Source organism: Mirounga leonina, unplaced genomic scaffold, assembly GCF_011800145.1.
Source record: "Mirounga leonina isolate KUSES-001 unplaced genomic scaffold, KU_Mleo_1.0 Mir_53, whole genome shotgun sequence".
NCBI lineage: Eukaryota > Metazoa > Chordata > Mammalia > Carnivora > Phocidae > Mirounga > Mirounga leonina.
This window is the reverse complement of record NW_023270807.1, coordinates 42,850,943-42,914,860: the sequence shown is the minus strand read 5'-3', so window position 1 is coordinate 42,914,860 and position 63,918 is coordinate 42,850,943. Positions and strand designations below refer to the sequence as shown.

The 63,918-nt window shown below is 42.8% G+C and overlaps 2 protein-coding genes across 3 annotated transcripts; both read right to left on the bottom strand.

Moving 5' to 3' along the window:
• Positions 1-3,195: 3,195 nt before the first annotated feature.
• MRAP2 (melanocortin 2 receptor accessory protein 2) lies at positions 3,196-47,871 on the bottom strand. Of its 2 annotated transcripts, none has more exons than XM_034991141.1 (4): positions 47,788-47,871; positions 26,216-26,349; positions 17,135-17,234; positions 3,196-4,758 (listed from the first exon to the last, which is right to left on the bottom strand). In XM_034991141.1, the coding sequence occupies exons 2-4, from the start codon at positions 26,340-26,342 to the stop codon at positions 4,365-4,367; spliced, it is 621 nt and encodes a 206-aa protein (XP_034847032.1). In that variant the 5' UTR covers positions 26,343-26,349; positions 47,788-47,871; the 3' UTR covers positions 3,196-4,364. The 2 variants fall into 2 exon arrangements, with proteins under 2 accessions (XP_034847032.1, XP_034847033.1); XM_034991142.1 differs by lacking the exon at positions 47,788-47,871 and adding an exon at positions 47,332-47,382 and having other exon boundaries at positions 4,302-4,758.
• On the bottom strand, positions 20,622-21,648 carry LOC118001153 (14-3-3 protein zeta/delta-like). The gene has a single exon (XM_034991140.1). It carries the CDS (start codon positions 21,599-21,601, stop codon positions 20,864-20,866), a length of 738 nt encoding a protein of 245 aa, XP_034847031.1. The 5' UTR covers positions 21,602-21,648; the 3' UTR covers positions 20,622-20,863.
• Positions 47,872-63,918: the final 16,047 nt, after the last annotated feature.

Below are 63,918 nucleotides of genomic sequence, written 5' to 3'. Positions count from 1 at the left end.
AGAAAGAAAAAGAGTATGATCAGGGAGATGGGGGTGCTGGACAGGAATAAGGGGAATGCAGTGCCCAGTCTGGAAGGATGACCAGCATCAGCCTCATTCAGAACGTGGAGGAGGGAGTTATTACTTTGCTAGGGCTCCAACAAAGTACTACAACCGGGTGACCTCAACACCAGAGATTTGTAGTCTCTCAGTCCTGAGGCTGGAAGTCTGAGATCAGGTGTCAGCGGGCTTGCTTCCTTCTGAAGGCTGGGAGGGGGTGTCTGTTCCAGGCCTCTCTCCTTGGCTTGTAGTCTCCTGATTTCTCTTCACGTCGTCTTCCTCTTATGCATGTCTGTGTCCAACTGTTCTCTTTTTATAAGGACACAAGTCATATTGGCTGGGGGCCCACCCTCATGACCTCATCTTAATGAATTACATCTGCAACAACCCTGTTTCCAAATAAGGTCACATTCTCAGGTTTGGGGGGTTAGGACTTCAACATGTGAATTTGGCGGGTTGGGGGGGGTACAATTTGACCCATAACAGGGGGCATTGGAGGAAAAACTTTCAAGAGATGAGGGAGTGGGCCAAGTGGATATCTAGAAGGAAAATGTTCCAGATAGAGAGACAGCCCCCCTTGTTACAGATGAATGTCTGACATTTTCAAGGGATAGCAGGGAGGCCAGTGTGGCTGGAGCAGGATGAGCAAGGGAAGAACAGTGGATGAGATGAGATTGGCTGGGGGACAGGGGAGGAAAGCTTTGAGGTCACTGTAAGTGAGTGAAATTGGAAGCCATTGCAGGATTTTGAGCAGAGAAGTAACCTGACTTAACTTATATTTAAAAGGATCATTTAAGTCTCTGTGTTGAGAGTTTTCATAGGAGGGTTACAAAAATTAAGTTACCATAGAGGCTGCTTAGAGCCCAAAGATGTCATCCATTACTGTTTATAGGGGTGCTGGTAGGGTCCCACCCAGATTTCTTTACTAGCCCATGCATCATTCCCAGCTGCTGGGGGTGTTGGCCCACTCATGCTCCCTTCTCTAGAGAATTGCCCTTGGTCAAAGCAAAAGCCACCTGCCCCTGACCAACTTGGAGTTACAAAAGGTCATGTCCCTGCCTCAAGAGGGAATGATTCTATGGTGCAATTTGTGCCTTCTGTCTGATGGAATGAATACATGTGACATGCTGAGAGGCTCACAATGTTCTTGAGAATATTACACCTGCTGAAACATTGCCAACTCTTGGGCTTTAAGGCACAGAGAGAAGACAAGATGAAAGAAGGCTGTCAGACCCCCAAAAGTCTACATGCGGGAAACAGGTGGATAAACTACTCAGTTATAAATACATTCAAGAAAAAGAAGGATAATTGCAAGGGCAGAGCTGCAGGCCCAGAGGGCGAAGCCATGAGCCACAGAGGATTATTTCCAGGACTTGCAACCGAAAGGAGTTAGCCCAATTGAATTTCAAAATTGCTTAGGATTGATGACTCCTCGTTTTCCTTCCAGTTTCTCCCTTTTGAACAGTAATGTCTATAACTGGTATGCTGTGCTTACCACCATTGCATTTGGGGAACAAATTACTTGTTCTCTAGTTTTACAGGTCCACAGAGAGAGAATTTTTCCCCAAGATGGATCGTACCCAGGGTCTCACCCATACCTGACTTAGATAATTAAGATGATGAGATTGGGGGACACCTGGGTGGTATAGTCGGTTAAGTGTCCACCTCTTGGTTTCAGCTCGGGTCATGATCTCAGGGTCATGAGATTGAACCCTGCACTGGGCTCCGTGGGCACTCAGCACAGAATCTCCTTGAGATTCTCTCTCCCTCTCCCTCTGTTCCTTCCATTTGTGCTCTCTCTCTCTCTTAAATAAATAAAAATACAACTTTAAAAAAAAGATGACAAGATTGGGACTTTTGAGTTAATAAAATTTAGACTATATATTGGACTTTGAGTTGATGCTGTAATAATTGAAACTTGGGAGGCATTGGGATGAAGTGAATGTATTTTGCATGTGAGATGCACATGAATCTTTGGGGCCAAATGGAAGACTATAGTAGGCTAATGGTCCCCAAATATGTCCATGTCCTAGTCCTTGAACTTGTAAATATACGACCTTATGTGACAAAAGGGATTTTGCAGATATGATTAAGAATCTCAGGATGAGAGGTAATCATGGGTAATCCAATGCAATCATAAGGATCATTATAGGAGAGAGGCAGGATGGTCAGAGACAGGGATATAAAGTAGAAGCAGAGGATACAGTGCTGCAAGGCCATAAGCCAAAGTGTGAGCAGCCTCTGAAAGCTAGAAAAGGCAAGGAGGTGAGTTTTCCCTAAAGCCTTCAGGTGGAACACAGCCTTGATGACACCCTGATTTTAGCCCACTGACACTGATTTTGGACTTCTGTGCTCTAGAACTATAAGGAAATATAAGTTGGGGTTGCTTTAAGCCACTAAGTTTGTGGTACTAAGAAGCGCACTAAGTTGTGGTACTACAGTAGCAATAGAAAATAAATTCAGGAACCAACATGAACATGAAGCCCATGCTGCCTGCTGTGCTGTCGTGAAGTTCTTTGTCTCTGAGCTGGGAATCTCATGTCTTTTGTCAGCATCTACAAAACCAGGCCAGGCTAACTCAATAGCTTGCAGGAGGGGTACAATTTTTGACCCTTCATAGTTCTTGACATTCAGTTAATAAAAATGATGGTATGGTCATGGGTATTTTTCCAACTTCTAGGAATATTCTTCAGCCATCTGCCTAATAAATTTACTTCTAAATAAGATAGCACTTAAATAGCTTTGAAGCTTAAGAAATAAGAAATAGCCCATGGTTTATATTTGGTTGTTTAAATTATGAATAATAATATTCATATTAGTAAAAGTGAAGAGAATCAGCATTCTTTAATGCTAATAGAAAGTATCTATTTGTGAGAATGTGTTAATTACAAGAAATATTCCATGCTTTGTTCTACTATTTAGAGTCTTAAAGAATAATATTTTCCTCAAAAAATATTACGGGAAAGGGATTTCTTTTGGCAGAATAACTCCTAAATGAAATCTGGTACATGACTCAGACCACTGGGCTCCTAGAAATGATAGAAATTAGGAAGCAGTATAAACATGGAATAATTTTTAAAGGAAATAAAAAATTTGGATGTGTGAAAACAAAGAACCAGAGACAATTCCTGTGCAATCAAACGCATTTATTTTTTAGCTTAAGCAAGACAGGTGGTGAACAAATTCATAATGAAAATGCCCCCCAGAGATTAGCAGCTGGCTGCGCATGCAACCGTGTATGCAAAACCAAATTTTTCCTAATACCAGTGTGCAGACTGGATTCCTTCATGAAATTAGCTCTGTGTTGCACCAGCCCACCCTGCAAATCTGTTGGTAGGGAATTCACGACCCATTCACCACCTCAGCTCAAAGCCCACACAAAAGCCACATGACCATCACCTACACATCTGCCAAGTAAATAGCATGGCAAATAGCACTTTTCTTGTCCAGTAGCCAACAACACAGAACTGTGACCAGACATCCATACACCAACACAGAGACACAAAATGCACCTGCCCTCACTCAGCTGACAACTTTCCCTATATTTCTGGGGACAGAATGTCATGCAACATACCACAGATTGGTTCTCATCCTAGGAGGGGGGTGGGGGGCAAGGCTGTCTCTAGGTTTTAGCGTGGGTGGCTTGAGGTTCTCAGAAGAGCTATTTCAGTACAACCAACAGAAATGTTGGCCACAGTGACTGTGAGATGAGTCTTCTGACATCCCCATAGATGTTTGGCCCCCTGACAAAAGCTGGGCTCAGTTAAGGGTTGAGTGGAAGGTACAGACATGGGGGATCCCACAAGAGATGGGAGGCAGTGCCCTAGTTTATACTGCTTTATGTACATCCCAGCCTCTTCTGGATGCAAAGTCTCAAATTCACAAAATATTAGAGCTGAGATGAATCGTGTACTCCAGACTCCTCACGTTACAGTTAACCATGTGGCAGCCCAGAGAGGCAAAGCAACTTGCTAAAGGTAGAGCATGGTAGTGGCAGGCCCGGACTGGAACGCAATATGCTAATCCCCACTCAAGAACATTGACACTGAGTATGTGGCCAAATTCTTCAACAACAAGGAGGAGGAGACTGTGTAAATACTTTATTCCCCAAGAAACCTGAACTTCTTGTGTTGAATGACACAGAAACTCAGATTATTCAGCTCTTTTCTGAGGGGGCTCTCTTCTCTCTTTCTTTCTCTCTCTGTCTCTGTCTGTCTCTCAAAACCCTCCCATCCACCCACACAAACAATTTTGGTGAATGGAGATTTCTTGCTTTACATAGACAGACCCAACATCTTCACGAAGACACTTTACAGAGTAGTTTCTCAATCCAGGTCTTTGTGTGAGGTCTGGGAAACTGGCTTGTTTTCTAGAACAATAGGTGGTTCTGAAATCAGAAGATCATCCTCCCCAAAGGAGGAGTTCTGGTCTGTGTTCACAAAGTTGGGGATGTCAAACTTCATGAGCCTGTTCAGCTCCTCCTCTGGCCGCCCATCGCTTCTAATGGCTTCCTGGAGTTGAACACTGCTGTCAAGGGCTGTGGTCTGGTGACAAGCTTTAGCCCTATCCAAGCGTTCCACTTCATTGATGTAGCAATGGAAGAGAGACCTGGATTCCTCATTGCCCTGTCGAGAAAACACCTTATCTGGCTCCAGTGGTCTTCCAAAGTCTGACACAAAGCTATTCATTCTGAATCTCTTCTCTGAAGATTCTGCATTGCTGTAAAGAGAAGGAAAAGAAAACACTGCTGACACACCAGCTCATTCACCTGCAGAAATCATGGTTTTGGGGGGTGCCTGGGTGGCTCAGTCGGTTAAGTGTCAGACTCTTGGTTTCAGCTCTGGTCATGATCCCAGGGTCCTGAGGTTGAGCTCTGCATTGGGCTCCACACTCAGTGTGGAGTCTGCTTGAGATTCTCTCTCTCCCTCTCACCCTCTCCCCCCTGCACACATGCTCTCTCTTTCTCTCTCTCAAATGAATAAATAATCTAGAAAGTTTCCTTCCATTCAATTTCTACCCCCTTTAGGTAACACTACCTTGATTTTGATTTCTATTGATAAGCTTTGCCTATTCTTGAACTTCTAGTCAATTTCCACCTCCTATAGGTAATGTTTTGATTTTTATCACCACAGGCTAGTTTAGCCTGTTTTTGAAATTAATACAAATTCATACAATATATAGCCTATTGTGCCTGGATTCTTTTGCTCAGTATAATGTTTTTTTGAGACCCATCCATGTTGTTGCATATAACAATAGTTTGCCCTTCTTGCTTTCATCATATAAGTACACTACAATTGTTTATTCGTTCTCCTCTTAAAGAGCATTTGGGTTGTTGACAGTTTGGCACTGTTGTGATTAGAGCCGCTAAGAACATTCTGGGTTGTTTCTTTGTAGATATACGTTTTTATTGCTCTTCACTAAATACATAAGAGTAGAATTACTGGGTCACATAGTAGATCTGTGCTTGACTTTATATGAAACTGAAATTTTCCAAAATGGTCATGCCGTTTTACACCCTCACCACAAAGTACAAGAGTTCCAGTATATACTCCACATCCTTGTCACCATTTGGTGTTGTCAGTCATTTCAATGTTAGTCATGCTAGTGGGAGAGAAATGGCATCTTGTCAGTAGTTGAATGTGCATTTCTCTGATATCTAGCAATGTTGAGCATCTTTGCATGTGCTTGTTGGCCATTGGTTTATCTCCTTTTGTGAAGCTTCTGTATGAGTCTTTGCACATTTTAAAAATTGTTTATTTTTGTTACTGATTTGTGATAGTTTTGTAACACATTTTGAATACAAGTCCTTTGTCAAATGTATTGCAAACATTTTCTCTTGATGTGTGACTTGCATTTTCATTTTCTTAAGATGTCTTTTGATAAGTAGAAGCTTTAAATTTCAGTTAAGTTCAAGTTATCAATTATTTTATTTTATATTTATTGCTTTTATATCACCTCTATGAAATAATTGCCTACCTTAAATTCATGAAAATATTCTCCTATTCTTTCTTCTAGAAGTAGGCTCTCCAATACAATAGCCACTAGCCACAGGTGGCTATTTAAATTTAAATTAAGTAAAGTTAAGTAAAATTTAAAATTCAGTATCTCCATTATATCACCCACATTTCAAGTGCTCAGTAGCTCATTGTGGGCAGGGGTTACCTAACTGGACAGCACAGAGAACAGTTACAACATCACAAAAGTTCTCTTGGATAGCGCTCTTCTAGGAGCTTTTACTGTGGGTATACGATCCATGTTGAGATGGGGTCAATGTTCATTTTTATGTTTATCCAGTTGATCCAGCATTGTTGTTTAAAAGAATTCCCTTTCAATTGACCTTAGACACAGTAGTAGACAATAAGAAAAAAATTCCATTCACAATAGCATCAAAAAAATGGAATACAGGCATACCTCATTTTATGGCCCTTCACTTTATTGCACTTCACAGATACTGTGTTTTTTACAAATTAAACGTCTGTGGTAACCTGTGTCTAGGAAGTCTATCAGCCCCATTTTTCCAACAGTATGTGCTCACTTCATGTCTCTGTGTCACATTTCAGTAATTCTTGCAAAGGTTCAAATGTTTTCATTATTATTATATTTGTTATGGTGATCTGTGATCAGTGATCTTTAATGTTAACTCTCCTAATTGGTTTTGGGGCACCATGAACCACACCCACACAGGATTGCAAACTCAATCGATAAATATTGTGTCCTGACTGCTTCACTGACCTGCCTTCCCTATATCTCTCCCTTTCCTTGGGCCTCGCTATTTCCTGAGACACAACGATATTGAAATTATGCCAATTAATAGCCCTACGATGGCCCTAAGTGTAAGTGAAAGGACGAGTTACACGTCTCTCACAATCGAAAGCTAAAACTGGTTAAGCATACTGAGGAAGGTATGTCAAAAACCAAGATAGACCAAAGGCTACTCCTTTTGTGTCAAACAGTTAACCAAGTTGTGAATGCAAAGGAAACATTCTTGAAGGAAATTAAAAGTCCCTCTTTGGTGCACACACCAATGATAAGAAAGTGAAACAGTCTTAATGCCGATATGGAGAAAGTTTTAGTGGTCTGGGTAGAAGATCAAACCAGCTGCAAAATTCCCTTCAACCAAAGCCTAATCCAGAGCAAGGCCCCAACTTTTGTCAGTTCTGTGAAGGCTGAAAGAGGCAAGGAAGCTGCAGACGGAAAGTCTGATGTTAGCAGAGGTTGGTTCATGACGTATAAGGAAAAAAAGTCATCTCCATAACATCAAAGTGCAAGGTGAAGCAGCTGGTGCTAATGTAGAAGCTGCAGAGAGTGATCCCAAAGCTTCTGGTTAAGATTATTAATGAAGGTGGCTACACTAAACAACAGATTTTCAGTACAGACGAAACAGTCTTCTACCAGAAGAGGATGCCATCTAGGACTTTAATAGCTAGAGAAGTCAATGCCTGGCTTCAGAGTTTCAAAGGACAGTCTGATTCTCTTGTTAGGGGCTAACACAGCTGGTGACTTTAAACTGAAGTCACTGGTCACGCACCATTCTGAAAATACTGTGGCGCTAAGGAATTATGCTAAATCTACTCTGCCTGTACTCTATAAATGGAACAACAAAGCTTAGATGACAGCACATCTGTTTACAACATGGTTTACTGAATATCTTAAGCTCACTGTTGAGACCAACTGCTCAAAATAAAGATTCCTTTCCAAATATTACTGCTCATTGACAATGTACTTGCTTACCCAAGAGCTCTGACGGAGATGCACGAAAACAAAATTCATGTCGTTTTATGCCTGCTAATACGACATCCATTCTGCAGCCCATGAATCAGGAGTAAATTTGACTTTCAAGTCTTACTTTTTAGCCCCTGGAGCTGGCAGGGACCAACTCCAGGCTAATAAAGTTGAGAAACTGCCAAAAAAAAAAGTCTTACTTTTTAAGAAATATATTTCATAAGACTATTACCGTGACAGATAGTGAATGATTCCTCTGGTGGATCTAGGCAAAGACAAGTGAAAACCTCCTGGAAAGGATTTGCCATTCATTAAAAACATTCATGATTTATGAAAAGAGGTAAAAAAAAAAATCAACATGAACAGGAGTTTGGAAGAAGTCGATTCCAACCCTCAGGGGTTCAAGACTTCAGTGGAGGAAGTAACTGCAGATGGGGTGGAAACAGCAAGAGAACCGAATAGGAGTGGAGCCTGAAGATGGGACTGAATTATTACAATCTCGTGATCCAAACCTGAAAGGATGAGAACTGCTTCTTATGGATGAGCAAAGAAAGTGGATTCTTAAGATGGCATCAACTCCTGGTAAAGATGCTATGAAGATTGTTGAAATGACAACAAAGGATTTAGCATATTACATAAGCTTAGTTGATAAAGCAACAGCAGGATTCGAGAGGACAGACTCCAATTTTGAAAAAAGTTCCACTGTACCTAAAATGCTAACAAACAGCATGAATGCTACAGAGAAATCGTTTGTGAAAGGAAGAGTCAATCAATGCAGCAAACTTCATGTTTAAGAAGTTGCCCAGCCACCCCCACCTTCAGCAACCACCACTCTGATCAGTCAGCAGCCATCAACATTGAAGCTAGACCCTCCGCCAGCAAAAAGATTACTTGCTAAAAGCTCAGATGACAGTATTTTTTTGGCAATTAAAGTACTTTTTTTTTTAAAAGATTTTATTTATTTATTTGAGAGGGAGAGAATGAGAGAGAGCACATGAGAGGGGGGAGGGCCAGAGGGAGAAGCAGACTCCCTGCTGAGCAGGGAGCCCGATGCGGGACTCGATCCAGGGACTCCAGGATCATGACCTGAGCCGAAGGCAGTCGCTTAACCAACTGAGCCACCCAGGCGCCCCAACTAAAGTACTTTTAAATTAAAGTATGTACATTTAATTTTTAGACATAATGCTATTGCAGACTTAATAGACTACAGTACAATGTAAACATAGCTTTTATACGCTCTGTGAAACCAAAAAAAACTCATTTGACTCACTTTATTACAATATTTGCTTTATTGTGGTGGTCTGGAACCAAACCTGCAATGTCTACAAGGTATGACTGTACTTGGGAAAAAAATTAACACAGGATGTGCAAGACTATACATTGAAAATTTTAAAAACACTGCAAATGGAATAAAGGAAGACCTTAGTATATAGAAAAATATACCATGCTTGTAATTGGAAAGCCATAAAACCATAGACAGAAATTAATGAAGTTTCCTCCTTTCAAAGGCCAAAGGCCCTTCTGTTTTTGTCTGCCAATATTTAGTCTCCAATGCCTTCCATTAGTCATTCTTTACATTTTGTCTAAATTTTATAATGGTTATCTGCAAGGTAATTTAAAGCAAGCTACTCTGCCGTTATTGGAACTGGAACCCACCTACCTATCACCTCTTGGCCCTTCATGCATTATATATGGTGCCACCTCCTGGAACTCATATACCAAAGAGCTACTAAAAAGGGACATCTTGCACTTTCTACAACTGGCCAGGCTTGGAGGCTGAAGGGGCTCAAGGTCCGTGGGGAAGACTTCCTGCCACTTATTGGTAAGAATGGTTTCGAGGAAAGCCAGTGAAAATATTGCCCCTCAGTGGTTACCCATTTTTTAAAGCAGTCTGGCCCTCATGAGTCACATCCAAAATATTCCTATGTATGTAACGCAGTGAATATCAAAGGATTCTCACTAATTAGGAAGGAGGAAGTTTGCAGCTGGATGTTGTCTTAATTTCGTTTTTAGCAAAGGACCACATGCCATATTGTTAAGGATGTCTCTCCAGCCTGTAGATGGACTGGGGACTGCTCTGGGCGTTGTTATGCTCCCAAAGAGAAGAGATCTAGTTCTGACTTTCTCATCCTCTCAAATTCTGCTGGCATAGGGAAAAACAATGCTCTATGGCACCTATTAATCAGTTAAGAGAGTTTAAAGTCAACTTGTTCTCCTACAGCTTTGGTTACACCTGGGAAAATGAAAAACTACAAGGGTCAAACATCTTAAATTCTACCTTGATTGAAATTACAGTTAAAGCCAGAAGCTTCAAAAACTGAAACACTGAGAATGAGAAACTTTGAGATGTTTACTGGACTAGTAATTAATACCATGTCATAAGTTATCACAAGGAAAAGAGAGAATACTGAAGAATATTTGTACTATAGGCTGAATGTCTGTGTCCCTCCAAAATTGATATGTTGAAATCTACTCCCTCATGTGATGGTATTAGGAGGTGGGGCCTTTGGAAAAGGAGACTTAACCTTAATGAATGGGATTAGTGCCCTTATAAAGAGGCCCCAGGAAGATCCCGCACTCCTTCCTTCATGTGAGGACACAGTGAAAAGTCTACCATCTATGAGCCAGATACCGAATATGCCGGCACCTTGATCTTGAACTTCCCAGCCTCCAAAAACTGTAAGGAACAGGTTTCTGTGATTTATAAGCCTTCTAGTCTATGGTACTCTCCTACAGCAGTCTGAAAAAACGAAGACAACTGGTCAGAAAATTTAGAATCGCCCACAATTTTAGCATTTTTAGATGTTTTTGTTCCATCCCTACCTATTCTAGATCTTGTCATCATGAAATTGATGATCCAGCTAGGGTGTTCAAGAGAAGTTCTCCCATGTCATCTTAACTTTTTAAAAATTACAATAGTTTATTCTGATAGGAAACTGAACCGTGAAATCATGTTTCATTTCTTTGTTTTAAGAGTTTGTTATTTCTCATTTTCATCTTGTTTTAAGAAATACAATTGGGACTTAGCCTATTTCTTGCAACCTTACTGAACTCCACCAGCCAGAATAAAAAGACTGTTCAGACTGTTCTGACTCTTGGTTTTTTCCTTCTTCTCCCCATGGGTTGTGTCATGTATTCTCTATCCCTGGAGAATTTTCTATACCTGAATAGAGAGCCTCTATCACCCAGTCCTCTGGTACTGGCACTGATTGGCATTATTTCTATGATACTCCCCTGCTCACAGACTTTCACCGACTCCCCAGACTCTCTGCCTGACAGCTCAAGCTCCCCACCCTTGCATCAGCCGGTCTTTCTGGTGTGCTCTCCCACCAGTCCCCTCGCTAACCCTACGGTCCAGCCACATGGCACCTGACCATCCCCAGATGCACTCTGGGCTGTCCCTCTCTGTGCTTTGCTTGTGCTGTTCCTCCTGCCCAATGGGCCCTTCCCCCCGCTCTATCCATCAAAGTCAAATACCTTCTTCACTGTCCAACGCAAACCTCACTGTCTCTAGGGAGACTCTCTTATCTCCCAATGGGAAGGAATCTGTCCCTTCTCTCCTGCTGTACTTCACTGACAAGATGCATCTCTTCCTGCCTCTTGGCAGAGCTATCTATGTACAGCCCTTCTTCTCCTCTACACTGCTATGCTGTATTTGGTTCATCTTTGCATCTCCCAAAGGGCCTTGCAGTCATTACACCCTCAGTGAGTGTACTGGGCAGCTGTCTCTGTGGGTGCTCCCAAGCCCCATTCCCATCAAAGACACAGCCACCCCCAGTGGTAAGCACAGTACTCCCTCCTCTGTGACCCAAAAGATAAATCAGGTCAGGCGGACAGAATCTCTCACCTCCATGTAGAGAAGGAAAACACCTGTAATGCCCCGTTATTCCTCTAGGGATTTTTTTTCAGATTTATTACAATTTTTTATAAATGAAGTGTTTGCTGCCGTGCTGAGTCTTAGCATACCCACGACTGTCTTCAAGTTTTTCCTGCTCGTGAAAAGAGGTGGGAGACCTCTCAAAATGTTAGGGCTTCCTCGGGAATACACACTATGTCTGCACTTTGCCCACTAGTTCCTGTGGCCTTGGTCATTATCAAAAACATTGAGCACTGACATTTTCTTGCTATTAGCTTTTAGGTGCACTGTACCCATCCTTTCGCGAGTGCCATATTCGGGTAAATTGCAATTCAAGGTAAAATGTAATTTCCGTTTTTATAAGGTCACAAGCAATTCTGCACTCACTCCCAAATGAAGAACATCCCCACTTGGACAAGGTGCACTTAGGAAAGGCTACAAAAAGGAGGGTATTTGAAGCATATGATATCAGGGGTTTGATAGTTTTTTTAGGAAGTCCAAAACATTCAACATAAAAATGTGATCCAAGCCTTTTCTGTTACTCTCTCTCTGACAGATTTATGATAATGGGGCTATAATGCTTTAACAAGACAGCACATAGAGTAAATGGCTCCTTAGCTGAGAAAGCAGGAGCAAATGGTTCTTTTATCTTTATTGTCCATAAAGGATCCTGGTAAGAGGGGGTTTTCTCCACGCCCTCCAACACACGACAGCAAATATTCCATAAGAAAAATAATCCCCATTAAAGCTGTTTCTTGGGCCTAAAAGCTTTTAAGAAAGGTGATGTCAGCTTTGTAATAGTCTTTTTTCCCTCTGCAGTATACTTTACTGGTGTTCATGAGTATCTGGTTCTCTTCTTCTGGACCCCAGATTACCCTTCTCAGTGGGGGCAGTCCGCGGATGTGGCTAGTTGTGGCCAATGAGTTGTGAGAGGAAGGGATGTGTTCCTCCTGGCTGAAGAACAGAAGAGCAGGTGTGAGATCCACAGATGCTCTTCCCTGTTATAGTAACCCAGGAGGCTGAGTGTTGGAGACGGTGCAGATACAAGTCGAGAAGCTTCTATCCATCCATTGCTGACCCTCGGCAAACATGTAGCTTGAGTAAGAAATAAACGTGTGTTGTGTCATACTGAGATTTGAGGAGCTGTTTATTACCGTCTCATAACCTAATCTGATTATTATATATTCTCACTCTTCACAAAAGCCATTGAGAAGTCAGTGACTCCAGAATTGAAGTTCTTATGCTAATATGATCCCAATTTGAAATCTTCAGGAAAACAACTTACCCATTTTATTGTGATGTCATTGGCTCCGTGGATCTCAACTCCTACCATCCAACACTGTTAAATGAAAGTCGAGCCAGGGATGGCAAATAGATAGTCTCTCTTGGGTAAACTGGGATTGATTCCTGATGGCTGCCCAAAGTGGTGTTTTTGTGTGTGTGTGTGTGTTTTTAAGATTTATTTCTTTACTTTGAGAGAGAGCTTATGTGAGCCCACGTGTGAGCGCAGTAGGGGAGGGGTAGAGGGAGAGAAAGAATCTCAAGCAGACTCCCCGCTGAGCGCAAAGCCCCACTCAGGGCTCGATCTCAGGACCCTGAGATCATTAGCTGAGCCGAAATCAAGAGTCAGATGCTTAACTGACTGAGACACCCAAGTGCCCCCAAAGTGACGTTCTGAAAACAATTCTAAGGCCAAGTCTGGGCTCTGTAGGTAGACAGCACAGTTGATTAGTAATATCTGTTGTGAGCATGGGCACAAGGAGGAGAGGCATGGGTTATCGTATCCACCATCCTTGTATCTTACTACTTTCAAGGAGATTCACATCCTGTCCTGAAATACCTCCATGGAGAAAAAGATAGAATTACACAGGAGACTCAGCACTAGTCCATTCTGAACTTGCAGACTGGATCAGGGATCTTAACCAGAGTGTCAAAGTCATATTCCAAAAGGATGCTATCCGATATCTTACTTGAGAAAGTGACTGTTCTTTGTGACAAACCACCAGAGAGCCTGATACATAAAGCAGTCAGCATTCAGACACGTCAGTCCTTCCAAACCATCACTAAGACTCTCTACTTAGCCTCCTTTCTAAAATCATCCCACCATTTGCCTGAGAGACACACCCAAGGTGAGGCTGGGGTAGAAGACTCCCAAGTGCAGATAAAATGTGAATGCTTAGGGCATGGCTGTCTCATGGGAGCATGGGTTTCTTGTTCTTCTCCCTCCTTCTGTTTACCTAGACCCCCAGCTCTCAGCAGGACTGCCACCAGCATGCCAGGGATGGACAAACCTTTGCTGAGTACCACTGTGAATCCAGCCTGTGAGCTGTTCCACAGGCATCAGCTCATTGAACCTTTACAATAATCCTAGGAGGCAGATACTATTTTATTTTTATAAAGGCAGAATCTCAAGCAAAGAGAAGTTAAGGATCCAGCCCAAAGTCTCAGTAAGTCAATCTGGAAATGTTTGACTCCAGAGCCCATGCATGGTCCAGGATGTGATAGAAGGAAATGAATGTGATTGGTTGCTAGAATCTTTAGTTCAGGAGAAGGAAGAGATTAAAAATTACCAATATGAGATCATTTCGTGTAGTGGTTAATAACAAGGAGCTTCAAAGAGGCTTTAGTTTGAGACCTGGACCAACAGTTGTTTTTACCTGTGAGACCGCAGACAAGTGATACATTTTTCTCATCTGTAAAGTTAGAATGCTTACAGGACTTACTTCATCTTCCTGTGAGGACTTAGTGAGATTATACATATGAAGTGATTAGTAGACTCTAGCAGATGGTAAATATTAAAAAAAAAAAGCGCTTATTATTCTCAATGATTTATCATTCTTTCCTCCATGCCTAATTATCACATGGGGAAGCTTAAATTGGTTGTTTTATATTAAAGTTGACTGAGTGGAAAAAATAATGTCTCTTTTAGAGAAAATTTATGCCAAATAAATGTCAACTTTACTAAGATCTAAAAACCTTTTTAGCTGATTTTGCCTCATGTCTGTTTCTTTCAGTTTTGTATTATGATATAATGCAACCAAATGCCATATCTTATACTGCCTCAGACTCAAAAAAGCATTTCCAACATGGCCCTCAGGGCTGATTCATTATTTTATTAAAGTCAAAAAAGGTTAGACTTGCTCCTTAACCTCATTAAAAGTATAGAGTTACAATAACCACTGTTCCTTCATTGAGATGATTCAGAACCACCACCAAAAGAAAAACCATCTAGCGGTAGGACTGAACTGCCGATTGAAAGACTGGGAATACAAGCCTCAGCTACCCAGGGTCGCCATGTCATATTAAGGAAATGTATCGGTTAGGGCTCCAGAGAAACAAAAACAACAGTAGTGTGTGTGCGTGTGCGTCTAACTACTGAGAAAGAGAGATTTATTTTAAGGAATTGGTTCATGTGATTGCAGAGGCTAGCAGCAAGTCCAAGATCTGCCAGGTAAGCGGGCAAGCTGGAGCCCCAGGGAAGAGTTGCAGAGTGAGACTGTGGGCAATCTTCTGCCAGAATTCCTTTTCACCTGAGAGACATCATTCTCTTTCAAGGAAGGCCTTCCAATGACTGGATGAAACCTACTCGCATTATGGAGGATGATCTGCTTTACTCAGAGTCTACTGATTTAAATGTTATCTCATTAAAAAAAAAATAAGCGCAGAAGCACTTAGAATAATATTTGATCAAATATCTGGGTATCATGGCCTCAACAAGTTGATGCATAAAATTAATCATGACCCAAAGTCATGTTTTATTTGGGGGTAGGGTGTTCTCAAGCATAAAGATCACCTGCATCCTGTATCAAGCAAATACATCCCAATAGTCCTGCGAAAATCCATCTGTCCCTTTGAAGAAAAGGAAGATAATAGTGCTGTTATTCCCTGACCACTCTATAAGATGTTGCCTAATCTGAGTCTGTCCTCTGCTTTTCTTACCACTGTTGCAAGCCACACCGTATCTTCAAGTTCCCTGGGCCAGTATAATAGAAGCAAAGGCATGTACAGATTTTATGAGGACACAGAAGAAAGGGAAGGTCCCTGTCTTTTTAGTGGCTTTTTAGTGGCTAGTAAAGAGATTCTCAAGCAGGTATCTCCATAGGCTTCAATAAGATGTTATTTTCCTTTCATTTAAAATGCATTTAATTTTTTTTCTACACCTCAATGTCTTGAAAATAGCTCAGTGAAGAGCAGAACGGCTCCCTTCATCCAGGAACTTGTTAAGAGTGTGCAAGTGCAGGCTGAAGACTGAACACCAGCCGCTGGAGAGAGCGTGATGAGATGTAACAACGAGAATCCTGTTGCCCGGCTATGAGGAGTAAGAGACCAACCCGATGTAAAACGGTAGGATTTGCGCTTCACGTCTTCCATTTACTCTCCCATGTCGCCCTCCGTCATTCCACCTGCTGCTGTGTGCTCTGTGCCCTAGAGAACTGACCTCTGATGGAGACTGGCTACAGGTTACTGTGCCACTGTGCTCAGCCAGTGGAGAGCAATGGTGAGAGGTGGAAGGAAGAAGGAAAACAAGGACTTGGTATTTATTTTGAGGCTCCCTCCCTGAGAGGGCCCATCAGGCTAGCTGTGTCCCTCAACCCAGAGTCACAGCTCCTTTCAGCCACCCCTTCCACAGGACTCCTGGGTCCCCTTCAGATCTAGGGTGGTTACCTGCTCCTCAGTGTTGCTAGCCCGGGGCGGGGCGGGGGCACTTTCAGTCAGGCTATCCTCTCATCGGGCCACAACTCGTGCAAAAGCTCTTCCAATTACCTAATACGAGTGTGTTCTCTCTGCTGGCTGGGACTGACTAAAAAGGTATTCCACGTGTTATTTCTTGCTTTGTCTGAAGAGTTGGAATAATAAAAATCCTCGAAAACATTTCTGAGTTTTTTGCAATTCACGACTGAACAGATACCTTCTGATGTTACTCAATGTTCTTTAAGCACCGCGTAATAATTTCCTCATAAATCCAAGGCCCAACACAAATGTTCTTTATCCTGCCCCGAGAATTACATAATCCTTGGTGTTTCTCTTTTTATCCTAGTTTCAAGGAAGCTCAGTGTTGAACTCACTGTTTATTGTCAATAATTAATTCAACTGAGTACCCAGTTATAACTATTTCTCTGCTCCTTGAAATGTTTTTTTTTTTAAACTAGTTTTCATCCCATTTTGCTACTGTCTTTTTTTTCCCCCCATTGGTTTTGGTCTTGTGAGTCATCTAAATTCTTTTGGGAGAAAAGGAGAAAATACATCCTGATTAATAAACATTTCAAAATAAAAATCAGGCCTAGATCAGTGTGAAACCTAGGTTCACAAGGGTCCTCTTGAAAACAAGCCCCAGAGGCAAGAGGCAGAGTGCCAGGAAGAAGGTGGATCCCACCCAAAGGCAACTGGGTCCAGGCAGTAAATCCATAACCAGCCCCTTTTTTCCACCATTGGAAGCAACCCCAGCCCTGGATAGTATGTCTGTTTATTTAGTTCCCCAAGGGGCTTAATAGATATTTAGGAAAGACCCAAACTTACTCTTGGTGTGGTGCTCCTGTCTTTGTCAGCAAAGTCAGCACAAAAAACATGAAAATCACGAAGACAGCGAGACCAACCCAAAATCCAATCACAATGGAATCTGTAAACAGTTAATACTGGGATTAGTACTTCACAGCAGTTTAAAACTTGAACATTCAAGAATCTGAGTGTTTTGTTACCCGAAATGAGAGAAGAAAGTCGACAATCTGATAAGACAATCTTGACCCATTAGTCAACTGGGGGCAGGTAAGATGTAGGGAATGAGGGCGAGGGAAGAGCCTGCATGCCTCCAGGTTTCTGTCTCAGATAGCTTTGAGAAACTTTGGCCTTTTTGATTCGTGGTTTCCATATCTTAATGAAGGAACCCAGGACAGAGGGTGGACCATCTAGGTCCTTAAGATTCCACTGAAGTTTCTTGAGTTAGAAAATATCCTTTTTAGGGCGCCTGGGTGGCTCAGTTGGTTAAGCGACTGCCTTCGGCTCAGGTCATGATCCCAGGGTCCTGGGATCGAGTCCCACATCGGGCTCCCTGCTCTGCGGGGAGCCTGCTTCTCCCTCTCCCATTCCCCGTGCTTGTGTTCCCTCTCTCGCTGTGTCTCTCTCTGTCAAATAAATAAATAAAATCTTTAAAAAAAAAAAGAAAGAAAGAAAATATCCTTTTTAGGGGCACCTGGGTGGCTCAGCCAGTTAAGCGGCTGCCTTCGGCTCAGGATGATCCCAGGGTCCTGGGATCGAGCCCCGCATTGGGCTCCCTGCTCCACGGGAAGCCTGCTTCTCCCTTTCCCTCTGCCTGTCTCTCTGCCTACTTGTTCTCTCTCTCTCTCTGTCAGATAAATAAGTAAAATCTTAAAAAAAAAAAAAAAAGAAAGAAAATATTTTTAGCAGAGACTGCAATGTGAAATTTAAAATAAATTCTGGGGGTGCTTAGCTGGCTCAGTTGGTAGAACATGCAACTCTTGATGTCAAGGTCATGAGTTCAAGCCCCATGTTGGGGGTGGAGCCTACTTAATCAAAATGAATTTTAATTCAAAGGAACCCAATTTTGTATTTTCACTTACATTCATGCAGGAATAATTCAAGTCCTCATTACTTCTTGAGAACATACAAATAACCTCCTGTGTGCTCTCCCCGTCTTCTACCTTTCCTCTGTCTCATCCCTGGATGAAACTACTTTATGACAACTCTGTTAATATTGCTGCTTTATAAAAAAACTCTTCGGCAAAGCAAAAACAAACAAACAAAAAAACTCTTTGGCAAAACTAGGCTTGACCTTTTCCAAATTAAAAGAGATTCCATAAGTAAAGCACTTTCTAGAATGTCTGGCATGTGAGAAAAATGTGCCTCATGTTTGCCAGCTATTCTGGTTAAAATTAGCATCAGTTTCTCCCAGTCTACCTATACTTTAAAACCCATGTTTCCAAGTAGACAAGGGAACACTGTGTGCCTGTATTTATCTTAACTCTTAGCCATAACTTCCTAAGATCCACACCTTTTCTGGGGCTCTTACCCTCACCTGGTTGGAACAACTTTCCCCAACATAGAGCTAATGAAAGTGTATCCGTCTTGGGCGCCTGGGTGGCTCAGTTGGTTAAGCGACTGCCTTCGGCTCAGGTCATGATCCTGGAGTCCCAGGATCGAGTCCCACGTCGGGCTCCCTGCTCAGCAGGGAGTCTGCCTCTCTCTCTGACCCTCCCCCCTCTCATGCTATCTCATTCTCTCTCTCAAATAAATAAATAAAATCTTAAAAAAAAAAAAAAAAAAAGAAAGTGTATCCATCCTTCAATTCCCATTCCTTACACCATCTCCCTCACAAAGCCTGGACTAATTTCCCTAACTGCTGTGTTTTCTCCCTCCTTTGAACCCCATGACATGTTTATGCTTCTCTACATGGGCCCTTCCTTGATCCTATCTTGGGTAATAATCACAAGTGTATGTCCTTGGGACAGGGATGACACTGGATTGTCTACACAGGCTGGCACATATATTATAGGGTCTTAAATCTGGGGGAGGCACCAAAGTTGAATTATTTTACATTTTCTTTTTTTAAGTTTTTAAAATTTAAATTCAGTTAATTAACATATGGTATATTATTAGTTTCAGAGGTAGAGTTTAGTGATCCATCAGTTGTATATAACACCCAGTGCTCATTACATCAAGTGCCCTCCTTAATGCCCATCACCCCATCCACCTCTCCTCCAACAACCCTATTTTTTCCCTATGGTTAAGAGTCTCTTATGGTTTGTCTCCCTCTCTGATTTAGTCTTACTTTATTTTTCCCTCCCTTTTCCTATGATCCCCTGTTTTGTTTCTTAAATTCCACATATGAGTGAAATCATATGATAACTGTCTTTCTCTGATTGACTTATTTCACTTACCATAATACCCTCTAGTTCCATCCATGTCATTGCAAATGGCAAGATTTCTTTTTTTTTTTTTGATGGCTGAGTAATATCCCATTGTATCTCTATACCACATCTTTTTTTTTTTCATTCATAAAACTTTTATTCCACTTACATGAACTTAATACACGTGTTCTTAACAATTATGCTTGGATTGTTCATGAAAACTTCATAAGACATTAAACAAAGCTAGCCATCATCTCAAGTTATTTCCCTGTTAACTATTTTTACAGCACATGCATGTTAGGCAAGTATCAAAAAAAAAAAAATCACAAAAGCAAAAAAAAAACCCAAAACAAAACAAAAAACAAAACAAAACAAAAAACCCTAAAAAAAGTTAAATACTGGGGCGCCTGGGTGGCTCAGTCGTTAAGCGGCTGCCTTCGGCTCAGGTCGTGATCCCAGGGTCCTGGGATGGAGCCCCGCATTGGGCTCCCTGCTCCACAGGAAGCCTGCTTCTCCCTCTCCCACTCCCCCTGCTTGTGTTCCCTCTCTCGCTGTGTCTCTCTCTGTCAAATAAATAAATAAAATCTTTAAAAAAAAAAAAAGTTAAATACATAGGATTTTTATTTTGCTGCTGTACTTGATATACATAAAGTAATGGATATCGAGCAATTCATTTTTACTGCGTCTTTACTTGTACATTTGTTCTTAGGTTGCCTAAAACATTTAAATACAAATAAGAGGAGTGTAGCAAAAATAATGAGAGCAAACAGCAGGTAACTTTACAAATAATGGAATGTGAACCGTTTCTGCCCTTATCCAGAGTAAATTGGGTCACAATTAAAGGAACACTTCTGCAACTGTAGTCAAAGGTGTGCACATTGAGAGTATTCCACAGATACTCATGGTTCAATAGGTAATATCTACAGAATACCCATTTCTACTCAGCCTTATAAGTGCTCCAAACCTTATAGTACCCACAAAAACTACACCTGTATCTGGAACCAATTATCCCTTTTATTCTCCACCAGGACAAACCAATATGTAGGCAGTTTTCTTTGCTTAGACATGGAAGCAGTTTTAACACTGGCCCTTGTGAAGCCACAATGTACCAAAAGTACTATGCCAAACATTTATAACTAGTATAAAAATTCCACATCCCCATATTGGCCACCTCAAGATGAAAACAGATAACTCCCTAAATGTTAACTGGCTCTACTCCCCTAATATTCAACATAAAAACCACATGGGAAATATAGAAATTCAAATAGAAGTAACATAAACCTGTCATAAATCGTAAACAAAAAACTATTTGTGGGACAGCATGGATGACAAATGGTCTACTGTGTAAATTTTAGAATGAGGCAGACAAAAGTTGGAAGGCCGGTTAATTTTCCCCTCCTTCTCCTGCTTCAGCTTCATCTCCTTGGGTGTCTGATATCCACAATGTCAAGTTGTCTCTCAGTAATTGCATTATTAGCGTGCTGTCTTTGTAGGACTCTTCACTTAATGTATCAAGTTCAGCAATGGCTTCATCAAAAGCTGTCTTTGCAAGAGAGCAAGCTTTCTCCGGGGAGTTCAGAATTTTGTAATAGAACACAGAGAAGTTAAGGGCCAGACCCAATCTAATAGGATGTGTTGGTTGCATTTCCTTTTTGCTGATTTCAAAAGCTTCTTGGTATGCTTGTTGTGACTGATCCACAATCCCTTTCTTGTCATCACCAGCAGCAACCTCGGCCAAGTAACGGTAGTAGTCTCCTTTCATTTTCAAATAGAAGACTTTGCTCTCTGCTTGTGAAGCATTGGGGATCAAAAACTTTTCCAAAAGAGACAGTACATCATTGCAGATATCTCTTAGCTCGGTCTCAATTTTCTCTCTGTATTCTCGAGCCATCTGCTGTTTTTTCTCAGTACCTTCCGTCTTTTGCTCAATACTTGAGACGACCCTCCAAGATGACCTACAGGCTCCTACAACATTTTTATAAGCAACTGAGAGAAGATTCCTCTCCTCACCGGATAATTCAGCTCCTTGCTCAGTTACAGACTTCATGCAGGCTGCCATGTCTTCATATTGCTCAGCCTGCTCAGCCAGTTTGGCCTTCTGCACCAGCTCATTTTTATCCATGACTGGATGTTCTGTGTTTGGAGTGGGTGGCGGCGGACGGACGGGGGCTCAGCCGTCCCCACATCTTCTTTATTCATTCATTTGTCAATGGACATCTGGGCTCTTTCCATATTTTGGCGATTATGGACATTGCTGCTATAAACATTGGGGTACAGCTGCCCCTTCAGATCACTATATTTGTATCCTTTGGGTAAATACCCAGTAGTGCAATTGCTGGGTCATAAGGTAGCTCTATTTTCAACTTCTTGAGGAATCTTCATACTGTTTTCCAGAGTAGCTGCACCAGCTTGCATTCCCACCAACAGTGTAGGAGGGTTCCCCTTTCTCCGCATCCTCGCCAGTGAGATACCACCTCACACCAGTCAGAATGGCTAAAAATATTTTACATTTTCTGATCTATTCTAAGTTTACCTACATGACATTACAGTGAGAATGCTTAGAAATTTAAAAAAACAAAAACACATTAAGTTTTAAAAAAAACATATTAAATGTGTTTAAATGCAAAGCATTATTCTAATTAAATTATGTATTGCCCTTTTTCTGAAGTTAAGAAATCAGATTAGCAATTTACTCTGAATAATTCATATTTCATTCTACATATATGATTGCCCTGAAGTTAATTTTTATTCAACAATGTTTATTCAGTGCTCTGGACACAGAACTAACGTATCTTTCCTTGGATTAAAAATGCCAAAGAAATAGAAACTGTAGACTTTGCCCTGAACCCTAAAAGTGACAAAAGGACAAATACCAAAGAAACACATGGACACAAATGCAACCAACATGCAATAATAACATCTCAGTTGGGGGAGCGCAGCCTGTGAAGCCCCACCGTACAGATGATGACAGTTCAGCATGCTGTACTTCATCAACTGCCTGCATAGCAAAAGCAAATTCTAAAAGTATATGCAGGAATTATATTGAGGTTCTCAGTTGAGAATTTAATCTAGTCATGTTGATTCACATTGGAAGGTGTTCGCATTAGGACAGCTTTCACACTGCAAACATGGCTGGATCCCCATCAGTCTCTCACTTCTCTAGCTCAGGGTGGGCAGGGAGGGAGGAGGGGTGCCTTTAACCCAGCCTAGTTCCTTCTCTCTGCCTTTCTAGTGCCCCAGGGAGCTGATCAAAAGGCAGCAATAATGTGGGGCATGAGAAGGTCATGGCCCTCCCTTGAAGTCACAGGGGAGCAGACTAGGGAGGATCAGGGCTATGGTTAGAACTTGAGAATGCCAGTGATCCAACAGCATTTCCAAATGCTTCCTTAAAGACACAGCATCTACATTTCCTATCACAATATGCTTTAAGTGGCTCTGTTTATTCACATTCCTCTTCAAACGGAATTTTGCTTCCTCTAATTATTTCCATTAGTTTTCCTCTACCTCATCCTCTGCCACATGGCCTGACCCTAGGGCACTTTCTTACGCAGAGCCCCTTTCAGGGAATATCAGAGATTCCCATCTCCTCCCAGGAATATCCAAACGCTCTTGCAGTTTTATTTATATACCAAGTTTCACGGACATGGCCATGGCGGTCAAACAGGGAAAGCAGAGCCCCTGGCCCTCTCCAAAGCACCCTTCCCTGAGAAGGATTCAAAATAAAGGTTTATAGAGAGTGAAACTCCAATGATGCCAGTTGGTTAAGGAAACCAAGAGAAGCCTTCCAAAGGTGTTTCTAACAGAGCCCAGCAGCCACTTCTGTCCTGTCTAGGAACTGTACAATTTAGAGATCATTATAGTAAAGGAGTAGAGTAAATTGCCAAGGGGAATTCTAAATGGAATGTGTCATAATAAACTAACTTCCCTTCAACCTGACCGTTAATAAATGGGATGAAACAGAGCAGAAAGCTGACGGCATGGCTTTTACTGGTATGATCCTGTTTCTCCATGATTATCTCTTCTCCTCTAGGGTCAGACTCGGGCCAGCTACCCCAATGTCGGCCTCACTGAAATAAATTCCTTTCTTGTTCCACCAGCACGCATCTCCCTGCCTTTGGATTTTGTCAGCTGCAAGTGGCCAAACCTGGTCTGTTTAGGACCCCCAGAGCCTGGTGCTCTTGGAGCCCTGCGCCCCTCCTACCAAACTTCCATCTCCTAGTTTCTCCCTGGCAGGGATTTAACTGCATACTTCCCCAGCTGCTGCCTAACGGTCTGGCTTCTAATCAGGCTGCATCTAGGTAGGTGTCGACCACAATCTTCCCCTTGGGGACACAGGCAGGTCTTGACACACCCTCAAATACTGGGAACCACTGAGAACAAAGAAATTTGCTTTGACAGTCATAAAAGTTCAAGAGGCAACTAGGAGCCCAGGGTAGGCTGAATGACAAGGTCGATCTCCTACACAAGACCACTCAAAACTGGGAGAGGTAGCTGTTTTCTCTAATGCACAGAAACCAGCACAGAGAGTCAAAGGAAATGAAGAAATAGAGGAATATATTTCAAGCTAAAGAACAAGATAATCTCCAAAACCAGATCTTAATAAAATAGATATAAGCAATTTACCTGACAGAGAGTTCAAAATAATAGTCATAAACATAGGGGGCAAGCTTCTTGACATCGGTCTTCACAATGATTTTTTGGATTTGATACCAAAAGCAAAGGCAACGGAAACAAAATAAATAAGTGGGACTACATCAAACTAAAAAGCTTCTGCAGAGCAAAGGAAAGCACCAACAAAAGGAAAAGGAGAAAATATTTGCAAAGCACATATCTGAGAAGAGGTTAATATCTAAAATATATAAGGAATCCATACAATTTAATACCAAAAAGCAACCCAATTAAAAAGTGGACAAAAGACCTGAATAGATATTTCCCAAAGACATCCAAATGGCCAAGAGGCACATGAAAAGGTGCTCACCATCACTAATCATCAGGGAAATGCAAATCAAAACCTCAGTGAGATACCACCTCATCCCTGTTTGGACATCTATTCTCAAAAAAGACAAGAGATAAAAAATGCTGGTGAGGATGTGGAAAAAAGGGAATCATGGTGCACTGTTGGTAGGAATGTAAATTGGTACAGCCACCATGATAAATAGTATGGAGTTTCCTCAAAAAAGTAAAAATAGAACTACCTAGGACCCAGCATTCTCACTTCTGGATATATATCCAAAGGAAACAAAACCATTATCTTGAAGAGATATCCATACTCCCACATTCACTGAAGCATTATTCACAATAGCTAAGGTATGGAAACCACCTAAGTGTCCATCACTTACATAGATGCACACACACACAGACACACTAAAATATTAGTTGGTCTTTAAAAAGAAGGAAATCTTGTCATTTGTGACAACATGGGTGAACCTGGAGGGCATTATGCTATGTGAAATAAGAACCAAAAAAAAGTCAAACTGATAGAAACAGAGAGTAGAAAATCGGTTGCCAGGGACTGGGGGTGGGGAAAACGGAGAGGTTGGTAAAAGGTACAAACTTTCAGTTATAAGAGGAATAAGGCCCGAGGATCTAACATATAACATGGTCAGTATAGTTGACAATATGTATTATATAACTGAAATCTGTGGGAGTAGAACTTAAATCTTCTCACCAAAAAATAAATAAATGAAGGGAAATATCTGAGGTGATGAGTATGTCAATTAACTCGATGGAGGGAATCCGTTCACAATGTATATGTGTATCAAATCATCACTTTGTACCCTTTAAATATAATTTTGTCAATTATACCTCAAGAAAGCTGAACAAAATTTAGAAAGCCTTCCTTACAAGGGAGCAGCAGGTGAATGTGGGGCATCATGAACGCCAACACACATCAGAGTGGCAGCACCCAGGAAATACTAAAAGAGCAAAGGCATTTCCTTTGCCATATTTGCATCTCCATTTCTAATCTTTCTTTTAGTTCCTAAGGTGTCCCATAAAGCTGAACCAGTTAAGAACCTAACATTTTTATCACGCTATGGATATTCATTCTGAAACAACCAAACATCTCTGGGATATTTATTGGGTAACCACAACAGGATCTGGGAATGGGCAGTAGTTCCTGGAAGACAGATGCTTCGTGCTGACCAGGAGCATGCAGTTATATGACTCGAGTTGGACAGTAACCTTGCACAGAATTGTCTTTCCTTGCTTTGTGCTGGATTATTAATCACTCCAATAACATGAAGCACAATTTATGCCTATCATGCAGAATTAGGAATGGTTGCAGGCTATTCCAGTCCATCATTATGAATGCACACAGATAGACTGCTCTCTACAGCCCCAGAAACCCAGCAGGGCTGAAAGGATGCCGTTGACCATGAGCTACAAAAGAAGGTTCTTCAAATAATAGCTCCAGACTTTCCTTTTGTACATATTTTTCATGGTCCAAATGTTCACACAGTTCGGGAGAGCTGGAATGATTAATACTTTAAAAAGAATCTCAGTTTGAGAATGACATTGACTCAGGGTCCCCCACTAAGGGAACCTTTCAAGTTCTTTGTCACTCATGTAATACCATCCCTGAGCAGTCAGCCTATGTTTGGAAGGGGGTGTTTTCTGGGACTTGGGGGATACAGAACAGAGTTGTGTAAAAAGAATGTTCAGGAAAATTAATCACTGGGGATTTCACAGGTTAAGACAAATACATTATATTTACAATGGGGAACTATAGACTTACATTTATGAGCCTTCAGTCCTTCAAAGGAAACTGGTCCAATCTCATAATATTCATATTCCCAGGTGTAATCAGAATTAGGTGCAGATTGCTGGGAGGTTCTGTTAGAGATTAATCTCTGGGCAGACATCTTCACCCTGCACAAACGGAGAAAGGCAAGTGTAGAGCCTGTTAATTCATCCTCAACTGCACAGCTACTCTACCTGCTCTTGACCACATTCAGAAGTTCAGAAGGCAAAGGCATCAGTGAGGTCCCATCCACTAGGTCAGGGTGAGGTCCTCAATGGCTGCCTATACTTCACACCAAGTGGCCATTGTTTCCTTTTATCTCTCTGCTAGACTGGAATGTTTTTTAAAATCAGACACCATGTCTTCTTTTGTTGCTGTCCCCCAGGACTTAACCCAGTGCCTGGCACATAACCAACTTTCAATAACTGATAAATGAAGGAAGAGAAGAAGGGAGAGAGTATATCAAAGTCTCTGAGCTTACAACTTCAGCCCCACCACCTATACCGTGTGAATATGCAGAGTCTACAGAGAATAAATAAAATCAGTACCAGAAGTGAACTTGCACAGTATACATATATGGAGCACCAGCTGTGCAAAAATAAGGACAAGCATCCAAAGGCTAATGAAGTGGGGTGGCAAAGAGAAAAGAGGTCAACAAAAGCCCCATAATGGGAGAAGATCCTCAGTGGAAGCCTGAATCTTGCCTACTGCTTACTTCTAAAATTTGTCCTATTCTCAGGATGTCTCGAGTGTCTTCTTTGTGATGATTTTAGATTTAAAAACTCTGACTCCTTTGAAACAAGAGGTTGCGCTGCACAGCATGGATGCCAAAGGTGACAAATCAACAGAGCCAGTATTCAATATTGAGCATCTACTGTGTGCAAGACACTGTACATTATGAGATGGAGAAGATGCTTGAGATACAGGTACAGACCCTACGGACCTTGCTTTATATTGGGGAAAGAATACAAAGTAACAAATAGAATATAAGGAAAAATTTGAATGAAAGATCAGCCAAAACCAAGATTCACTGAGAAGTCACAACCACTGGGTCCCACCCCTAAGAACTTTCTGAAATTCCCCTTCTTCTACCCACCTTGGGTCAGTATCACCCACTGCTGCCTCTAGGGCCCAACCCCCAGAGAAGTTGAGGCAAAATCACCATCACCATCACCCCTCTGCCCCAAGGCATAAATCTCATCTTTCCCTTTTCCTTTCTTCCCTAATCCCCAGTCCTGGACCCCACAGAAACAGACTCTAACCCCTCAGTATCATATTGTTCAAAGGATAGTGTGCTCTGATCCAGAGATAGAGGCTAGTATCAGAACTGGAGCGTTACTGTGAGTGCCCAGCCAGACAAATCATTCCTTCAAAGGGAGAAGAGAATGTACCGTTTCTGATTTGGAAAAGAAAGCTATACAAATTTTAAGAAAAGCTGACCTTCAAGGAAGTATTCAGTAGCCTTTCTAACACCAGCACAAAAATAACATAAAACCATTACCACAGTATTATCTTTGGTCTTTTTATTATTTGAATAAGAGATTATTTCCCTTGATGAAATAAATTTCCTCAGGAAATGAAAACTAATAACGCAAACCTAAGAAACACTATGCTTGTTTATGAGCACTTCTTCCAGAAGGAAAGAATTGTGTCTGTGAGAGAAGAGTAGCTCTTCAGGTGTAGGGTTCAGAGATAAATGGCAGATTCGGACAAACATAATGTGCATTTGAGAATTTTAAGAATTTCACACCATGCAGGAAAGATACTAGATTTGAAGCTGGAAGACCAGGGTCTTCACATTTCCTCTACTTCCATTTGATATGTTGCCAGGAAATGGTTCTGGCTACGGTCACTAGTAGACACCATCATCACCCACCTGGCCCCCTTCTCAAGCTCCCTCACTGGTTTTTCTGCTTCTACTCTTACTGACCAATTGTAATCCACTCTTCACCTATCAGCCAGTGATTTAAAAAAAAAAATTGTCCTTTTCATTCCTTTGCTTAATATTTTTAATGGCTTCCCATTGCTCTAAGGACAAAGTCCAAAATCTTTGAAAGGTCCTACAAGGTCATGACTTAGGTCTTAGTGTCCCCTCTTATCTTACCTCATACCCTATCAAACCATGCTTGCATTTCCTGCAGTTCCTTGGAGACTTCCTGCTCTGTGTTCCCTGCACACATGCTCTTCCCTCTGGCAAGAGTATGCCTCCCACCAGCCCATCCTAACCCATTCCTCCTTTCCTGCTTATGCTTATCTACACTAGGGTGGGCAAATCTGGACTACCACCTGTTTTTATACAACCTCCAAGTGAAAAATGTTTTTATATTTTTTCATGGTTGGAAAACAATTTTTTTGAGAGAGAGAGAGAGAGAGAGAGCGTGCCTGCGTGCACACGAGCAGGGGGGAGGGGCAGATGAAGAGGGAGAATCTTCAGCAGGCACCACACCCAGCATGGAGCCTGACGCGGGGCTCAATCTCACAACCTGAGATCATGACCTGAGCTGAAATCAAAAGTTGGATGCTTAACTGTCTGAGCCACCCAGGTGCTCCTGGAAAATAATTTTTTAAATAATATTTTGTGACATAATAAAATTATACGAAATTCAAATATTGGAGTCCATAAATAAGGTTTTATTGGAACACAGCCACCCGTTTGTTTTTGTATTTTTTTATGGCTTCTCTAGCATTACAACAGCAGAGCTGGGTAGTGGCAACAGAGATAGTATGGCCCAAAAGCCTAAGACATTTACTTTCTGGTATTTTATAGAAAAAGTTGGCCAGCCCTCCTTTAGAGCAATGGGGGGTGGGGGGGACGCAGCGGGGAAGATCTAAGCTTCAGTTTTCCCATCAGGAAAATGAAGATGATAACAGTACCTATTCCATGGAGTTGCTGTAAAGATTAAATGTGATGTTACACGAAGTATTGGGTAGCCAGGACCCAGTTAAGATCAATACATAGTAACCAGCACTATTAATATAAGCTGAGAAATGCTAGTCTAGGATAGAAAAGCCTAGGCCTCTTCTTCAAGCATCACCAACTCTCCTGCCAGCCAATTCCTATCAAACTCACCATGTGGGTTCATTGATCTGTGCACCCTAGACAAATGAATAAAACTGTAATAAAAAATAACACAGAGGGCATTTAGATGCTTTGAAAGTTTTAATGAGAAATATATGCATCATGGGATTCATGCTGTTCCATCAAGTCAAAAATATGGTAAGAATCTCTCCTGTTTTTTAAGGAAAATAATATGAAGTCTGGTTTGATCATCTCATTTTTATTGGAAATCAGGTATTACAGCCAGTGTAATAAGCACTGCAGAGGGAGGCCCTAGACTTCATCTAGTATCGAAATAGACAACAGAAAAATAGCAAAAAGGACATAAAACACTGAAGGAAATAAAGATGGGAGTGTTTTCCAATCTCTGTGTAAGTTGTTCTCCACATCGGTACCTAACGGTGAGCCCCACCTGTGGCTGCCCAGGCCCACGCGCCCAGCAGGTCTCCCCGCGACTCTCTTGGGTCAGAAAGAAGCATTAGGGCCACCCTCACAGGGCTGGCCAGGAACTAGCAAACAAACTATGTCTGTACAAAACATCAGACATCAAGAGATCTCAACCCCTGGGACACCTGGGTGGCTCAGTCGGCTAAGCGTCTGCCTCCAGTTCAGGTCATGATCCCAGGGTCCTGGGATCGAGTCCTACATTGGGCTCCCTGGTCTGCGGGGACCCTGCTTCTCCCTCCGCCTGCCACTCCCCCTGCTTGTGCTCGCTCGCTCTCTCTCTGACAAATAAATAAATAAAATCTTAAAAAAAAGAAAAAAAGAAAGAAAGAAATCTCAACCCCTTACCCACCACAGAGAAAGTGTTTTTTCATTGCTTCTTTTACTCTCCCTTATACCATTCCTGTTCATCTACATGAACTATTTAGGGATGGCTAGGGAGCAAGGGGTCATACAAGTCACATGTGCAGAGATCCTGAAAGTGGAAAGTCCGTCCTTTAAGAGAGGAGCAAAGTGCCGGCCTGGAGACAAGAGGGAGTGAAGAGCAGAGCCAGACTATCAGCGGTTCTCCAGGGAAGCAGAATGAAATGCTAGAAACTTCTGCCATCATTTTGGTAGCTTTTAGATAACAGAGGGTGGGGCGGGGGGTGGGGGGAGGCTTTTGTTTTCGCTATTTCATCTAGGTTCTTGAATCCCAGTTAGATTGGGGGGCCAGCGTCTCTGGCCTTCCCTCTCAAGCAGTCACCTAGCACCCTTGAAAAAGCCCATGAGGCAACCGTTTTCATCCAAGTCTCAAGTTGATTAGCTTGGGCCCCCAAATACACAAGGACAAGAGATAAACAGAAGGCTGGCATCTGGCCGGATTTTGTACGCTGCCCATTTTTTGAAGCCCCGAGTTGCCTGTCTGAGTTTTGCAGAAACAGAAGCTGGCACTGATTCACCGTTTGGAAAATACCAGCACATCCGGGCAGCCGGCCCCAGAGTCTGATATTTGCATTACAGGGAGGAAGCGATGTCTGGGCCATACCCCCCACCTCCCGGGGTGGGAGAGGCAGTGGGCAGCGCAGCCCGCTCACGGGGGTGCTTGCGGAGAGCAGGCAGCTGCTAGCCCCTGAAGCCAGCAAACTGGAAGTGCGGGGCTCAGCCAAGCGGCTGCCTTCTGTGCCTTTGGGGCTCCTCAGCACCCCTCCCCACATCTCTCTGCCCAATTTCTTCATTATATCAGCCTTGAGAGGTGTCTGCGGCCTGCTAACCGTGCTTTCTCAGTTTGGGTTTCCTCCAATCCTAGGCCTTGGCCTAAACTACCACATGCGCACATGGAGAAGGTTAACCTCCCTTTCAGGTGTGGTTTTGAGGTACAGTTGTGATTTTTCGTTATTGTTGCTGTTGGCAGGCGTGCTTTCAGCTGCTCCTCCAGGAAGCTTGCTTAGGATGCATTTCCTCTGGAAGAAGTTGCTTTTCATGAGGCTAATATAAGTGAGTAAAGGCTCTTCACGGCCACCCTTGCAGGGCCATGATGGGTACACGTGCCAAGGGGGCTATTACCTTGAAGTTGGACCTTGATTTCCATACTAAGGTATAAACATCAGCAGATGTGTTTTCCCAGTGACCACCAGTTCAGTCATAGGACTAGAACATTAAGGAGAGATCCAAAAGATGCCTATACACCCTAAAAAATGAGTGCGTGCGCACACACACACACACACACATTCACGGCTGAGAGCACAGCAAGAAGGGCACTCGGAGAAGCTGCTGGCCAAGGTCCCGGATCCAAAGCCCCACAGTAACCAGTATGCACGGAGGAAGACTGAATGACCCATTCAGATTTGAGATCAAAAGTCCCAGTTGCACGCTATCTTCTTTACCTTCAATGCCCAAACTCCAATTGTGGGCATGCCAGCCAGGACGCCAACCTCTGTTCCGGCCTGGGCCATAAAGGTCTCATTAGGTCTCATGTACTCATCTCTTTCTTCCTTCTATTCCTAGGAACAACTGTCCCCAGCAAAACACAGAGAAGTCACTCTCGTAATCCATCACCCTTTCTCTCTCCAAGCAAAGGCATTTGAGAAACCAAACGTAAAGCCTGACTAGGCTGCATTCTGGCAGCTGAGGACCCGAGGTCAGAAGTTCTGAATTGCAGCTTTAGAAGCTTAGTCCCCTCATTGCACAGAGATGTGACTAGGCCCCCAAGTGAAGACTAATGGTGCACTCAGCTTACCCGCATCTCAGTGGGGTAGGACCACACAGAGATCAGATGAGAGTCTGCAAGCTATGAGTCAGGCTCATGATAGACCAGAGCCCCTGGGTCTTCCTAAAGCATTTCCATAAGGCAACACATCCTAGCAAGGAAGTATGCTTTCCCTTCTAAAATCAGAGCCTCTGTGGTCTCCTCTCAGGGCAGTGCTTAAAAAAGGCAGACATTTTCCCCCAGTGTACTTTTCCTTTTTATAGATTCTGTGTGAGCCACTACCTTCCACTTCTACTCATTTCTTTAATTTTCAAGTTTGCAGATTCCTTTTCTGTGAATCCATTTTAAGTCAGCAATTTCTTTCATGGAGTGTGGATTTTTATTTCTTCCAGTTGAAGACGTGTTGCTTCTGGGATTTTGAAGTCTTCTCCTCCTAACTACTATCTTTTGACTTGAGCGTGCATCTTACTTTTGAAGTCTGCATCTCTGGCCATTCAGTTCAGCCTAGAGATATTACACACACACACACACACACACACACACCACACGCACACAGCTCTTCCCTTCTCAAATGGATATATTCCCACATTTCTTCACACTATCAAGTTTTATGCTGTTCCTGGGTATTTCCAAGAAAGTACTCAGTTACCCAGCAGACCTCAAAAATATGGAGACTGACAGCTAACAGAGAAATTCTGGATGCATTGTCTGCCTGTCTATCCCCACATCTTTGCTGCACAGTGGCAACTTGTTTCCAGGAGCAAAACAGGGAACAGCATGTGTTCCCAAGCCTGAAGACTACCCCGGTCTTAAAATCAGAATCAAGGCCAATAAAAGAACAACTTCCAAAGCCAGAAACAGGACTTCATATTTTGTGCAGATAAATATTCAGTCAACATCTGAAATGGAGAGATGCTTAATTAACAAGTGGGCATCCTTCCTCTACCTGCTGGCGCCTCAAAGAGGACAGTGGTCTGGACTCCTAAATCCAGCTCCTTCACTTATGCCCTGGGCAGCCACAGAGTAGTCAACAGACTAGAAAGTAATTTTTAAAGTTAGCATTTCCTGACTCTGTTCAGTCCAGCAAACGGTTACTGCACAGACTACTAGGTGCTGGGACACAATGACTATCTGTGAACCCTGCGGAGACGTCTCTGGAGATGGCAACAGATCTTTGCATCACACCGTAGTACAGGCGATGCTAGGACCACATGGACCAGTCCTCCAGTGGCGTTCTCCTCCCTCCGGTGTCTTGTCCGTAAGCACCAACAGGGCAGAGCCTCCTCTGCTTTGCTCACTGCTATATTTCCAGCAACTCACACAAGGCCTGGCTCATAGCAGAAAGGCAATAAATACTTGTTGATTCAGTTTCTCATTATGTGGAGAAGCCATAGAATTATCTTTTTTCTTTTTTTTTTTTTAAGATTTTATTTATTTATTTGAGAGAGAGAGAGAATGAGAGAGAGAGAGAGAGCATGGGGCGGGAGGGTCAGAGGGAGAAGCAGACTCCCTGCTGAGCAGGGAGCCCAACGCAGGACCTGATCCTGGGACTCCAGGATTATGACCTGAGCCGAAGGCAGTCGCTTAACAACCGAGCCACCCAGGTGCCCGAATTATCTTCTTTCGTTCTCTTACTCCACCCTGAACTTGAGAGCAGAGTTCTCCCATTCTAACAGAAACTTCAGTCGGACAGGGAGAAGAACATCATACCCACACGGAGGGGAAAAAACACCCCAGAAAGAAGCTGCGAAGCCTCCATCTGGAAAGGATTTTCCAAAAAGAGAGATGAGGCATGGATGGGAGGTAGGCGTGGGGAAGGCAGGCACGCTGTGCCCAGCAACCGCACCTCAGCCCCAGCTCTGAAAATTTAGCAAGCTGGGTTTTTACAGTCCTCCGAGGGCGAGAAAGGTAATGAATTGAGTCACACTGACCAAACGTAGGAGAATGATTTATAACCATAGCATCAATTTTGGTGAATTACAATAAGGAATAAAATGGCCAAGGAGACCAGAGCACATGCTTCACATGATTTGGGAAGATCCAAAGATTTACTGATGACTGTGGAATTAGGGCAAGGGAGTTATGTAATATAATAAAACAGGGCTCTACTCCTCTACCCCACCACAGGATGCTACACTGTTTGTCCTATATCCCAACACGGATGTCCTACTGTAGCCAAAGTGAGGCCACTCCTGTGGCGGGTTGAGGTCCCACCCCAGAAATGTGTTAAGTTTAACTCCCACCTCTTTCTACATCTTGCTTTCCTTGGTCTGGACTTCAAGGAATTCCAGGCATATTGAGCATATCAGTGGAATCCCAAGCTGACCACTCTGTTACAGTAAGGTTTGCTGGGTCCCTGATACTTCCATTTATTTTTGCCCTATTCTGGAGCCTTCACAAAAAGTATGTTTAAAAGTACTAGAGTCAAGTCAAAAAACCAACTATCAAAAAGCAGTGCTTTACCATGAGATATCACTTCACACCCATTAGGATAGCTGTTATATCAAAAAAAAAAAAAAAAAAAACCAACCAGAACGTAAGCGTTAGCAAGGATGTAGAGAAACAGGAACCCTCGTGTGTTGCTGGTGGCAATGTAAGGTGGTGCAGCTGCTACCAAAGGCGATACAGCAGCTCCCTGAAAATGTCACCATGGGACACCTTATAACCCAGCAATTGCGCCTCTGGGAATATTCCCCAAAGAACTGAAAGCCGAGACTCCAACAGATATTCGTACACCAAGGTCCACAGCAACATGATTCACAATAGCCATAAGATGGAAGCCATCCAAATATAGATTGGCAGATGAGTGGATAAACAAAATATAGTATGGACATGCAGTGGAGTATTATTCAGCCTTAAAAAGAAATTCCGACACACACTACAGCATGGATGAACCTTCAAAACATGATGCTACGTGAAATAAGCCAGAGACACAAGGCAAATATTGCATGACTGCCGTTATATGAGGTACCTAGAGTACTCACATTCATGGAGACGGAAAGTAGAATTGTGGCTGCTGAGGGCTGGGAGAGGCAGGGAATGGGAAGTTATTATTGGGTGGATACAGAGGTTCAGCTTGGGATGATGAATATGTTCTGGAGACAGGTAGCAGTGATGGTTGCACAACAATGTGAAGGTTATGTTATATACATTTTACCAAAATTTTTTAAAGTTCTAAGAACTTTCTTAATAAGAAAATAATAAAAATCAGCACTTCCCACCCAATGTCCTTGAGGGAAGTGTAATTGAGAGCTCCCCAAAACAAAAGACCCCCCCTGGGGACATCCAGGCCCCCCTCACCCGGGCCGGGGGGTCCTTCCTCTATGGCCAACCTTCAAGTTGTATTCAGCTCTGCTCTTTTGAGAGACTTTGTGGCGATTCCTTTCCATGTTAAAGGAACATTCTGTCTAGGCCGTGGGGAATCCTCCTTCTCCGTGCCGCAGAGAGCCATGGGCAGCAGCTGCGAGAATACGGGTGCTGCCCTAACTGCAGTCCTCTTACCTCCACCAGTCCCGGAAATGCACTGACCGCTTCCCAAGCTCTCCTTGTGACCAGCTTCACCTCCTATAGTCCCTGTCATTAGCCAACCTCATTTCAGCAGAAGTCCAGTATCAGTTACGGTTCCAAAGCTTCCAGAGCATTCTTGTGGATTACATTTAGAGTCACTAAGAGGACAGGGCACCTGGGTGGCCCAGCCGGTTAAGCGGCTGGCTCTTGATTTCTGCTCAGGTCCTAGCCTCAGGAATGTGAGTTCAAGCCCCCTGACGGGCTCTGCACTCAGCGAGGCCTCTGCTTGAGGATTCTCTCCCTCTGCCTCTGCCTTTTCCCCCCAGCTCACACGCATGCTCTCTCTCCCTCTCTCAAATAAATAAATACAACTTAAAAAAATAATAATAAAGTCACAAAGAGGAAGCATGTAATCTCCTAACGCCAGCTCTAGTCTCTGGGGCATGTTAACTGGAGACCAGCCAGAATTCGTGGACCTGGGAAACGGGACTGCTGACATTTTTATTTTGCCAAATAAGGACATTTTTTGAAAATAACTATTATTAATAATTAGCATCCTTATAAGAAAAGTCATCTGAAGCACCTTCCAAGTGAAGAGGAGATAATCTCATAGGAAAGGTGGCCCTCTGCAAGAAAGGGAAGGTGGCAGCCTGACCAACATTTTCATAGGAAGCAGATAGTTTTATGTGGGTGCGCATCACACCGCCTCTGTCCACTGCACTCACATGCTAGCTGCCTGAAGCAGCTTACATCTTCATTCTCTCTGAAAGCAAAGGAAAGGACTGAAAGGAACGTGGTGAGATTTTTTTCTACAGAACCTAAGATTCTGTAACTTACTACCAAGATGCTTTCCATCTGCATCACAAAGTCAATGATGTGTGTCTATTTGTAAAAACTGTGTGTGTGCGCACGTGAGTGTGTATATATACAATGCAATACAGGTATGGTGCTCTCACAGGCTGAACTGTGTCCCCCTAAAATTTGTATGTTGTAGCCCTAACCCCAGCATACCTCAGAATGTGGCTATATTTGAAGACGGGGTCTTTAAAAAAGTAAGTTCGAATGAAGCCATTAGGGTGGGCCCTAATCCAGTCTGACTGGTGTTCTTACAGGAAGTGAGAAGGACACAGAGAGACACCAAGGCCACCTGGGCACAGAGGGACAACCATGTGAAGGAGGCAGCAAGAGGAAGGTCACCTACAAACCAAGGAAAAAGGCCTGGAACAGATCCTTCCCTTAGTTCGCAGAGGAAACCAACCTTGACCCCTTGATCTTGGACTTCCAGTCTCCAGAACTGTAAGAAAATAAATTTCTGTCGTTTAAACCACTCAGTCTTTGGTATCTCCGTATGACAGCCCTAGAGAACTAATACAGCTTAGATGAATTAAATACACTGTCCTAGAAAGTCCATTAAAAATGACTTACATTATACCAACCACTTCTACTGTAACTAAACAACAAATAAAACCATTTTTAAAATGTTATTAATCTATCCCACTATATGTCATCTTTACCAAATACATTTATGACATTCCCATCAACATGTCTTTCAAGAAGAAAGAGCGCTAGTTTTGTACATGCGAAAATTAGTATGGGTCAATTCAGCCCAATGAGGGTATTTTAAACACAATGAGCTCAACTACGAAAGATGTAGTAGACGTTGAAAAGTCAAGGCCTGTGCCCTCAAAGAATCTGGGCTTGTCTTTGAAATTAAACTCTCCTCTGCTGAATGTCACCCCTTCAAACACACACACACAGAGGTTAAGGTGCAACACAAAAACCTGATGACACAGGCAGACAACAGGTGAACAGGCTCATCACAAAAGGGAGGCTCCTTATAGCAAAGGAGCCAGGTTGGGGAGGGCTCAAAGACAGTCAGTCCTCTGAGCCTTTGACCACTCTATTCCACCTGCCAACCTGGACTGCCATCTACCCCCCACCCAGGATGCCTGCCAACCTTTGAGAATAGAGCTCAGTCACCACTTCCCCCACAGAGTCCCGCCCAAGCCCAAGACGACTGTGTCCCTTCCTTCAAATCCCGTCACATGGGGTACCTGAATCTCTCACTTTAGTAAGGAGAGTATAAAATCAGACTCCCTCAGGATCAGACTTGGCCTCTCACCGAACTCTTCTGCTGATTTATAGAGCTGCTACCATAAAACGCCGCAGCCAGATGAATTACCATTCTAACAGTACTAGGGAAAGAAGCACCGTTTCCATCTTAATTAGCAGAGTTTGGGAAACACTTGGCATAATAGGGCCAAGGAGAGTGAGACTGGCCATATCTTAAATCACTTTGAGGATGATCTGGCAAAGAAGCCAACTTTGTATTTATTGCTCATGCTGTCTCCAAACAGCACACACTGTTCTTTACAGCCCTAAGCTGAATCATTCTTTTTGACAACACAAGCCAAAAGGAGAAGGACCAGGTATTTCAATATCTCTGTTCCACGGAAAAGGAAATGTAAACTAAAGCAGAGGTTTATGTAAGGGCTCCAGACAGAGCCACCAGAAGGCTAAATTTTCTAGTGATTGTCTTATCCTCCTCAGGCTGGGATTCTGAAATTAAGGGGTGTGTCTTTTCTAGTCTCTCCTCCTGCCCTACCCACTGCCAACCTCCTACAATCCCTGATGATAAGCAAAGGTAGTCTGGTAGAGCAAGGCCAGCCAGGCTCCAGGCTCCCCGGGGCCTCCTCATCTGCAGCGAGGGGCCCGTCGGAAGAGAGCCAGAGGGAACCTACCACGGGGAGGGTCAGAAAGCCTGTTCCCCGCTCTGCCTGCCTAGGTACTGGGGATGTCAGCCCCCCAAGTCTCGGGACATACCTGGCTCATCCTCCTGGAGCATCAGTTTTAAAAGAAGACTTGAAAGATGATTTTTTTATATTAAACAAGTACAGATACGTTATAGAGTAAACTGCAAATATCAGATGAATGTTCAAGATAAACACAGACTTGCTGCTGGTAGCCTTGGCCTCTGCTTCAGGTGCCCAGAAATACGGGTTAACCATCCTCTCCTGTTGAGGTAAATTAATGGAGATTTTAGAGGAGCACTGGTAGGAATATATGTCGGTTTACATGATACAGTTTCCAGATCTCTAGATCCTCATCTGTGTCTTTCCTTTTTTGTTGTTGTTTTTTGTTTTTTGATTCACACAAGAGAATTATATTTTGGGGGAAAATCTGCACAAAGGTTTATAGAAAGACAGGTGCTATATACACCCACATATCCTTACTTATCTCAAAGTTTTCCTTCTTGATCAACCAGGTAACTGTAGAGTTGACCTGTAGGAAGCAGCTCCTTCAGCTTGCCCCACCTTTGCCTTTAATTGTTGTTTTTGCTGTTACCGAGGACGTGAGGAAAACAAAGGCAACTTTGAAGAGAATATTTTGAAGCTTATAAATTATTTTCACTTGAAGGGTTATAAAATTTACTAGTGTTCTCTAGTCAGGTGAACATCCCGTAGATCTTGGTAACAGAGACACAAGCAACAATTCAACCCAGACTTTAGCACCCATAATTTTAGCGTTTCATAAAAAGATGCTCAACTTCTGCTTTTCTTTACTTCACATCTCAGCAACACCATAATGGATAGAAGAATCACGTCTGCAAGGAAGGAGAAGCCAAAAATGCATACTTTACTCTCTTTCTAATAGGACTAAGCATTTCTTATTCTCCAGTCAAGAAGAAAAGTCACTTTGCACCCTGAGATAAGCCAAAAATAACATGACCATCCTGTTTGAAAGTTGGTCCCCAAAATAATAAAACCTTGAACATGTCCCATAGGCCTGAAGTCCCTAAGGAAAAACAATTTCTTTCCTGACTGTTTGCTATGGAATGTCTGAAGATAAGTCATGACTTTGGGGGAATGTGGTGATCACGTGCAAAAGTTGCCTTCAACCATTAACAAGAGACTAATGGACCCTTGAGAACTCTGATATTATGGGGTATTTTCTTTCAAGTATTTATTGTGTTTTTATTTGACGAGCCAGTCTTCTGAAGCCTGACTCCCTTGCACTCTGGGCAAGTAAACATTTTCTTTCCTTTTCTAAATGCTCCCACCTCCAAGTCTGAAGTGCATGCAACAGCAAGCGAACAGACCATTACTCTTTACTATTTCAACCCAAGCATATATAATCCATACTCTGAGCTGGCACAACTGTGGGACCTGATCAAATGCCAATTTTATTCTTCTCTTCCATTGCCCTTTAAATATGGATTCAGTGGATTTATCCTCTCTGTCCTCAGACGAACACTTGGGTAGATCCCATGACTTTTCTGCTCAAGCAACCACTTCAAAGTTCCAAAAGAATTCAAATGTGCAGTCTGCAGTCTGGAAATAAAAGAAACTCCATCCTGGTTATAACATTAAATGTCCTGGCCTATGCCAGCGACGTCCTGTTGTACGCTGCTCTCCTGCAGGGATTGGGGGAAGGTTGACCTCTTTTCTTTTTCTCTACCTTATGTGCAACTGCCGGCCAGTTTCTCACCCCAACAAGATCAAAGTAGGAGGACAGGACTGTATTAACTGTCTTCACACACTCTGTTTATGGGTGCGTTCGTGATATTCATTTTCTTTCAGCTGACTGCTCACTTTTACCTTAGCCTCTGGATTTCTGGAAACTCTAGCTGCTGGGTGCCCTCACTCTTGGGCTGAATTTACAGTGGCTCCAGGCCAGTCCTCTCTCCCACATGGTCCTATCTGGCCCGCAGGAAATCCTCCAGCATCTTTTGCCCTAACGAACTCTGAGAAGGCAGGTGATCCTACTGCCCAGGCCACCACATGAGCGCCAAATGCAGGAAACGCATTTACAGGTGAACCAGTGGTTCCTCAAAAGGCCCCCTCACTAGGTTTGGGATGAAGGAAATGATCTTTCCAAATAAATTTCTTTAACACAACCGCGTCTCTTAATCCTCATATTCTTGAAGTAGTCAATGGGGTTTGTGACTTATGGAAGAGTTCTCAAATAGCTACATTAAAATTTCTACTTGGTGGTCTAGCACTTTCCTTTGGAATTTCAGATAACTTGAATGTGTGGCTCAGTCAAAACTTTAATTCAGTATCCTATTTACATACACACATGTACAAATGTTTAGGATAGACTATTAATTTCCAGTTGTTTTTAAAGTTCATTTTACTCTTATCTACCTAATAAAGTTGAGGAATTTGAACACTGAAAGGGGCATTTAGGGACATACAAGTCAGTACTCCCTCACTGGTGGGGAATCCTGTCCCAGTTCTGACACAAGATCACCCAACATTGGCTTGATCTGATACTGGGAACATACCTACTCGTCTTCCTCAGATATCTGAGGACTGGCCTTATAACTGGCCAAGGCTCCTCTCTGGCAGGTTAAACACTCACGGTTCCTCATATGGCCTAGTCTTCAGACCCTCATCATCCAAGTCATCTTCCCCGCCTCTGGATGCTGCAAAGTTAGTTTCTGTCCTCTATTAAGGGGCCACCAGAAGGGGACACTATGTGGAGGGACTCTGGGCTCCCTTGATCCAGTCGCTGTAGGTTGGGGGTAGATGGTAGTGTTAAGGGCCCAGGTTCCCCGCTCTACTACTTACTGGCTATGTAATCTTAGGCAAATTACTTAAACCTTCTGTGCTTCAGCCTCTTTATCTGTTAAATGAGAATGGTGATTAATTGTTTTCCCTACTTCATGGGGTTGATACAGGGATTGAGATAAAATTACAAAACACTCATAAATGTGCTTGGCACATAATAAGCTCCATACAAATGTCTATAAAAAAAAGGTCTGTCCTTGTCAGTGTAACCCAAGTTTGCTACTGAGAAGCTACTTCACATTATGGTCCATTCAGAGCTTGGCAGGGGCGGAGGGGGTGCAGCACTGAAATCCCTGGGATTCTTTTCTTTCACGTGAGTTGCTGCCCAGTGGGGCCACTCCATCTTTTACTTTTTAAATTGACTGTGAACCTAAATGCAGGGCTAGAACTTCAACCTTCTGAGATCTCAACCTTCTGTATTATTGTCTCTTGTCCAGATACAAAATGTGTCTCATGGAGTATCCTCCTAGATTTATAGTTGCCACATCTCTGATAAATGTGCCCTCTATCTTTCTCCTGATGAATAATACCCAGAGGTGCAGGGACAGGGACAGAGCCTTGTTGTACATCCTCTCTTCCCCTACTTTATCCTTAGGGACAGAATGAGACTTTGTAAAATGCTTCTGGCAAAGGCAGGACACACTTTGGGGCATCCATAATGGGAGTCAGGGACCAGTGACTGAATTATTTGTATGTCCCTAGCTTTGGGAAGCCCTGTTTGTAAAATGTAAAATAGCAACAGCCACCTAGCTGTGAGAAGTAAAGGAGACTACACTAGGAAGCACCTAGCCAAGTCACTGTCACACTGAAGACATTAGAAGATCAAAAATAAACATTCTCCAGAAGAGATCACATATTAGGCTGACCACAACATTATGAAACTTGAAGTCAACCACAAGAAAAAAATCTGGAAAGACCACAAATACATGGAGGTTAAATAACATGTTACTAAATAATGAGTTGGTCAAACCAGGAAATAAAAGAAGAAATAAAAAAAACTATATGGAAACAAATGAAAATGAAAGCACAATGGTCCAAAACCTTTGGGATGCAGCAAGAGCGGTCCAAAGAGGGAAGTTTATAGCAAAACAGGCCTACCTTATGAAGCAAGAAAAATCTCAAATAAAAATCGAATCTTACACCTACAGGAGCTAGAAAAAGAACAAAAAACAAAGCCTAAAGCCAGCAAAAAGAAGGAAATAATAAAGGTTATAGCAGAAATAAATGATATAGAAACTAAAAAGACAAATAGAACAGATCAATGAAACCAGGAGCTGGTTCTTTGAAAAACATCAACAAAATTGATAAACCTCTAGCCAGACTATTCAAGAAAAAAAGAAAAAGACTCAAATAAATAAAATTACAAATGAGAGGAGAAATAACCAACACCACAAAAATACAAAAAATTATAAGGGAATACTATGAAAAACTACATGCTAACAAATTGGACACCTAGAAGAAATGGACAAATTCCTAGAAACATATACCTACCAAAGCTGAAACAGGAAGAAATAGAAAACTTGAACAGACTGATAACCAGCAAAGAAATTGAATCAGTAATCAAAAAACTCCCAACACACAAAAGTCCAGAGCCAGATGGCTTCACAGGTGAATTCTATCAAACACTTAAAGAGTTAATACCTATTCTTCTCAAACTATTCCAGAAAACAGAAATGGAAGGAAAACTTCCAATTCATTCTATGAGGCCAGCATTCCCCTGATAACAAAACCAGATAAAGACACCACAAAAAAAGAGAACTACAGGCCAATTTCTCTGATGAACATCGTTGCAAAAATCCTCAACAAAATACTCAGCAGACCAAATCTGATGATACAATAAAAAAATCATTCAACACAATCAAGTAGGATTTATTCCTGGGCTGGCAAGGGTGGCTCAATTTACACAAATCAACATGATACATCACATTAATAAAAGAAAGGATAAGAATCATGTGATCATTTCAACAGATGCAGAAAAAGCATTTGATAAAGTACAACATTCATTCCTGATAAAAACCATCAACAAAGTAGATTTAGAGAGAACATACGTCAACATAATAAACATAATAAAGGCCATATATGGAAAAGCCCACAGCTAATATCATCCGAAATGGGAAAAGTGAGAGATTTTCTTCTATGATCAGGAACACAACAGGGATGTCCATTCTCACCACTTTTATTCAGTATAGTTCTGGAAGTCCTGGCCATAGCAATCAGACAACAGAAAGAAATAAAAAGGCATCCTAATTGGCAAGGAAGAAGTTAAACTTTCACTCTTCACAGATGACATGATAGTCTATGTAGAAAACCTGAAAGAGTCTACCAAAAAACTACTAGAACTGATATATGAATTCAGTGAAGTCACACGATACAAAATCAACGTACAGAAATCTGTTGCATTTCTATACACTAATAATGAAGCAGCAGAAGGAGAAATTAAGAAAACAATCCCATTTACAACTGCACCAAAAATGAAGAGATAGCCAGGAATGGTTTGGTCTGGGAATAAATCTAACCAAAGAGGTAAAAGATCTGTACTCTGAAAACTACGAAACACTGATGAAAGAGATTGAAAATGACTCCAAGAAATGAAAAGAGAACAATTATTGTTTTTATGCAACCTACTGCTCAAAGCAATCTACACATTCCTATCAAAATACCAACAGCATTTTTCAGAGCTAGAACAAACAATCCTAAAATTTGTATGGAACCACAAAAGACCCCGAATAGCAAAGCAATCTTGAAAAAGAAATGCAAAGCTGGAGGTATCACAATTCTAGACTTCAAGCTATATTACAAAGCTGTAGTATTCAAAACAGTATGGTACTGGCACAAAAACAGACAAATAGATCAATAGAACAGAATAGAGAACCCAGAAATGAACCCTCAGCTCTATGGTCAACTAATCTTTGACAAAGCAGGAAAGAATATCCAATGGGAAAAAGACAATCTCTTCAACAAATGGTGCTGGGAAAACTGGACAACTACATGCAGAAGAATGAAACTGGACCATTCACTTTCACCACACACAAAAATAAACTCAAAATGGATTCGAGACCTAAATGTGAGACCTGAAACCATAAAAATCCTTGAAGGTAGCACAGGCAGTCATTTCTCTGACATCGGCTGAATCAACCTTTTCTAGATAGGTCTCCTGAGGCAAGAGAAACAAAAGCAAAAACAAACTATTGGGACTATATCAAAATAAAAAGCTTCTGCACAGTGAAGAAAACAATCAACAAAGCTAAAAGGCAGCCTATGGAATGGGAGAATATATTTGCAAATGACATATCTGATAAAGGGTTAGTATCCAAAATATATGAAGAACTTATAAAACTCAACACCCAAAAAACAAATAATCCAATTAAAAAATGGGCAGAAGACATGAACAGACATTTTCCCAAAGAAGACATACAGATGGCTAACAGACACATGAGGAGATGCTCAATATCACTGAGCATCAGGGAAATGCAAATCAAAATAACAATGAGATATCACCTCACACCTGTCAGAATGGCTAAAATCAACTACACAAGAAACAAAACAGGTGTTGGTGAGGATGTGGAGAAAAGGGAACCCTCTTGGACTATTTGTGGGAATGCAAACTGGTATAGCCACTCTGGAAAACAGTATGGAGGTTCCTCAAAAAGTTAAAAATAGAATCTACTACAATCTAGTAATCACGCTACTAGGTATTTACCCAAAGAATACAAAAACAATAATTCAAAGGGATACATGCATCCCGATATTTATAGCAGCATTATCAACAATGGAAAGAGCCCAAATGTCCATGAACTGATGAATGGATAGAGAAGAAGCTGTGTATATATACAATGGAATATTACTCATCCATAAAAAAGGATGAAATCTTGGGGCGCCTGGGTGTCTCAGTTGGTTAAGTGTCTGCCTTCAGCTCAGGTCATGATCCCAGGGTCCTGGGTTCTGGTCCTGAGTCAGATTCCCTGCTCAGCTGGAGCCTACTTCTCCCTCTGCCCCTCTCCCTGCTTGTCCTTTCTCTCTCTCTTCCAAATAAATAAAAATCTTAAAAAAAAAAAAAGAATGAAATCTTGCCATTTGCAATGACATGGATGGAACTAGACAGAGTATTATGCTAAGCGAAATAAGTCAGGCAGAGAAAGACAAATACCATATGCTTTCACTCATACGTGGAATTTAAGAAACAAAACAAATGAGCAAAGGGCAGGGGGAGAGGCAAACCGAGAAACAGACTCTTAGCTATAGAGAACAGATGGTTACCAGAGGGGAGGGGGTGGGGGGATGGATGAAATAGATGATGGGGATTAAGGAGGGCACTTGTGATGAGCACCAGGTGATGTATGGAATTGCAGAATCACTATATTACACACTTGAAACTAATATTACACTGTATGCTAACTAACTGGAATTAAAAACTTTAGAAAAATAAATAAAAGGTCAAAAATAAGGGATTCAGAGGAATTCTCATTGGCAAAGTATCAGGCCTAGAGAAATAGGGTGGAGGAAGGCTACATTTTCTAGAATGCACAGATGATATAATTTGCACGGTAAAAGGTGACCCCCACCATGAGCAGAGTGGGGTGAGCCTAGAAGGATCAATGGGGGCAGCCAGGGAGAGGTGAGTACACCCCCACAGAGGCAGCAGGATAAACAACACAGAACAATACACACTCGTATTTCACAAAACAGTACTCTCCCTTACATATACAATGCACTCTGATGTTTTCCCTTCCCTTCTATTTAATTTGGTGTTTTAAAAAATGCTGGTGCAACTCACTACATTCATATTACCCTAACGAGTCATAATCCACATGTGAAAAGTGATGGATATGGCATGCCCCAAAGCAACCGGGTAAGTTGCTAGATGAGAGAAAGAAGTTAGTTTGGTATAAATTGTCTTTGCAAATCCTTTCCTAGGTGGTCTTGAGCTTTCTCCCTTAAAAATTTGCTCTGGAATGTTGCCAGGATTCAATATTTCCCTCTTCTGAAAAGTCTGGTTCAGTGCTCCTCTATCGAGCCTGCTGAAAGATGATTGTGAACACTTACACTGCTCTAGGGTGTCTGTTATTTGGGCCTTGAGCAACCCAGCCCAGTCTTGGGTTTCAAGACCTCTTAAGGGGGTCTTATTTCTGTGCTCCCAGGAGCACAGGAAATAAACTGGGAGCAACTCTGCCTTCTCCTAAACCTGCTGATATCATCTCATCTTCCATAAACACTGCATGATCATCCTGATCAGAGCCTGACTCCTTGATGTGGGCACCCCAGCTCACAGTAGCCTCTCCATTCTGGACCTTACCCTTGGCAGGCCCAGGCCACTTTCCTGCCTGCATTCTTGGTAATGCACCCCATGTGTACCTAAGGGACACTAGCCTCACTAGTTTCCAGACCCCTACTTCCCACTATTGACTGGAGGATTCGGTTGGAAAACTCTCATATCTCAACCTAATTTTTTTTTCATGTGCAAACTGGCAATACTACCACTTACCTTTGGGGTTTTTATGAGGATTTATATATGGAAGTTCCCTTCTTTTCCCTGGGGTAGCATGGACAATTTCCCCCAAGCTCCCTTTGCTTTCAGGACACCATGAAATGTTTCCTTTTGTCATGAGATTAAATCCTGGGTAATAGCTGGGATTCCTCAAGTTTTCTAAACTGCTGCGGAAGCCACAAAGCCTCAAAACAAGTTTCTAACGAGGCAACCTTTTTGTCTTCCTCAATTAATTATGCAGAAAGGATGGAAAAGAAAGAAAAATGAAACCGCTCTTTCCCTCTCATCAGTAAAATGACCCGCGGGCAGGCTCCCTAGTGCTAACGAAATGAATTAACTGTCAAGCCACGGTTGATTCTGGGAACCCTGCCCGCTGCTGGGGAGGTGCACCCCGGGCCAGCGACCGACCGCGCATTTCCCCTGGACGCGCAGGGTCCCCGCGCCCAGAAGGGCTCTCCGTTGTAGGGCACAGCGGTGGCAAGCAGGCCAGGACGCGGAAAGTTTTCTCACAGGCTGGAGAAGGTGTCCCACGGCCCTCCCAGCGGAGAGGAGGAAACCCGGCCAAGCCCTTAGCCGCGAGCTCCACCGCCTCCAGCCTTTCCGGACCGGCTGCGTCCGCGGGCTGCGAGCAAGGTCTTAAACTTGGGTGATCTCCACCGGGTCTCACTCTTCCCCTGGGCACCCTCAAGCCCCGGTTCTCCCCTTCCCGCTCCCATCCTCCCAACCCCACCCCCCACCCCCGCCAACTAAAAACCACCGCCAAACCCAGTCGAGCCCGACTGCCTTCTCCCCAGCCTCCCGACCCCCGTCCCGCGGCTCGGCGTGGCCCAGGGCGCCCGTCCCGCCCGCGGTTACCGGCTGGCGCTCCCCGGCCCGCGGGCACCGCTCCTCCGAGGTGCGTGAGCGTCGCCACCGCCTCCACCTCCTCCGGCTGCCGGGGCCTCGGCGAGTCGCTCCTGGCGCTGCCGTGCGGCGGGGACGCGCGCTCCCGACCTGCAGCCCAGGCGGCAAGGGGCGCGGGGGCCGCCTCCGGAGCCCGGGGCCGCCGAGGCCAAGAGCAGGCGAGCTTTGCCCAGCCCCGCCCTGCTCACGCTGCCCCTCGCTGTCTGGATAAGAGCTTTCCGCGGGGAAAGGAAAAGGAATCAGAGAATTCTTTACCCTCCCCAGCTCTACAGTGGGTCCCTCAGGCCAGTTTTGACTGATGAGCTGAGAAAGGAGTGGGGTAACACGAATGTGATTTATGAGAAATCCTCAGCGTTGGGTTTAAGTTCATTAAGGCCGGGGTCCTCCATCATGAGCTACTGAAATTACCTCAATTTCAGTTCTGCCTTCTGCTTGCAGGTGCGGGTGCCAACGGACGGTCTAAATGTCCCCCAAACAGGGCCCCCAAAGGATAGGACTGGGCCGAGAGTAGTTCCAAGTTAGCAGACGTGGCTCACTCCCCCCTTCCAGTAAATATTTACTGAGTCCGTATTCCAGGCCAGACACTGATCTGGGCGTTGGGGAGACTACCTCCTGGACCTTATGATTCCAGTAAAGAGACACTCAGGAAACATAAATAGAGAAATAGGTAGCATGTGCAGTAGCAGTAAGAGCTATAGCGAAAAAATAACTCAGGAAGGGCATAAAGAATGTTGGGGGGGGGCGGTTTTAATTCGGTGGTCAGAGGTGGACCCAAATGAAGGTGGCTCTTGAGTAAAGAACTGAAGATGGGAGAGGAAGCCCTGCTGGTATCTGGGGAGAAAGTGCGGGCTGCGCTGCTCACACCGAGATGTTCTTTATTGTGTACAGCATTTCTTTTACTACTCGCCTGCACCATAGCAGGCCTATTACTGCCAGTTTACAAATGAGGACACTGTAGCTTAGGGAGGTTGAATGAATGGCCTGAGGTCACAGATTAGTAAATGGAGGAGCTCAGGAAGCCTGGTGCCCCAGAACCATGGTTTACGCAGGACCACAGCCCAGTGGGGAAAATGCACCAAGAGCAGCGCGCATGCCGGCCGGCGGCCATGGCATTAACTCCATCTCTCGGTGTCAGAAAAAGATTCCCGAGTTCACTGATTTTGTTAAGCAACTAGTTTCATTACTGCGTGTAATATGAAATATTTTGCAAACCGCCTTGACAGCCCCGTGTATGATCCTCACCCTCATCCACAGGCGGTTTAATTCTCAATGACACCATCTGGCCATCTGTGATGAGATTCATTAGTCCTTCCCTAACTCTGCGCACTGCTTCCAGCGGCACGCGCCTGTTTCTGCGGACACAATCCATCAGCCCCGCCTGGGAGCCCGCACGGCGTGTCCGCAGGGCCAGGTGAAGCCATCCGAGAGAGCAGGGCGGCTGAGCTGGGGGCGCTGAGGCGACAGCGCCAGCCAGCCAGTCTCTGCCTTAGCAGTCAGAGTCTGATGGCCTCTTTGGGGCAGAGCGCCAGTGGCTCATGAGGCCGAAAACAAGGGCATATTGTCCTGTGTGGTAGAGGCCACCAACCATCACTTTCAGGGGCTGGGGCTGCAGCTTCCAGGGCAGGCAACACCATCAATAGGATAGCCGACCTCCCATTTCCCTCCCAGGTATCTCTGCCTTCCCATGGCTGCATCCATCCCCTTCTTCCCTCCCCCAGTGCCAGGAACATCTTCCCACCCATCCTTCAAGGTCCACCCCAAATGCCACCTGTTTCAGGAAGCCTTCCTCATTGCCCCCAGCGACAAATGAACTCGTCTTCTAAACTCTGATCCCTCTCTTAGAGCATCTGTCATTTGAGAGTTTTGCTCTAAAATAGCCTCCTTCTGTCCCTCCGTAGGCCTGCTTTATGTTTACTTTCTCCACAAGTCTTAGTATAGTGCCTTGCACCCAGGGGACCTTTAATGAGGATTTTGTTGTTAATAAATTCATCTATGAAAACACCATTTCATTGTCTCTTAATTTTGTCTTTTCATTCCAAAATAGCTTTTAAGCAGACAGTAACTGAGTGACAAGACTGAGTTATATGTAGCCCTAGCTGTTGCTTGTCAGTATACATTGACAACAGTTTACTTTGAGCTATTCTATTTGCCCCATTCTGAAGTTTGGTAACTGAGGTTTAAGAGTAATTTCTCCAAGGTCACAATACTAATCATTGCTAGAGCCAAGATTTAAACACGGAACTGTTTGACTCCAAAGTGCGTGCTCATCACCACAAGCTCGTGCTGCTCCTTATTCAGTCATTCATTCATGCATACATTCATTGGGCTTTCGATCAACATTTATATTTACTGTCTCTACTCTGCAGCAGGCATTATCAAAATACCAATGATTCAAACACAGTTCTTGGGGAACCGAAGGGAGGTGGTCCAAGGGAACAAACTTCCAGTTGGAAGATAAAGAGGCAGGCACCAGGGTAGAATGTATGACATGATGCCCATGGCTAACGCTGCTGTAGGATACGTGGAAAAGTTGCTGAGAGATAAATCCTAAGAGTTCTAGTCACAAGGAAACTTCTGGTCTGTTTTTGCTTCTTCTTTTTATGGTATCCATATGAGAGGGTGGATGCTAACTAAACTTACTGCAGTGATCACTTCACAGTACATGTAAATCAAACCATTATGGTATACACCTTTAACTTATTACATCTCAATAAAACTGGAAGTAAAAACAGAGTCGTTGCCCTCAAAACTGCTTGCAATCTAGAAGGGACAGATGAGGTAGGAAATACTCAGACTTTAACATTATAAATCTAACAGAGATGTGGAGAAGCCCTAAAGGGACACTTGGTTTTAGATTAGATAATGACAATAAGGATTCACTGAGAAGGTAGATATAATTTTAATTTTGAAGGATATAGAGTAGTTTATTATAATGATAATGAAGAAAAGCATATGGCAGAAAATGTATAGAACATATGCAAAAATGTGGAAGCGTGGAGGAATAAGGCACATTCCGGGAATGACTGCAATGATTCTGGGGGCTACCGTAGGGTAAGAGCAGTGCTGACAGGAAGCTAGAAAGGTAAGCATAGCCAAGACACAGAGATCCATGGATCGGCTTCATGGAGTCCGGTACCCTCTGAAATGTACAGATTCATGGATGTCTATGTATATGAACTTTCCAGGGGAGAGGTTTGATAGCTTTAGTCAAATTCTCCAAGGGTTGACTGACCCAGGGCCAGGAGATGGGCAAGTCAGTTTCCCTTGCCACCGTCTGCTGCTCAATCCACAGAACACAGGTAACCCCCAAAGGATTTCAACATCAGGACTGGGGGTAGGAGCAAGGCTCAGCCCTGCCAAATCACCTCCAAACATGCATTGCGTTGCTAGCCCTGGGCAAAGATGGCTGAACCCTGACCCTCCCAGCACCTGTATCCAGATCCCCCCAGGACAGAAGAAGGGGGTAGCTGGGCAGTCAACACACCAGAAGGCAGGGAGCTGACAGCTGAGAACATTTACCAGGGAGGCAGCAGAAAGCAGAACCACAGTGAACCCAGATTCTAAGCCATCGGTGCATGCTCCATTGCCCCACCAGACTTGTGCCTCCACCCCAACTTCCTATGTTAAAGTCCTAACCCCCAATACCTCAAAATATGACAGTATTTGGAGACAGGGCCTTTGAAGAAGTGATTAAAGTTAAATGAGTTCATATGAATGGGCCCTAATCCTATCTGACTCATGTCCTTATAAGAAGAGGTGAGACTTGTGTACACAGAGGGATGACCATGGGAAAAGGCACCAAGGAAGGTCATGTGCAAGCCAAGGAGAGGGGCCTTAGAGGAAAGTAACCTTGCTGGCACCTTGATCTTGGACTTCCAGTCTCCAAAACAATGAAACAATAAATTTCTGTTGTTTAAGCCATCCAGTCTGTGATATTTTGTTATGGCAGCCCTAGAAAACTAATAGATTTATAAAATATAAATTCAAATTCAAAGATGAAAGTTTTAAGAAATTCAATATGGTGGCCACAGAACATTAATGAGGGCCTTCCTAAGCATGGAATCTTGTGCTGCAATCCTGGTCACATCCCCCCGAAGCCAGGTCTTAGGAATAGGGGAGTGACAATCTTCAGACAACCTGGGATCTGGGAGGGGAGAGGTGTGACTAAAGCTGTGGGAATGGATGTGACTGCTTCCCAGGAACACAAAGTGGAAAGAGAAGAGAAGAGAAAGGCTCGGCATCAGAAGCTTGGAACACAAACCTGGAAGGAAGACAGAGAAAGAGCAATTAGAGAAATAGCAGAACAAGAGAAGGTGGAACTTGATGGAGAAATGGGCAATAGTGTCAAAGGCTCAAGGTTCTGTGATTAAGAATTAGAGTCTATTTGTCTTTACACAGAGGTCACGTGGTGGAAACTGAGGTCAGATTTCTGTTGGTTAAGGAGTAAGGACGGCAATTATAGGCTACTCCTCTAAGGAAACTGGGGAGGGACTGGAGGTGGGACTGCTGAGGACCCCTATGCAGGCATAGGAAGGGCCAGGTGTCCAGGAGACTAAAATCCAGCTCCATATTGTGTCACCTGCATCAGCCTGCAGGTCAGTGGAAGGTCGTCTGGCAGAGGCACCAAACTGCCTGGCCTTGAATAACAAAGCTGTAGCTAGAACTTTTCTTGTCTCTTTATTATTGGGGTCCCCTGTCTTGCTCCCTGAGAGCAGCAACTGTTCCGTCCCTATCAGGCACTCGCTGCAGCTCCCGGCACACTGTAGGCATAGTAACATATGCTGAATCAATTAACGGGGATGCAGAGTCAAGTGACAAGTTGTGTTTGTCTTGTTTTGTCTTCATTTATTTATTTGTTTCAGATGACTAAGTCTGAAGCGTATTTATAGATTGAGAACAAGGACCAAGAAGGAAGAGAGAAGTTGAAGACAGATTTGGGAAAGGAAAGAATTGATGAAATAAGATACTAGGGAATGGGGTAAGAAAATAAATCAACATAAATACTAGAGACAAAAAAAAAATCGTATCTGAGTCATCTTTTGGGAAATTCATTTATTCATTCAATGGTGACTACCTTGCTTTATCTTGGATCCTACCGGGGATGGTGAACTTCGGGGAAGGGGAGGGTGGATACAAAAGAAAACAAAAGAGCTATTCCCTTCCAGCTATTCAGGATGACCATCTAGTTAAGAAATCTCTCGTGGAAAAGGATAAACAATGATGAAACACAGCAAGGATGATCCCAAGTGTCTGAGTAATCATGATTCAGAAACAGAATGAACAGAGAGGAAACCTGGAGACATTAGGAAAATGTACTGCAGAAAAGGAGAGGAGATAGGGAAAAGGAAGCAGAGAAGAACTAAGGGAAGATGGCCCTGGCCTGGCCTGCTGGCAATGGGCTGGCTGGCAGCTTTCAGCATTTGGAAGGCAGGGGCTCAGTGCTGCCCCAGGACCTGGGACAGCTCCATTTATTCCCAGTTAAATACGACCTGTGCCAATGTGCCCAGCAGAAGTGGTAAAAATCCAGACTTGTCTCAGAGAAGGACACATCCCTAATAGCTAATGTGTCTGGGTGAGGAGAATTTGGCAGTGTTTCACAGAATCCAATAATACAGCAAGAACCAACTGAAGAAAATGAGAAAGAAAAATAGACATCGTTCTCAGATGTTAAAATATATAACACAGTTACCTCTCTAACTTGATTGTTTTCTTCAAAGAATAGGATAACCCATCATCAACCCCCATCGAAGGCGAAAATCACACACACACACACACACACACGCACAGGTACTCCACCATGCAAAGTTACCCAAGGGAGCAGCAAGCACAACTCACTTCTATGATATAGTTGCTCAGTTAAGTTTCAGGAAATAAATAGAACGGTGAGTGTTTAGAAATGCGGAGACTTCTAAGATGTGAGGGGTGCAGGCTTCAGTTGGTCATGTTCTAATCGTGAATCTCTCCCAAGTCATTAACAGTGGTAGCTCTCCACCTAATTTCCTAGATGATTTGAGAAATGTCACCTTTTTCTTACTCTGCATAAATTGTATTTTATTGCCTTATACTATTGTTCTTTTTAAAGTAGCACAATTATTCCTGAGTGTATGTAAACTGCTCTCCCTTGCCAACCATGTCCTTCTATTCCATGGAGCAAGTGCACACCGGGGAAGGTCATACACATGCGTGTGCTTGGACGGGGCCCCTCCTCCCAGTAGCCATCCCATTCCTTCCCTCCCAGTGCTCCCACATTTGCTTGGAGCGTCTCTCTTACAGCTAATCCTATTGTTCCTCTAGCAGAACTGTACAGACTTCCACCCACAGAGCGTGGGACCAGGCAGACAAAACATCTAATGTATTTTAGTTCATTTGGCATTCAATCCGGAAGACAGAGGTTTGAGCCACTCGGAAATGTCAACCTGAATACATTTTACACCACCAGAGAGAGACACACGGTGCACCAGGGAGAAACTACAGCCTTGTGGTACTAACTTGTAGCCCTTGGCTCTAACACTCCCATATTTCTTTTTCTCAAAATCAAACTGTGCATTTGGGAGTGAATTTCTGGTGTCTTCTTCTTTGTTTACTATCACACAATAATGACAAAACTGCAGTTTATTGGCTCTGGGCTCATTGACTCACTGACAGCAAATGGAAAAAAGAGACTTGTTTGTTCTGGCTCCTTGCTTCCTATTATTCCTTAAAGTATATCACAGGCACGGGGAACCTGGGTGGCTCAATTGGTTAAGCGTCTGCCTTCGGCTCAGGTCCTGATCTTGGGGTCCTGGGATCGAGCCCCGCATTGGCCTCCCTGCTCAGTGGGGAGTCTGCTTCTCCCTCTGCCCCTCCCCCTGCTCATGTTCTCTCCCTCTGTGTCAAATGAATAAATAAAATCTTTAAAAAAAAAGTATATCACAGCCAGTATAAGGCACGCAGGAATTATCCCAAAATGGAAAAGCATATTGACTCCAGCTCTGATATTGGAGATTATAGCCACGTGCGTGTCCCACAGAGTCATGCCTCTCTGTAGATGATTCCTGCCTCACCTCTCTACACGCAGGTAGGTAGGTGAGGACAAGATGAGATCTTGCAACCCCACATGGCTTCACCTTCCCACGGAGTCTACCTTTCTCATGCTTTTCCTGATCCCCTTGCCTCAGGGGACTATCACACTCATCATCTTTACGTGAGAGGTTTCCTTCTCGGATTTTAGCTTATGACCCAGCTATTAAATCTCTGCCATCACAGAACACAAACCAACCCAGACGCAGTCCCTAAAGTGCCACCTGCTTCAATGGCAGCCCACCAGCACCTGCCTTCGCTGAATTCCAGCAGGCTCCTTAGCCCTGCTGGCCCAGAGCCTACCCACACCCTCCATGTTCCTCCCTTACCTCCTAGGAGCATCGGGCAGTCAGGGCCCTGGGGCACTTGCCCAGGGGAGGCTGCGTCTACCTCTCAGCCACAGTCTTGTCACCCTTGGCCACCTTCCTCCCTGGCCTTTCTGGATGACTCACATGTTACACGTGCACACACACACAATTCCATTCCATTGCAATTTTACAATTATCTTAGAGCAGACGCCAATAACACTCAGCCCTACACCGTGCCTTTCCAAGTGCTTGGCAGACAACACATTCAAGCCTCACAACAACCCTGTGAAATAGCTGCTGCCATTATCACTATCCCCATTTTACAGTCGAGGAAACTAAGGCTTAACAAGGGTAGGAGTATGCCCCCAGGTGCTGAAAGCATTCAGCGTACTTCTGCCTCTCCTCAAATCACTGCTGATACTATTCTTAATGTTTCTGATTCCACCAAAGGGCATGTCTCTATTTGGAGAAACTGACTCAGTGATGAATAATAGAAGATGAATAATAATGAGGAGGAGGAACAGAAGGAAGGGAAGATGTGCGTGTATGTGCACATGCACGCTCACACACACGTGCAGTGTGCAGGCTCACACACGTGCATGCATGTATCTAGGTGTGTGTGTTTGTGTATACAATCTCAAAGAAATATTAACATAAATGTAAAAACATTTAATTTTTTTCTTATTTTTAAAGTAGCACCAGAACTTTATGGAAAGCGAAAAAGAAGAAAATCATCTATAACTATGCTACCATAAAGCTACCAATTACAGCATTTTTGCATTTACTTTTAGACTGCTGTACAGCATGGCTGTTCACATAATAATCATATGATACCTATAAATGTGTGTGTATGTATACATATATAATACATATATATTTTTCACTTAATCCCATTACATTGTAAGCATTTTCTATTTTATTGTATAATTTTTATAAGCATCAACTTTACTAGCTGTAATAGTTCATTGAGTAGGTTCCCTAATTCCTTCAACTATCTCATCATTGATAGACACTTAGATAGATTCCAGGTTTTTCCTACTATAAATTTTGCTGTGACATTTGTATTTATCATATATAATGGCAGATAGGACAAAAGTTACAGCAGTTACGCTTTCTGTACTTTAATATTCATTTTACATTTGCAGACATTTTGCAGATGCACACCCCCAGGGGGTGCCAACGATGGTCATCTTGGCAAGAGGCTGCTGTAGGTAACAGCAGATGTATACTAGTAAAAGTTGTTTTGTTTTTATTTATAAACTCTAAATCTCTACTTATTCTATTAACAAGAAATATAGTTATGAAGCACTCTAAGTTTATAAATGAGAAACCACTCAATTTAGCCTGGACGTGAGAAATCTGAGGGCAGGGAGAGATGATAACTAAGTATTTGAAGGTGAAGGTATTGGGGGAGAATTGGTCTAAAGCCTCAGGTGGAGGCAGGTTTCAGCTGAGTGCGGGGAATTTCTGCCAAGTGGCCCTGAGACAGTCCCCTCAGTGGCTGCGATCTGGAGCAGGCTGGACAAGCCCCTGGCCAGGGCTGAGTCAGGGAACGCAAGGCTGGACTGGATGCTCTGTGAGATCCTTTCCAGCCCTGGGGGAGGTGACTGTTAGAAGTTACACAAAATGAAGAAAAAAAAAAAAGAAGAAGAAGAAGTCACACAAAATGAGTTTGTTCCTTTTGTGAAATAGAAAAGAATCCATTACCATAATTCTGAATTGTTTAGAGTGAAAATGTGAGTGCTTTTCATAATGGTTTGCATTTATTCAATACATATGCACTGTGCACATATTATGATTCAGGCATTGTTTTAAATGCTGGAGATACAAGGGTGAGCAAAACAGACAAAAGTTCGTGCCTTACAAATACCTTCAAAATGTTTCTGTATCTAGGGGTTCAGTTGGTTCAGTGTCTGCCTTTGGCGCAGGTCATGATCCTGGGGTCCTGAAATCGAGCCTGCATCCAGCTCCCTGCTCAGTGGAGAAACTGCTTCTCCCTCTGCCCCTCTTTTATTTATTTATCTGAAAGAGAGAAATCAAGAGACCATGAGTGGGGGGAGAAGCAAAGGGAGAAGCAGAGAGAAGCAGGCTCCCCGCTGAGCAGGGAGCCTGATGCGGGGCTTGATCCAGGACCCCAGGACCATGACCTAAGCCAAAGGCAGACGCTTAACCAACTGAGCCACCCGGGCGTCCCAAATAAAGAAATAAAATCTTTTTAAAAAGTTTCTGCATTTTTTTCTTATTTAACCTCATAATGATTGGGTGAAGTGAGTAAAGCAAGGATTCTCCCCACTGTGCACAGGGAAGCTAAGGCTTAGAGAGGGGCAGTGACTTCGCCAGGAACACACACTGAGAAGAATGGAAACCGGCCCTGGGACCTCCTGTCCCAGTGCTCCCAGCACTTCCCTGTCACTGCATGCAGAGAGGGGCTTGTGTTCCCATATTCCCATCCCAGACTTTGAGAGTGGCCAACACATCCCCAATTCCCTAAAAATTACTGCACTTTCAATGTAGCAAGGAGATTAAACCTCAGATGCAATGTTCATTATAAGCCTAATATACTTTAATTTCTAAGCTGTGAGGTTCTCAAAGGCTAACATTGTATTTGGTTCATTTTTTCAAACTCTGTGAGTAACACAGAGCATGTGCTTTATCGGTGTTTGTTAATAGATAACCAGAAGTCGTTAAGTATCGAATGCTATTCTCTTTTATTTTAGGTTTATTTGAGTAATCTCTACACCCAACATGGGGCTTGAACTCACAACCCCAAGATCAAGAGTCACATGCTCTCCAACTGAGCCAGCCAGGTGCCCCTCAAATGCTGTTTTTATGTTGTGTTTTTAAAGCTTACTCTTCTTGTGAAATTATAGTACCTCCGAAATGGAAAGTTAAGACATTTCACATGACTCCCAAGAAACTAGAAGGGTAAGACAAGGATCTGTGTATTGATTATAGAAATGCTTGGTAAGACATGCGTAGGATGGATGCCTCAGAGAAACAAGAGTCTGACTTAATCTTCATTTTAAAGCATTGATTGTTTTGAGAGTTGCATGATTTATAGTGCATTTCAGTATGTTCTGTTTAATTACATTCTGGCCTTTAGTTTTCCAGTACTTTAACTACATTACTCGTTATAATCACCGGATTATGTTTACCCAGAAGTAGGGTCATCTTTTGCCATCACAGGCATTCTCTACCCATGAAAGTTAAGAAAAGTGAACACATCTTTCTATGGCGGGTTTCTGGAAGGTCTCTGTTTAGAGGGACAAGTTAATGAAAAGATAGCACCATGCTCCCTCCTCAAGTTCTCCTTAATTGAGGACAAAGCCATATTAGACCTAAAGTAGAAAAGGATACACACACACGTATGCACATAAATAACAAAAATATAACATATAGATTTGTAAATATACATACAGGCACACCTCAGAGATATGGCAGGTGCAGTTCCAGACCATTGCAATAAAGCAAATATTGCAATAAAGTGAGTCAAATGAAATTTTTTGGTTTCCCAAAGCACATTAAAATTATGTTTACACTATACTAAAGTCTATTAAGTGTGCTGTAGCATTATATCTAAATAATAATGCACATACATTCATTAAAAAATACCTTATCCCTGAAAATGACTAACTATCATCTGAGCTTTCAGCAAATTGTAATCTTTTTGCTGGTAGAGGGTCTTGCCTCAGTGTTGATGGCTACTGACTGATCAGGGTGGTGGTTGCTGAAGACTGGGGTGGCTGTGACAATTTCCTAAAGTAAGACAACAATGAAGTTTGCTGCACTGAGTGACTCTTCCTTTTATGAACGATTTCTCTGTAGCATGCAATGCTGTTTGATAGCATTTTGCCCACAGTAGAACTTCTTTCAAAATTGGAGTTGATCCTCTCAAACCCTGCTGCTGCTTTATCAACTAAGTTTATGTGATATTCTAAATCCTTTGTTGTCATCTCAACAGTCTTCCCAGCATCTTCACCAGGAGGAGATTCCATCTCAAGACACCACTCTCTTTGCTCATCCATGAAAAGCAACTCCTCAGCCCATCAAGTTTGATCATGAGATGGTAGCAATTCAGTCCATCTTCAGGCTCCACTTCTAATTCCAGTTGTCTTGCTGTTTCCACCACATCTGTACTTACTTCCTCCACGGAAGTCTTGAACGCCTCCAAGTCATCCATGAGGGCTGGAATCAACTTTTTAAAAATCTTTTTAATCCTATTGATAATTTGACCTCTTCCAATGAATCATGAATGTTCTTAATCTAGAATGGTGAATTTTTTCCAGAAGATTTTGATTTGTCTTTGCCTAGATCCACCAGAGGAATCACTATCTATGACAGCTATAGCATTATGAGATGTATTTCTTAAATAAGATGACTTGAAAATAAAACTTACTCCTGATTCATGGGCTGCAGAATGGATGTCGTGTTGGCAGGCATGAAAACGACATGAATCTTGTTTTCATACATCTCCATCAGAGCTCTTGGGTGACCAAGTACATTGTCAATGAGCAGTAATATTTGGAAAGGAATCTTTATTTTGAGCAGTAGGTCTCAACAGTGGGCTTAAAATATTCAGTAACCATGTTGTAAACAGATGTGCTGTCATCTAGGCTTTGTTGTTCCACTTATGGAGCACAGGCAGAGAAGATTTAGTGTAATTCTTAAGAACCCTAGAATTTTCAGAATGGTACATGAGCATTGGCTTCAGCTTAGTCACCAACTGCATTAGCCCCCTAACGAGAGAATCAGACTGTCATTTGAAGTTTTGAAGCCAGGCATTGACTTCTCTTCTCTAGTTATTAAAGTCCTAGATGGCATCTTCTTCCAAGAGAAGTCTGTTTCATCTACGCTGAAAATCTTGTTTAGTGTAGCCGCCTGCACTGATGATCTTAGCTAGATCTTTGGGATAACTTGCTGCAGCTTCTACATCAGCACCTGAGGCTTCACCTTGCACTTTGATGTTACAGAGATGACTTCTTTCCTTAAACCTCATGAGCTAATCTCTGCTAACTTCAGACTTTCCTTCTGCAGCCTCCTCACCTTTCTCAGCCTTCACAGAATTGAAGAGAGTTAGGGCCTTTCTCTGGATTAGGCTTTGGTTGAAGGGAATGTTGTGGCTGGTTTGATCTTCTATCCAGATCATTAAAACTTTCTCCATATTGGCAATATGGCTGTTTTACTTTCTTACCATTGGTGTGTTCACTGAAGTGGCACTTGTCATTTCCTTCAAGAACTTTTTCCTTTGCCTTCGAAACTTGGCTAACTGATACTAGAGGCCTAGCTTCTGGTCTAATTTGACTTCCAACCTGCCTTCCTCACTAAGCTTAATTACTTCTAGCTTTTGATTAAAAATGAAAGATGTGCAACTCTTCTTTTATTTGAACACTTTGAGGCCACTGTAGAATTATTAATTGGCCCAATTTCAATATTGTTGTGTTTCCAGAAATAGGGAGGCCCAAGGAGAGGGAGAGAGATGGTTGGTGGAGCAATCCAAACACATATAACAGTTATTGAATAAGCTCACCATCTGACATGGGTATGGTTGGTGGCGCCCCAAAGCAATTACAAGAACAACATCAAAAATTACTGATAACAGATCACCATAAGAAATGTAATAATAATGATGAAAAAATATTGTAAATATTTTTGTAAGAATTTTTAAAATGTGGTGTAGAGACACAAAGCGAGGAAATGCCATTAGAAAAATTGTGCCCATAGACTTGCTCCACAAAGGGTTTCCACAAACCTTCAATATGTGCAAAATACAACATCTGTGAGGTGCAATAAAGGGAAGCATAATAAAATGAATATGAGAGAGGGAATATTCAGTGGAAGGGATAGGGCACCAGGTGAATATAACTTAAAATTCACATCTATCTAGGTAGATGGGAAAACCCACAGAAGCTCAATCCTGAAGATAACTCTGAACTCATGGATGTCTATGCCCTGGCAAAATAATGAAAAAATTCACCCTTGTTCATTTGTGAAAAAAAAATTTAAATCAGTGATTGAAATGAGGTTCTTTGGTGGGATCCAAGCTATCAAGGAGAGTCAATGTAACAGGCCATGAGAACAGGGATCAGAGTTAGAGACCTAGGTTAAAATTTCTGATCTGCCACCAACTTGTTCTCTGTCTTGGTTTTCTCATCTGCAAAGTAGGGGTAAACACTGTTTACAGGAGTGTTGCAACTAGAATGAGCTCACTTATGTGAAGAGCTTATAACGGGGTCTGATGCAGAGTAACTGTTCATCAGAGGGCAGTAGCCATTGTTCTTGGTTATGCATGATACAGCAATCACATGGCCATGGTCTCCACTTTGTAGAGAAAAGATGAGATTCTGAGTCTGGATGTTTGTGTTTCAGGTTGAGTCCAAAAGTAAAGTTTGTACTTTGAGCAAGTCAATGAATCTATGTATGCTCCTTTTTATGAGAAAGCATCACTCATCCAAACCTCACAAGTAATAACTAATTCTGCTTCAATTCCAGGGCCACATAAAAAGTGGAATCAAGGAGAGCCTATTTCCAACCAGTGTTACCATAAGTTCTGAAGGCCTTTGGCCTCAAATAGGATTTCCATGAAAATAGAATATTTCCCAGGGAGACAATGCAGCTGCTCCCTGAGGTTCCTATTGTGCTATTTCTCTGTTCCTGAGTATTTTCTAGAGCTGTGTTGCTTCCTTCTCATAAGAAATGATGTGGGCTTGGGGAACTCAAACTCTGGTACATAAGCAAAACAATGAGGGAAAGAAATCTCTGGGCAGAAGTATACCCTGTTCATACAGAATAGAAATTTTTCCAGTATGGAGTTTCCTCAAAAAGTTAAAACTAGAACTACCCTACAATTCAGCAAATGCACTACTAGGTATTTATCCAAAGAATAAAAACATACTGATTTGAAGGGATACATGCACCCCAATGTTTGTAACAGCATTATCAACAATAACCAAATTATGGAAAGAGCCCAGATGTCCATCAACTGATGAAAAGAAGCTGTGAGATATACATATGGAATGGAATTTTACTCAGCCATAAAAAAAAAAAGAATGAAATCTTGCATTTTTTTTAAAGATTTTATTTATTTATTTGACAGAGAGAGAGTGAGAGCAGGAACATAAGCAGGGGGAGTTGGAGAGGGAGAAGCAGGCTTCCCGCTGAGCAGGGAACCCGATGTGGGGCTCGATCCCAGGACCCTGGGATCATGACCTGAGCAGAAGGCAGACAATTAACAACTGAGCCACCCGGGCACCCCAGAAATCTTGCCATTTGTAATGACATGGATGGAGCTAGAGAGTATAATCTTAAGTGAAATAAGTCAGAGAAAGACAGATACCATATGATTTCACTCATACACAGAATTTAAGAAACAAAAACAAATGAACATGGGCAGGGTAAGAGAGGCAAACCAAGAAACAGACTCTTAACTGAGAACAAACTGAGGGTTACTGGAGGGATGTAGGTGGGGGAATGGGTTAAATGGGTGATGGGTATTAAAGAGAGCACTTGCTGTGATAAGCACCAGGTGTTGTATATAAGTGATGAATCACTAAATTCTACATGTGAAACTAATATTGCACTGTATGGTAACTGGCTGGAATTTTTTTAAAATTTTATTTTATTATGTTAGTCACCATACATTACATCATTAGTTTTTGATGTAGTGTTCTATGATTCATTGTTTGCATATAACACCCAGTGCTCCATTAAATATGTGCCCTCCTTAATACCCATCACAGGCTAACCCATCACCGCACCCTAACTGGCTGGAATTTAAATAAAAACTTGGGGAACAAAAGAAAAGGACTTTTTCACTACCTGCTGTTTTGGGGGATCTCATAACATGGCTCATTCCTTTGATGAGAAGAGTGGACTCTGTGATGTTTGCTTTCAACCTGGATTTCCCAGAGCAGAGCTCCCCCAGGCTTTCTAAGTGAACAGCCACTTTCTGTCTGGGACAGGATTAGCAGCAGGTCTGTAATCCATTCTCCACAGGGTTTTCCCCAGGAAATAAAGGAACTAAAGAAGGTGACACTGTCTAATCTTATAAAGATGCTAATAACAGTTCTCCTGCCAGGCAAAATAATTGAATCGCTAGTGGGAGAGTCCTTCTCTAAAAACAGTTTTAGGATAGGTACCAGATTGCCTAAGATTGCTTCTGGTAAACAAACATGGCATCTGTGAATTTCTGGGGCAGATCTCCCTGAGAAGTCATAGAAGCTATGTAACCAGCTGAGTATAAAATGGAGAGTTTTCAAGGCTCAAATGGCCCACTTCTGTGTAAATGATTTGACCAGCACATATCCCACAGAGACCTCATATATTCACCTGGGCCAGAATCAATCCAGCACTTTGAGAAAGGGCCGAGAACCTGCACTGACCATCCTAGACTGGCTCATGCTTACCCTATGCCTCTTGATTACTTGTCTCCTTGAAATTATTAGTAAAGCTTGCCTTTGTATATAAGTGATCTTGCTAGACAAGATCTCTGATTCATGGGAGTCTGATGTCACAGTCCCATTTTTGTGATCAGCCAAGAGTCTAGTAAAGGAAGAGGGAGGGGTGCACTCAAATTTAAAGTAGCAGGCATCAGTCTGTGGGGTGAACTTCATACCTTCTCGGGAGGCTCCACAAACCGAACACAAGTGTCCATTTTGAATCACCTTTGATATCTGCCATATGTAAGGACGGGACTTGGTCCTCAAAGAGATAGTTTAGATGAGTATTAAGAGGATAAAGGGATGGAATTTAGAAACCCAAGTACAGATATCATTCCCATCCAACAGATTTCTCTCAAATTCAAAATAAAGGGCTTTCATTATAAACTATTCTTTGATGAATTTATCTAAGCTCATAACATCAGAGCATGGATGGTGATACCAAACACTGTCAAATCTTGTCAAGTGGATGGAATGTTTGAGTCAAAGTAGCCAAGTAGGAACACCAATATTTTCCAGGTAGGATATGGATGAATGAATTCGTGGGCACACATCCCTCCACCCTGCCTCCAGCTCTGCCTCTCAGCAACCCCACCACATAAGTTCATGTAGTCCACATTTGTCCCTGGACTTCCCACTCACTTTAATTTTCTGCCCATGTTCTCTTATTTTCATTTTCATCCTTCTGGGCTCAGCCTTGGTAAGATATCTGCCTTATTAAACAACAACAACAACAA

Coding starts and splice junctions, on each gene's coding strand:
- MRAP2 (XM_034991141.1), bottom strand. CDS start 26,342: ATGTCTGCCCAGAGATTAATCTCTAACAGAACCTCCCAGCAATCTGCA. Junction 17,235..26,215: donor AGGACTGAAGGCTCATAAAT/GTAAGTCTATAG, acceptor AACTGTTTACAG/ATTCCATTGTGATTGGATTT. Junction 4,759..17,134: donor ACAGGAGCACCACACCAAGA/GTAAGTTTGGGT, acceptor TTCTCTTTACAG/CAATGCAGAATCTTCAGAGA.
- LOC118001153 (XM_034991140.1), bottom strand. CDS start 21,601: ATGGATAAAAATGAGCTGGTGCAGAAGGCCAAACTGGCTGAGCAGGCT.